Genomic DNA, 58,553 nt, shown 5'->3' with positions numbered 1-58,553 from the left:
ACACCAGTTAAACATCAGGAATGAATGCTACTCCGGGAGTATTTCATATAAACCCTGAACATAACTATTTAGTATAATTATATAATTATAATTATATAATTATAATTATATATTTATATATGATTAGTATCTTAGACATTTATCCAATTAATCAGAATTTTATTAAAATTTCGTTCAAAACAAACGTAATCAATATCATTTCTAACATCACTTAAGTTCATTTAGACCAACTCTATCATAAAATATATCATTAAACCGCTATTAAATTTATATTGATCAATGCTAATTTTAACATTTTACCGTTTTTTTCGATGTTTTTTTACATAGCCATGGTAATAAACTAAAACAAATCGATATCATTTCTAAACATCCAGTCAGTTCAAAGATAATGTTTTTTCATATATTTGATAACATAGACCAAGTCTATAACACATGTACCTTTAATAAATTATTATTTTGAAGCATAGAATTCATAACTTGATGTTGTTTCTAAATAGGTTATTCAACCAAACTAAATCAATATCCTTTCTAACATCCATTAAGTTCATGCTTATTCAAAGCATCACACCGTTGATACATTTTCAAAGTTGAATCATAGCTCGATCTTTTTGTAAAGCAGAAAACTATTCAAATCATTTCTAACATCAAATAAATTCACACGTGCCAAATATGCCATACCTTTATAACATAAATATTAGAGTAATTATTTGATATTTTATATAAATATGAAGGATACTTAATAAATCTAAAAATTCCTTTCTATCGCACAGACCAAGTGCATAAAACCTTTAATATAAAATAATTACAGATTTGTATTTAAATGATATCTATTTTTTTTTTTTTAAAGTCGGTATTTTATTCAAATTTGGTACAAAACAAACTAAATCAATATTATTTCTAACATCCATTTAGTTCATCTGTTCCAAGTATCATATCTTTAATACGATGATTGTATTATGACACTCGGTATAGATGTTATTGAAAGTTATCAATCAAAATAATTATATATACCTCGATATTTTATGTATACAAGGCTATAAAACAAACTAAATCAATATCATTTCTTACATCCATTTAGTTAATATGTTCCAAGTATCACACCTTTAATAAAATAATATTATGACACTCGGTGTTTATGTAATGAAGAAAAGTTGTAATTCAAAATAATTATATATAACTCGATATTTTATGTATACAAGGTCATACAACAAACTAAATCAATATCATTTCTAACATCCATTTAGTTAATATGTTCCAAGTATCACACCTTTAATATAATAACATTATAACATTCGGTGTTTATGTAATGAAGAAAAGTTGTAATTCAAAATAATTATATATTACTCGATATTTTATGTATACAAGGTCATACAACAAACTAAATCAATATCATTTCTAACATCCATTTAGTTTATATGCTCCAAGTATCATAACTTTAATAAAATGGTAAAATGATATTATAACACCCAGTAAATATGTAGTGAAAAGTTATCAATCAAAATCATTATATATAACTCGATATTTCATGTATACAAGGTTATAAAATAAACTAAATCAATATCATTTCTAACATCCATTTAGTTTAAATGCTCCAAGTAGCATACCATTAATAAAATAATATTACGACACTCGGTATTTATGTAATGAAAAGTTATCAATCAAAATAATTATATATAACTCGATATTTCATGTATACAAGGTTATAAAACCAACTAAATCAATATCATTTCTAACATCCATTTAGTTCATATGCTCCAAGTATCATACCTTTAATAAAATGGTAAAATAATATTATAACACCCAGTAAATATGTAGTGAAAAGTTATCAATCAAAATCATTATATATAACTCGATATTTCATGTATACAAGGTTGTAAAATAAACTAAATCAATATCATTTCTAACATCCATTTAGTTCATATGCTCCAAGTATCATACCTTTAATAAAATGGTAAAATAATATTATAGCACCCAGTAAATATGTAGTGAAAAGTTATCAATCAAAATCATTATATATAACTCGATATTTCATGTATACAAGGTTATAAAACCAACTAAATCAATATCATTTCTAACATCCATTTAGTTTAAATGCTCCAAGTATCATACCTTTAATAAAATAGTTAAATAATATTATAACACCCAGTAAATATGTAGTGAAAAGTTATCAATCAAAATCATTATGTATAACTCGATATTTTATGTATACAAGGTTATAAATCAAACTAAATCAATATTATTTCTAACATCCATTTAGTTCATATGTTCAAAGTATCATACTTTTAACAAAACGTTAAAATAATATTATTACACTCGGTATTTGTGTTATAAAAAGTTATCAATCAAAAAAGTTATATATAACTCGATATTTCATGTATACAAGGTTACAAATCAAACTAAATCAATATCATTTCTAACATCCATTTAGTTCATATGCTCCAAGTATCATACCATTAATAAAACGTTAAAATAATATTATTACACTCGGTATTGATGTTATTAAAAGTTATCAAAATGAAAATAATTATATATAACTCGATTTTGTATGTATACAAGGTTATAAATCAAACTAAATCAATATCATTTCTAACATCCATTTAGTTCATATGCTCCAAGTATCATACCTTTAATAAGTCATTTTAGCAGTATTACATTTATAACTTGATGTTATTACTAAATAAGATATTTAACTTAACTAAATCAATATCATTTCTCACATCCATTTAGATCAAAACATGAACGTTTACTACATAATTATAGTACATATAATAGCATAGTTATGTTTGTAAAGCATATAAGGTAATAAATCAAATTATTTCTGACATCAAATTAATTCAAACTAGCCAAATATGTCATATTATGTATATTGCAATCTAATATCTTATATCTGTTTAATAAAACACACATGTATTTCGACATTTGCTTTAGGAATAATAAAATTTACATGAAACTGTAGTATTACATTTGACTCATGATTCATATTGATCAGTACAATGTTTACATCAAGCTGAAATATGTTTGGTATGATCAAATTTCCAATATGATCTATCAAAAATCAATCTAACGATAATCAAACAATGTGTTTCGAAATGCATCTACTTAAGATTCTTAATTTATTTACAAACTTGATAAAATAGACAAAGTATCATTCTATAAAACTTTCATGTGTGAACAAAGACTTAAATAAATCTGACATGTTACCATAATTAAATGTTAAACAAGAATATTTCATCAGTAACTGCACCTTTTTAAGCCTTTTGTTTTATAATAAAAAGTATTTTCATACCGTAATAAAGCAAATATTCAGGGTAAACACACATACCTATATATATAATATAGACTTTACACTTTCTAGGTTTGCGTGTATGTGCATGACCATTTGTGTGTGTATAACATCTACAAAGATGCACATGTCAAACAATCAAAACCTATGTGTTGGAAGATATTTTGTACAAAAAAGTGTAAAGAAATAAATTCATACAGAAATAGTGTAATATGTCCAAAAATAAATATATATATTCTAAAGCAGTACATAAAAACTATATATGTACACAGAAACAGAATGTACAAACTCTCTGCATACAGAAACAATATAAAACAATGTATACTTTGATCACTAGAAATATGAAGAAAAAAACACGTATTAGACAATTTTCTTTTACATATGCAGAAAGTCAAACAAATAACACGTTTCACTGCACCATACGACCATGTCGCCCACATTACACTGCACCATACGACCATGTCGCCCATTAACACTGCACCATACGACCATGTTGCCCATTAAAGGCTTATCAGTGATACTAAAGGTCAGAATGATGATAGATCATTGTCTAAAGTACTCAGATACAAAATATGGATGTACAGATATTTCTTATACAAAGTGTATCTATAGAGAAATACTATGTACGAAATATATGTACAGTATAAAGAAACAGTAAATATAAAACAGTTTTAACAGTTAATGCTATTTCTATATATACAGAAATATATTTATATTATTAAAAACATTCAATTATTTTAAACACAGATCAAATTCTTTCAATTTTAAATTCAGATTTCACAGTATTGCATACGAATATATTTCCTAACATAGGCTACCCATATATGAATTAGTATACGAATTGTTATAGGGAATTGAAAATATATATATAAAATAATGAACTATATAATATAATGAATTTAAAAGAATTCAAATTGTATATTTACAACATGATACAGATTACTGTATCCACAACATCTGACACTGTCGTCCTGATCAGCTTTCCATCATGAACATAAAGCAGTTTTTGTTACATAGTGTGTTTGGATAAGCATATGCTTTGACTTCTAGTAGTTTACAAATTAATAATATTCACATGATCAATTTACAACAGAATATAAATGGGAAGATAACTGTTACCTTATCGCTAAGCTCTAGTGGGTTTTCAACGATTACAGCCAGTATTAAAAAGATAATAAAACATCAGAATTTTACAATTATATCACAATGTTGAAGACGTGTTTTTTAAAATGATTTACATCAATTTGACACGTAATTACTGCATATATAAAAGTTAAATAAGGATAATTGCATCACTAATTATTTTTGAGATATATACAAAATATAGACTTAAATCTACTAGGTTAACAGTATCATCATTAGAATTTGTGAAAACATAAAAAGCAAACTAGATACAAAATGAAAACATAAACTGTACAATAGATAAAAAATGTATGCATTCAAAACTAGAAAGGAAACTTTTCAAGTTGAGGAATTTTCCACTTCTATTTTCAAAATCAGAGCACAAACATACAGAAGCAAACATGATGTTGCTAATTCAAAGCACTTTAACGATTCGTCAACGGTAAATTTCCAGCACCGTAAATGAAGACTATACATATCAGTTCAACACATGGTAATTTCCGCTTGAAAACTAAGATTCCTTGAAAGGGACAATACAAAATGTCATTTATAAAACAAGTGCATGCATATCTATTGTCAATCTTGTGTCCATTTATATAAGGCATCACATTCATTAAACATTCATAACGAAAAACAGTAATGCTTGACTAGTGGAGGGCATAGTTTGATATTTTATTCGAGGGCATAGAACGAGTGCAAAAATAAGTAAAATATCCATTCCACAATTATAATATAACTGGCATTCATTGAGACACCAACACATTTTTTGCAAAGACATGGGTTATCGTGAACAGAGTGTCAATTCCAGGCAAATATGATCATGTGATAACAGGGATTACTATATAACGGGGTGACGGTGGTAACATGGCTATTTTCACGTCGTAATTGACATTGCCCATTGAAAACTACGCATTCTGATTGGTCGGATAAATGTGAAAATCACAAAATGGTATTTGGCACAGCAGAAAAAAACACTTATTTAAACTATTAAATCATATATTACACAGAAAAAAATAACAAAATATAATTACTTAAAGAAATAAAATCATTTTGTACAGATAATCGGCGCTAAATACGCAAATTATGAAAATGATTAGTATCTGGCAAAAAAATCGTTAGATAATGAACATGTAAAAGTCAAATGTACTTGTGAATCTGTAAGTATTTACACTTTATCAAACATTGTTAAGCAATAACATTTAATGGAATGAAGAAAAATCCATTGTTATATTTTATCTACAATTATTCCGGAAACACGTTTCATTAAAGAAATAATTCTATATGTAGTATTTAGTTAATGTGAGGCCAAACTACAAAGTTTATAATACAATGATAGATGATTCTTAAAACATGTTTTCTCAACAAATTATACATTTATCATATATCAGTGCAGTTAACTAAAGAGTATTCTGATATTACTGACATTATAGACCAGACTTATAAAATAACAAATAGTGGTTAGAAAATAAACAAGTTTTTTTCATAATATGTAAACGGATATAGAAAACCATAGACACAATTATACACGATAACTCTCTCTAGAACATTTAAAGTTCAGATTTATATGTAACCATTATGTAATGTCCTTATTGTGACAAGGGTATACTTTGACCACTAGTTTAATAAATGAAACTATCTACACTATAATAGTGACATGATATACAGATAAGTTATTTGTATTATTTACATTGTAAACTATAAAGCGATTGCATCATTTGTTCGTATTGCAGAATGGCATAACTGTTCATGCTACTTAAGGCAAATGGTATCTACGTATTAAGCGTTATGCCAACAAATATGTTACTAACTTCAGGTTAAGTATAAAAAAAATGCAAAATCTTGATAACAGTGATTTCTTATTCTTATACGGCGTTCTTCCATTGATTTCACTCACAAATTGCAAAGTTTAATTATGAGAACTTGCCAAACTGAACGCGATTTTACACATGATTTATTCAGTAGGGATATTGGAGTGTCTATAATCGGTTTTCTATCCCTTCCATCACTTTTTCAGCTAATTTCATGAGTTTATTAGCCTGATCTTTTGTGTACATGGTTCCTGTTATATTAGGGTACTCCATCACGTCTGGGTAACGCATTTTTGAGTAACTGCCGACGAGAATCTCTATTTGTATCCCGACACACACATTTACTTTTATTTCAATCTTTTTGCAATGTATTTTCATAAAAATATTTTCAGACATCATGACATATATACGAGTACAATAGAAAGACAGACTTATTATCGTCTAAATAATCACCTTCTTTAGAATGTTTCAAGAACAGATTTTTTATTAAGATAAACACCAGATTTCATTCACATTTGTATCAAACAGACTACAGAGAAGTGGTAAAATAATGAAAATTTCATCTTACTTGATGGAATTTGAAGCAAATCCAGTTAAAGTCTTCTTTGGTCTTATTATCACTATCTGTGGAATTGCTAGCTTCTAAAGAGCTCACTCCACTTGAGTAATCCATACTGGCTTGCCGAAACCACCTCCGTGCCTCTGTAGGTTGCGGATCAAGAACATAATCCTGCCTTTGTGCATAGAAATGCCTGAAGTTGCTCTGGTTTTTAGTAAGCCTCGATGACATCCGGTTCCTAAAGTTCTGCCAAGAATTGGAACAACCGCCGCCATATTGCCAGTTATCGTAGTTCCATTTCCTTCTGCGTCTTCTGTTGCCTCCGTCCGATTCATAATGCCAGTTATGAAAGTTGTCTCCGTCCGATTCATCGGAAGACTAATTGTCAAAACGTTCACCTTTGTCAAGACGTCTGATGATATCAAAAATAAATTTAATAATTTCGTTGCAAAATTTTTCATATTCCTCACCTCTATTGCGGTTTTTGTCAGGATGCCACACCAAAAGCAATCTTTTAACGACCCGTTTCCGATCTTTATTATCTAATTTCCAAGATTCCAACAAAGTGAAAATAATTTGGTCAAATATGCCGTCTTTATTACTAGGTATAGATCCATGGTTTCCAAATAGATGAAGTACTAATTCGGTTGTTTCGGATGATCCCGGATAAATGACCTTGTATAAAAGCAGTCCCGAAACTATCTTTTCGTTGTCCTGACCGAAATTCACTTTGTATTTCTGATGTAACGAATGTTGACCAGCTAGTGGTTGTTCCTGCACGATTCTCACAAAAACATAAACGGCATCAGACACTGCGTCCTGAGATATCACATCATCGTTGTCGCCATCGATAGCTGGGTCAAACATTTCATAGGCAACTACATCTCCAACCTTTAGAAGAGTGATGTCATTCTGTAGTAAAGCATGCAGGCCAACAGGTACTATTTGGCCCGGATGATATGACAATGAGTCGTCATCGTTTTCTTCCTCGTCTAAAAAATCTTCACAATAGGATTTAAATCCTGTCGGGTCGTCAACGAAATCAATCAGCTCTCGAAATTTCTCCGGTGAAATTCGTTTTTCAAAACAATCCGAAAGCATTCCACAGAGTTGCTGACCAATTTTCTTCAGCCAGTTTCGAACTTGATGGGTACTTGCTGCAATATAGCATTTTTGTTCGCCCTCAGAGTAAAAACACACCTGAGTACCTACTGTACCTCGAATAGGTTTACCATCCACTTGCAAGATCGTTTTAATTTCAGACGGAGAAACAAAACAGATGCTCAACAACCGTTGTCTATAGCAGTCGAAGTCCTCGAATTTGCTGATCTGTTTAAGTGCGTTCAAAAATCTCGGAGACGCTAGAAATGCTCGCAATTCATCTACCTTTGTATCCGGTTCATTATTAGAAACGGATATGAGATGCTCCTGTATGATGGAGCTCAATACTTTTGGTTTTAATCTCTCCGGTAGTTTCAAGATGAGGTCTTCATTTTTGTGACAGTCCTTTAAACTGTGCATGAACACTATCCGATGATCACTTCCTTGGGTTACTCTTTTTTTCAGCTTTTGTTTATCAGCATATACTAAGTCAGTTGATTTTGCTAACCTTTTGTCCGAGGCAGGTAAATACAAAGTCTCAACTGAGGCCATCGACTCTTCAATACTGGACATGCTTGCTTCCTCTAACAGCATCATATATCCTGTCAGAGCAGATACGACATCCTGTATCCGCTCAGGTCCCAGGATCGCTGATTTTAATTCGGCCTGAATACGGTATAGTACATCGGAGTACTGACCTAGTGTAACGGATTCTGTTGTTCCAACGGCTTTAAATAGTTCTTTGTAAGGTCCATAATGCAGAGGAATCTCAACCAGATATGGCGGTATCTGTTTCTTTCCGCAAAATGTGATAGATACTTGTCTTGCGGTGACAAATATTCCCATTTCCTTCAAATGTACGAGCGGTGTTTCCGAAAGCATTTGTTTGGTTTCAGAAGTATCAATGCAGTTGTTTTGTAAATATGTGTATATCACTCTCATCAGTTCTGTTATATTTGATTCAGAAAGGTAATTACCTCTTTGATTTGAATTTGTTTCGTATAATTTCTTGTTGAGTGCATCGCAAACATTGTGGGTATGAGATAACACATCACGCAAGGGTGGAGTACGAAATATTCCCAAACTTTCCTGGATCTGTTGTTTATGAGGATGAACATAATCAGGTAGGATCGATATCGTTGTCCACAAGACTGGGGCAAAAGAGCGAGGTGCGGATCCACAAAATGATATCAAAGTATCACATACGAATTGCGGATAAATTTCTTTAAATGTTTGTTTGACACGATAGGGTTCCACAAACTTAACATTCCTTATCCTTTCCAAAAGCTTTTCATTATTTAAAAGCTCATCTGTTTGGATCAAAAACGTGACCATCTCTTTAGACTGCTCTATGATTTCCTCAGTCATTCCAGCCCTCAATACAGATTGCTCTATTTGTCTAGCAAATTTGCAGTATAAGTCAGCGGTAACAGTTTCATTCATACCAGCGTGTACCATGAAATTCTCCCACTCCAAATCTCCAAACGGATCAGGCGGCAGCATTGACTGATCGCAGAGTTTCTTACATAATCTGTTGTGGGGACTGTAGAAGTGATTTGCTCGTTTAAATAATCCTTCATGGAAAATGAATTCAGCTAACTGCAAAGCAGATTTCATTGGACATATAGGGTCATCTTTAAGAATGCTTCGTACATATTTCAAATGACGCAAATGATGTACTTGACCGATATAGCGGAAGTTTGGCAGAATGAGCTTGCAGTATAACTCAGTGATTGAAATAGTACGATTGCAGGCCAAAAATTCCATCAATTCCGATGTGTAAAAATTGCGTTTCAACAGAGCAATTTTGCAGTTGTTTGAAAAAACTTCGAGTCCGTCTGTTGGGAAATCGCTGTCGATTTCGACAATGTAAATGTCCACGTTCTCATGAAGTTGGACACATGTTGCATAGACAGTTATGAACAAAGGGAGTTTTTTTAATTTGCAAACCACTGATGTATGCAGTTTTTTAATGTTTTTCGACAAGTATTGCAACACCTCAGTGCATTGAAGCGGATAGAGACATTTTAACTTATTCTTATGATAATGAAGGCATTGAACGAAACGCACTGGATCATTTTGTGAGGCTACAACACTTCTCAATGATTTGGAACAGATACATGAGTGTGGTGTTGGCATTTGTAACGAGGCAAGCACTGTACGTAGGGGTTCTTCTTCAAACGAATTGACGTACATGAGAACAAAATCTTTGTTGCAGGGAACTAAAATTCCAGGTTGTCCGGTACGTTTCCTCTCTCCTGGAATGAGACACCAATTACCCAACTTCCGGACGTCTATCTGCTGCAACGTGTCCAAATATCGCCAGAACTCCTTCATCCATTTCAAACTTAAAACGTTCTGATCCCATGGAATCGGTTCCTCCTCTGACAGTGGAGCCATATCCACATTGTCTGGTAACATTCTTGCAAAACTCTTTAAGTCTAAACGTTCCAATAATTGACTAACCGGTTGGATGTCCTGTAGTAAGTTGACCATCTCCCTGTGTACGAACTCATTTGCCGATGTTGGCAATAGGTCACAAAATTGAGATATAAACACATGGCTTGTTGAGGAAAAACGCCTTAGCATGCCGTCATTAGTTACCAGTAAGGGTAATTGTTCCATGTTTTGGATGAAGATTTGCTTATCTTTGAGGCAATACAGTAGCAGACAGAGTATGTTTTCCATGTTTTTGATTTTTGTGTCCGTAAGGTATCGATTTACATCTTTTATCAGGCAAACATCTGGTGTATTTTTATCTACCGTTCTTAAGAAACGAAGGACAAAAGTATGATCGAGCATGGGCAAGTCTTCCTCAAAAACATTTCGGGTCATAGCACATTGAATGCGCAACGTTGGCAGGTTCTGAAATGCCTCTTTCATACTCTCATTGATCCAGAGTGGCGATTCAAGAATCTTCACGCCAATATTTTTTAGGATGTATGAGAGTTGGTGGGCATCATTTTTAGCTTGGTGTCGGCGCTTGCTTTCTTTTTTGTGATTTATTTCGAGTCCGTTTTGTCTTTCTTTTAATATGCCCATTTCTGCCTCAGCCCGAAACTCATCTGGTAGATTATCGAAAAAGGCAGGAAATGCATGTTTTTTTTGTTTGAGACCGACCCAACATATTGACTTTTCTATCGGTGAAAGAACCGGGAAAACGGTAGACTCACTATCATACAGTTTAGCAAAGAACGATGAAACCATGCTTTTTATCAGATCAGACTTCCCTTGATTGTATCGCGGAAAGGAGTCGTGATACATTTTCAAGAAAGTTTTGATGTCTTTGATGTTCGCAATTTGTCCGCCCACAGTATTACTGGGGAATGTATCACGTAGGTATTCGATAGCTAAGACATAGCTGTTTGATATAATTGTTTCTAATAGCAAACTGTTCCAGTTACCTCTAGGTGATTCAGTATCCCACATTGCTCCACGTGTTTGATGAAGAGCAAAATGACCATTTATGTGTACGGGAAGTCCAGTTTCCAAAGGGAGAGGAAGAAAGCAGAAAACTTGACCTTTAGAATCCGAGTCCTTGCTGTCGCATAACATCTCAATGGATGACGAAGAAGAAGCGAATCGGTCAGGAATAGTTGGTTGGTTTATACCATCACGATTATATAAGATGGAAGTATCGCCGTAATGTTTGGACATTTCTTGTTGCGCACATTCATATTTACTGTCCATACCCCCTGGTGTGCACGGTAGAGCTACTGCACCTTTTGGCGTGAGATTTATTTCCCTGCATTCCAAAGCTTCTTTTACACTGTCTGGGACCTTCGTATCGGCGTCTAATCCAAACGTCTGAGCTATAATCCAACGTTCAGGATGACATAAATCTTCTTCTATGGTCATGATGTATTGAATTGTTTGTTTGGGGATTTCAAGCAGATTCGTTGATTCAGCAAACAATTTTTTTGTTAATGTGTCACATTTGTTGAAAAACCTCTTCAGGTGATGCTCATCGTTTTCTTTCAGCGTTGACACTACTCTATGATTTTCTTTTATTTTACCTTGGTGATCTATTTCACATAATGAAATTTGTCTGACATTTCTCAGAAACAAAAGACACTTTTTCATATTTTGTTGGAATCGGCAGAGTAATCTTCGTAGTGATTCTTTTCCCATTGTTCTTTTACATACATGAGACATTTCTGCCATTTTCGAGGTTCGTAATGGAAATCGAAACCAAGTACCCTGTACCCTAGGTAACTCCGCCTGTAAATAGCATTCATATACACCTGGGTATGTCTCCTCGAGTCCCGTCAAATCAGGAAGTTGTAGTCCTGGATTCAAATCATCAGCAGCTGGACAGAATGTACAATGCGGGTCAAAGACACAAAATGTTCCTTGATTTGGTGTAGATGGACCTCTTGTTATAAAAGAAGGTGCGTCTGTCAAGTGATAAACCGCATTGAAGCCAATACCAAACTGCCCAGTTTTTGTTGGGTCTTGTGATTTCGTTCCTTTACCAAGCCTGCAAATGCCTTCTAGATCTGCAGCAGAAAAACATGAGTCATTGAAAACACATAACGCCGGTCCTTGAATGTCAGACCAACTATCACCAAATATGCCTTCCTTAGTTTTATGTTGCCTCTTGTCATCAATGAACATGATTTCTGTCGCCCCTGCGTCATCTGCATTCTGCAACAGTTCGTATAAAATTGTTTCATCCCGAGAATATTCATCGAGGATTCCTTTCAGCCTCGTCACTAGTTCGAATGGCAAACTGCCTTTGATAGTATTTAGGTGCTTAACTCGCTTTGACTTTATGTCAAGTAGCTTGTTGATTTCTCCCGATACTTTTGAGTTGACAAAATACATGTATTTTTGTCTCCGCATGGGGAACCCATCATCTACACATACTTCGTCGAATGATCGCAAAATGTTTATATCATCTGGAACAAGGATGCGAGCTTTTTCGTCAGATTGTAAAGGAAGTCCACGTCGGCTACATACTTCAGCTAGAAGCTCTAATAGATTTACTATCAGTATAACTTTCTCCACATCTAGAGGTTTATCGTGGTCAATTTCCACCCGTTCCAGCGCTAAAATAACATTTTCTTTGCAAAGAAATTCTTGGACACCAACGCGTTTAAGAAATGTTCCGTATCTTGTAACATCAGGTAAAACGACTTGATATATTTCAGGTGTGCAGTCGATTCTAGAAAACGTCTCAAGAGTGGCACGCTTTGGAGGAATCAATCGATCAGACATCCACAGTATGGGAAGGTCATCGTAAGTTCCAGTCAGGTTTTCTGATGAGCTGTTCAAGTACCCGTATACAGAAATGCATATGTCACGCAATCGTAGTTTCTGCTTGTCAGATAGGTGTTCATCGACTTTACCAATGGCAAAAAGTTGTTTCTCAACGTCGTCATGTAGCTCCTCATGTTGCACACCTAGTCGTTTAAGAATCATCAGAACATCAAACTCATTTTTCAGTTCTTCAACATTAACTATCAAATGTGAGCACGCAATTCGTTCCATGTGCTCTGGAAAGAACATTTGATTCGGGGAAGAAAACATCCCAATTTCGTCTGCATTTGAAAACCAGGTCACAGGCCAATCGCCAGGCTTCTGAAGTATAGGTAAGAAGGCTGTTGTACTTAAATCATGTATGACATCATTTCGACAATTATCTTCTTCTCGTTCAAGGTAGGCTAGCAACCGTCGACAACGATCAAACGCCGGTTTAATCTTAAGCAATTTGGAAATAGATTGGGCTCTCTCCACAACAAGCTCGTCCGGCAACGTTCTATCCATCATACCCAATTGCACAAGGATATTCAGGTTTATCTCGCTACAAAAGGACTGGTTGGCGTCGTTAGGAAATCGACTGTCTTCGTCACAGAAAAGTTCCGATACTTCTGACCGTGGCCGTACGAGGTCCTTCGGTAGTCTCAATCTACCATTAGGTAGAACAGGAATACATGGATTTGATTTCAGTAAATTTTGCAGAGAATGGTCATCGATGTTCAATATGTGCATCACCAGTGCATCTCGTTTTTCTGCATCGATTTGCTGAATGTGAGGGAAGACAATGTCCTCATAAAATTCTCTCATGGTCATTGTTTGTTGCACTAGCTCCTCTTCACAATCTGCTGTACAAAATTGATGATGTAACGCTTGAGGCATATCCATAGGAACTCTTTCATCTTTATACAAATTTGTAAAAGTATCGAAAGCATATTCCCCAACAACGTTGTCATGACGTAATGTAATGTCAAGAAAAACGGATTCACTAAATGAAGCGCGACGTCCTTGTGGCGTATAAAACACGCGGTAACCTCCATGAACAACGGCTTTACAAAACGCATCTGACAAACAAGATGTTTCATCTGACTGACCCACAGTAAAAGGCCAAAGTGTTGAATAAATTTCGTCTGAAGACATTTCGAAATGCTCCAGACTTGTCAATAAACATAGGCTCGCTTTGCATACTGCATCAGACATAAGCATTCTATTCCAGACTTGATTCTCTGTTTCGCTTTTTTCGTCACTTGTGCTCTTAACTAAGCCTTTCCGATCACTGCTGACAGCAAAACATCCATTTATATGCACTGGAAGTTTGCATTCGACGGGCAAAGGAAGGAAACAGAAAATGTGACTCTTGTCGTATAATCCACGCAGCTTTTCTTTATGCGGGAATGGCACTGGGACCAATGGTGATTTTATACTTTTTAAAGAAACTGCAACACTACCAAGTGGTAAGGCCCCATCATTTTGCAGCTGGATCGCTTTTTCCAGAACATCCTGATTGGTTCCTGAAGCCCAAGACACTAACCAGGGAGAAGACGTTAAGCAGGTTTCCTCGACTTTCAGGAGTTCATTTTTTAAAGTATACATATTAAGTGATATCATTTCAGTTTTTGTAAATGGTTGTTTTGTTCTCAAAACATTTTCGGCTTCCGTCATGACATTGATGTTTGCTGGGTTGTTCAACATATGATGCATTTTAATCTTTTTTTTTTCAACGCTAAACATGAGCTGAATATCATTCGGTAGGTTAACGCTGTCCTCTTGCAGATGAGATACTTTGATATCCTTTAAGTTCTGTGTAAATGTCAACAAATCCCCTGCACAGTTTTTAAGAAGATGGAGAAGTTGTACCATGTCATCTTTGCGATAAGGAGTACTTCTTATTTCACCGTCTATTGCCTGTTGCTTTGTTCTTAATGGAAATCGAAAAAGCGTTCCTTCAAACTTGAGAGGTTTAGTGTCTCCAGACAAATCACATCCAAATATGTTGCTGTATGGCATGAACTGGTTCCTCATTCGCTTTAGCATACCAGAACTTTTTTCTGTAATGGTCAACCGAATTCCTGGGCTGCTTTTGTTCTTGATGGCTTTCCCTAGATGAGTAGTATGAGGATCAAAGATTACCAGAGAATTTCCACTTACAAAACTGGGAACATCTGTTATATTGTAAACGGCGCAAAATCCAAGCCCGAATTTTCCAATTTTGGTTCTCGTTGCTTTTTTGGTTTCCCCTCCAAGTTGGACAATGTTTTCAAAGTCATGTTCGGTAAAAACAGCATCGTTGAAAGCCCAAAACGCTGGACCCTGGCATTTTGCCATGTTAACGTCGATTAAGCCTACTGTCGCCTCTTTATTCTGTCTTTCGTCATTTAGGAAATGAATATATTTAGCTCCTGCATCGTCTGCGTTCTGAACAAGTTCCTTCAGCACTGCTAATCCATCTGGGTAGTTTTCCAACAAATGTTTAAGTCTTGTCGTCAGAGGTTCAGACTGTCCACATGCTACAGTCATTTCTTCTGTTCCACCGTCTGATAAAAATCTCTGAGTGAAAGACTGAACGCCCAGCGATTCCGCTAATTTAGCACCAACATCGGAATGGACATAATTGACGTCATCATCCTCTTCATTTTGTAACCAGCCTGAATCCTCGTCGGAGTACGTACAATCTTTTACCGGCTGTAATACCAGATTGGCATTCTGTGATTGGACAGGTACTAATACATCACTCAGAATATCATTTGCATCTCGTAGATTTGATATTATTTTAAGAATTTTAACAACCATCTGTCTATCTTTCTCGGTCGTTGACGGCCTAGTTGATGTCCTAATTGTTGTAAGGATTAACTTCAATGAATTTATTTCAAGTTCTTGAACTGACCCTAGTTCAACAAACATTTTAGAGAACTCCTCAAATTCAACAGGAAGTTTGTACATATAAGGCTCCAGATGGATGTTCTCGTCCAAGGGAAAAGATATAAACACATCTCTAGGAAGATGAAAAGTCGCTCCTGTACAAATGATCGGCTGTGATTCCAGTTCATGATCCAATGAATTGATATCATCAAACAGTTGTTGGTATATGTCTTTTAAAATACCATTCAACTTGGCTTTGTGTTTAATACAGAAGACGTTTCTCACCGCTTCCAATTGAAGAAGACATGTGTCAGCATCTGGAGGTTTATTCCATCCGTATTTGTTTGCAAGGCAAGGACAGCTAGAGGTGTCCACGATACATTTAACAGATGCCGCCTGCGTCTCGTGTTTACTCGAGGATACATCTTGCGGGGTACATAGAGGAGACTGGCAATGATCCGCACACCAAGGTAGTATATCCGGATAATGAACTGGTTTCTCGTCGATGAAAGATATCCATCGATATTCCCTTAAATCCAAATTTACAGTGGATTCCCTTTCCATCCTCTCCAGTATTTCCATTACTTTAAATGAACAATGACGAATTTCCTCCATTTGCGCCTGTTTCCCTTTTCGGCACTCTCGATCAAGTACTCGTACCACATTTAAAACATCGTCTTCTTTAACGTCCTTATCGGATTTGAGACCAAAGTTTCTAAGTACAGACTCTAATTCCTCCTTCTGATATTTTTTAATGAGAAACTTGCTGTCGTCAAAACGAAACAACTCCTTAAGTACTTGATTAGTATGATCAAAGAATGCCCGGATCGGTGCTAGCTCTGTTGTGCTCGATGAAGACGAAGTTGCAATGAATTTGATCCCCGAACCTAAAAAGATGATATCATTCAAATCTTCACTTGAGGACAGCCTTGTACAGTACCTCAGTACATACATCATGAAAGTTTCAATGCTTGATCTTTCATAGATGCCAGGAGTGTTGGTCATGGCTTGAAGGATATTTTCAACTAGCTTCGTCTCTGAAATTTCCTTTGCTCCTAGTCGTTCAGCAAGCATCCTCTGTATGTTATCCAAGTGCAAGTGAGGTAAATGATATTTAACTGGGATGCTGTTTTCACACGCTATGTGTCCGTTCTTTGCTACAGATGTATACTCTAAAACGGTGTTTTCGTTTGTTGTTTCTGGAAATATAGCCAATTCTCTGATAAATCTATCAGCATTTGAATTAGAATGTTGACAGTCTTTTGCAAGAAAGTTCAGCAAAGCTGTTTTTTCTTCGGAATTGCATTGGTCATTGAACCGTCGTGTCTTTTCCTCGAGTAACTCTCGTCTTATACAGACTTTACACAGACTTTCTAAAAGTTCAAGCAGTCCTTCGAGATTTGGATACTTGCAATAGGTACCCATTAGATAGGTATGTGTTTCACCTTTGGCAATATGTCTGATGACAGTAATTGGTAGCCTTTCTAAAGCGTTACACAGGTTTTGATCAAGCGAAGCCATTCCATCGAAATCTGTCACCAAATACAACCCCTTTAATGGCATGAGTTTCAATCCTTCACCTGAAATACAGTTACCCTCTACAGGAACCAAATTCAACTTTTCAAAAGTTTCCTGGACTTGATGATTTTTCTGACCGATATAGCTCCAGACGTGGTCGAGCCATTTCATTGTAATGTGGCGGGTGGTAGAACTAAAGCATCCGTTGGCTCCAATATTTCCATTTGCAGTCAATGTCTCGTTAAGTAAGGTAGGAAATCCGTCTGCGTCCAGAGTCCTCAGGTTGCAGAAACCTACATAGAGATGGAAACAACAACTTCCTCACATTTTATTCTAAAAAGGTTGATAAAAACCAAACACTGCAAAAACTGCAATATAAATATAATGAAGTATGTGATTTTGGTGAAATAAATCAGTTTGGTTGCAAGAACAAATTCATACGATATCCTCCAAGTGTGCTGGTAATGTAGCTCAGTGTTATATACAATGTATACGGGTACGTGTATTAGTTATAACAGGGTGACATTACAAATATATGATTGTTTGCATAATTGATAAATATGGTATTTTCTTCTGAATTACGCAAGTAAAAATGCTAAAAACTACATTCTGATCTCAGAAAAGCAGTTATGGTTAGCCCTACGGCTTATTTTTAAATCAAAATCATGTTAATTTTTCACCAGTTTGCGCTGATTCAATTACTATAAAAGTATAAAAAGGTCTGATGGATTTGAAAGAAAGTGCCATAACCAACGTGTAACAATTTAAAACGGCGTCGCATTGCCAATTTTAGTTATAAAGAAAGTGTCAAAAAAGAAAAAATATGGCTTGGTAAGAAGCGACAGAAACCTCAAATTGTTATTTGTTATATATTTGTAAAAGTACATACAATAGATATCTAGGTTTTTTACATATTTTTCAGATGAATGTTTCTTTTAATATTGATCATAACTTGTTTAATTTAGTATAATCCTGTTACATGAACACTAAATCGAAACGGGGTTTTAACGTGATTTTAACTTTAGAAGAGCAAATTATTAAGCATGCTTTCAAAGAGTCAAAAATGTTCACGTGCTGAAGGAATATACAAGCATGAGCCGTTTTTTGGAAATTCTCAAATCAAATTTCCAAACAACATCAGTACTAAACAGAGTGAATCAATAACGTACCTGCTTTCTGGATTTCTTTCAGATGATCAGCTATTTGTTGCGGTAAGTCTGATTTGATGAAGTTCCTTTCAGTCCCAGGAAACATCTTCATCTCACTTGCCGTACAACGGTACACAGGCTGTTCAGCGTCAAATGATCTAAAGGTACCGTCCTCGAGTGGAAGCAACATGAGGTCGTGAAGGTCATCATACTGTCGATCTGCGAGAATGAATTGTAACAGAAAAATTTGTTGTTTGACTGGAAGTCTACCGTAGATATTACTTTCTCTTAGAACATTTCTCAAATACTTTGGTGTGATTCTAGGCACATCAGGAAACATTTCCGCCACGTGAGACGGAACCTTCACAACATTACGTTGGTACTTGAGTAAAAGATCAAATATACACTGTTCTGTCTGTCGGATGGTGCTTGGTTCAAGTTCGTCTTTTATACATTGTAAAATTGAAAAGATTGCGTCTTCTGCTTTTATCCATTTGTCGCCATTATTGGTATAAAAAATGGTCTTGTCCCTGAGGCGTCTGCACAAGGGATTAAAAACCGCATCCCAATTTGGTCGAATGTTTTTCTGTGACGGAAGTATGCTATATACAATGTTGGTATCGCATTCCGTACAATTGTCTGTAACAGTGAGGCTCTTGACGTACTCCACCGTATCGACGAACACATCTACAAGTACTTCTTCACATAGTAAGCGGTTCCATTTCTGAGGCGGGTCCATTCGTTCAGTTTGGTCATCTGGTGTCCATTTTACGTGATGTCTGTCTTGACTGAGGGCAAAAAACCCATTGACATGCAGAGGCAGCCCCGTTTGAATTTCACTCGTATTTGGAAGGGGAAGAAAACAAAACACTTGTCCATGAAATTGTATATCCGTAGTGTAGTCGAGTGGTGTTGCAAGTCCTACGAAAGGACTATACGACAGTTGTTTGTCCTCGGCCAATTCTCTGAGCTCTACGGAAAGATCGCTTCGGCCTTTTATATAATTACAAACAACCCAGCGTTGTTCATTTACATGTTGACCGTCCTTAAGAGAAATGTCGACACGATATATTGCTTTTATACTGTCATTGGGACTTACACCGTTACATGCCTTCAATTTCTCGTTAAATGATTTCTTTTCCTCTTTTTCTAACACGTCGCATTTTACGTAGAATGATGCGGATTCTTTTTCCTGGTCAGAAAACGAAACCAGACCGATGTTCTTAAGAAAAAGTGGCAAAGAAGCGGCCTCTTTCTTGAAACTGTCGATCAGCTCTGTGACATCACTATGGTCAAAGACTCTGGTCGACAACTCTGAGGGAAAGCGGCGCAAAGAAAACCAAAAGATACTCCCAGAGTAAGTGTCCTCCAGAGATTTGTTTGTAAATCCGAAATGTCCATAAACAGACTTAATCGCTTCAATAGCCTGTTTGTAATGTGGTTTTAAAGATTTCCGAAGTTTCTTAAAGGTCAAAACCTGGCAATCGTTACCATGTCCTCTTTGTGTCCGGAAAGGATCGATGATCATTGCTCGGTCATTACTAATAATCACTGGATTATCTGTAATAAAAGCATACAAATACTACTTTTCAAAACTATAATTAACAGAATTCCTTCTTGGTCCAAAATCACTTTTTTTTAAATCATTGTTTGACGTTAGATAAACACTATTGTTGACAAACATGTGCTCAAAGCAATACGTTTTTGTAATTATACACTTGTCTGATACCAAATACAGTATATGAAATGTAAACATGTTAAATTGAAATAAATATTCTAATTGTAAAATTATGAAAATCGTTCAAGTTGCATGTAAACCAAATAAGAATCTGGATATTCGTATTGTGAAAGAATACATGTCTCCCCTTATTAGCGATTATTTTTCCCCTTCTCTTGCAAAATACAATTATGGAGATAAGGTAAAATAACCGTGAAATTTCAATTTTCTTAAAAAATTGTAAGCCGACTACTAAATCATAAAATAAATATATGAATTAATGCAATTGAAAAGTTATGACGTCAATGTCACAGTGACCTAGCTAATGACAGTACACTGCACATTTCTAAGGGTGATGTAGTCCTATTGCAAAATTAATCAATTAGTCTTTAACGGTTCTAAAATTATTGCCATGACTATATGTTACTGAAAATCATGCATTTATTTGACAATTGACCTAGAGGTCGAAGTATATTGCAAGATGATTTTTAAACTACAGTTCAAGGAGAAATGTCATAGGAAATTTGAGAAGGTACTTTATGAAGGAAAAGCGTTGAACAGATCTGTTTCAGGACGGCCAACGAATGAATATCCTGATTGTGGGATAAAAAATATTTTATAGAATCCTGAGATAGTAATACAACTGCTGACATTTCCAAAATGCAACAGAAGAATATGAAAATGTCAATTTAGGGGAAGCGGGCATTGACCAGAAAGAGAAAAATGTCATGACCGGAAATTCGAAATCGACAAGTTTAGCATAGAGCTTAGTATTATTCTGTCCCAACTGGTTATGTCAGTAAAGTGTCGTAAATGTTTAAAGTGTCCTTAATTTCAAGTTCAGATCGGTATATACAATCGCCGTGGTTTACTAAATCCTATCTTAAACAGCAAGTCGTCCATAACCTGACAATGAAACTGAATGGCTTGGAAAGATATTTGTAGACAGACCTAACCAGCCCTTACAAAATTTAGCCTCATATGAAAACAAAAACAAGCTGACCAGAAGAGGGGAACATTTTGTTCCCATACCAATTCCTACAGTGTGCTTGAAAATCTTATCACCATACCTCAATAAAGCAATACAGATCTACATCCTCAGGAATGATTATTTCCTTGACCCCCCCCCCCCCCCCCCAAAAAAAATAAATAAATAAATAAATAAACTACCCCCTAAAACCCCCACCCTCTACCTCCGCTCCCATCCATAAATATACACCATACAAATTAACGAAATAATTTACAATTATAAATTCATGTCGTCTTTCACCTTTCTTGAAAAAGGAAGATCTCATAACAAGAGAACGAAAGGGTGCCTTCAATTTGGAACGAAGCTTACTACTGTACGATTGGAAAAGTTAAAGACTACCGCAGATTTGTTTAAAATCCTTATATGATTTATTTACAAAGGTATAGATACACCGTAAATATCATTTACAAAGTACCAATATGTCTTAGTATCAGTTATAAACTACACACTCGCACAAACAAACGCGATTGTATAAGCAAGCTTGCATGGAAAATAGTAAAGATCACTCATCAACCACCTACCTGTGATATGGAAGACCGACTTGAATCCCAGACCAAATCTGCCCACTTTGAGAGTGTCTTCTCGCTTGCCACTGTTATAGATGCTTTTGATGTATTTCCAGTCCTGTTTACTAAACATCCCGTTGTTATAAACACACAGCGCAGGCGCCTGGAAGTACCGTAACGGGAGTAAGTTATAAGAATGAAGCGAACTAGTTGATAGTAAATTTAAAGAAAAAATTCAATTAACAAATTTGAATAACATTTGTTGTTGTGTTTAAATAAAACTGATGAGAGTTGAGCTAACTTTTTGGCGTACACATATGAAGATACCTTAGGATAATCTTAAAGAACTATTTAATTGTTTTGATATATTATGTAGCATCTTTACTGTTTTCATCGTGAAATGAAATACATTTCTGCCTAACTTACCCTGAAATAATCCGAATAACAGCTTTTCCCTTGTGATGTCTCGGCGTCATCATTCACATAAACAATCTTCATCTCCGAGGCATTGGCGTCATCTGCGTTTTGTACTAGTTCCTGTAATAGAAAGCAATAATATTTTGCTGCTGACTTCGGTCTTTATACTTGTTAGAGTAACCTCCCTTAGCTATAATTAACATAATACTTCTAGAAGAGCAGTACCAATCAAATCGCTTCGCCCTTTTCCGTCGCATGCTCGAAAAAAGTATCGGAGATAATTATATGGATACTGCTCGATTGAAGCAGTGAATCGGAAGATTTCAAATGAAGAAGGCTTTGCAAAATCCGAGAATTAAACTTTTCATCAAACATTTCTCACTTAGATAAAAAAAAAAAAGGGGGGGGGGGCGGGTATTTAACAATAAGCTTATTAAAAATTTGATTTTCTTTCATAATACGGTAGCTCAAAAAAAATGAAAAATCTAATGTTTTAAATGTGTAAACAAATACACGAGGAAACATGTTTGAAGAAGATAAAAGTTTAGAGAGGCAACGATGACATCGAATCTAAAGACACAAAAGCATGTCATTATCAAAGGCCTTCTTTCCACTAGTGCCATTAAACAATGTATTATCCGTCTCCCCGGATGCACAGCAGTAAGCTGCCATCTTTGTTTATGTCATGTGATCAAAATTATGTCTTCTACTTACCTCTGAGGTTATTCTACGGAACTGGCCGAGCTTTGTCCGATTAACATGTTACTTACAAGAGTAACCTCTCTTACTTACAATATCAGGGTCCTTGTACATGTAAGATTTAATTCCTTACTTGCGATATACATTGTACATGTACATGTAAGGCTAACTATCCTTAGTAACAATATACATTGTACTTGTACATGTAAGGATAACTATCCTTATTAACAATATATATGTTCTTGTAAGAGTAATCGCCCTTAGTTACAATACGACACTATACGTGTTAGAGTTTTGCCCTGGCTTAAGGATACTCCAGACCAATTAGCATTAAATAGAAATGTGGACGGACGACGAACAGATATAGCCATGGTAAACGTTTGGCTAAAGGATAATTGCCAGTCAGATCATCCTTGTTATTCAAAGGGAACCGCTCTCTTATGTTTTTTAACAACCCTGGAATACGTTATGACGAAATCGATGGCTCTGTTCTTGCCACCTTTTAAATGATACAATAGAGCTAGCTTGATCCTTCGATGTACATCAAATGAATCGCTCGGCAGCGTAGCAGTGAAAATGACCAGATGATTATCTGAAATCGCAAATTTGAAAGCATTCAAATAGCTAATCACATGCCTTCTATGTCAGGTGTGCTGAGCAAATAAGAGAGACTATTACCCGAATGATTTGAGCGTCTTGGTAGCTATCAAGTATGGTCTTTAATTGTTCCAGGAGAGTCGGCCGGTCCATTGAACACTCTGAATCTGTTGAATCGCCATCCCCATCTGTATAATAAAATAATGTCCTTATGATCCATCCAATTTATATTCATTACCCTAGTACAAGATATAGAATATGTAAACCTGTTGAATACTAGATATGTAACATTAGTATAGTAAAACAACCATATTGCCAAGCACCAGTGAAAGTATGAGAATATTTTGCCACACGAGGTGATCTAAATACCAAGTGTCCTTAATTTACTTTTTAATTAAGTATATTCTTTGCATTTGGCCTTCCATATTGGCAACTGAACTGTTAGAGCGTCTAGAATTCCGAGGGTCCCGGGGTGGAACACTGGTCTGGCCGTGCATTTTTCCATCTCCTGTTACAGTGGTGCCTGTTGCCTACCTTTGTTTCAAACATTTAGTGTACGTTTGGCAAGGGGATATGTAAATATTTGTGTCTTTAGAGACGGAGACTTGGAGAAAAGGAGGGAGGAATGTAACGGTACTGGACAGGGTCGATCGTCGGCGATCAGGTAGCACAATTGATAAAGCGTCCGTTTAGAATTTGGAGGGTCCCGGGTTCGAACCCCGGTCTGGTCGTACACTTGTCCATACCCTGTTACAAATACCATCGGGTTTGTCGTTTACTCCCTAGGACAGCAATTCGTTTTTAAAATGTGAATACAGATCATTATATAAGAACACAATAAAAATTCAGGTTCAGGTTCCTTTCAAACCCTACGTTTCATACCTATAGGAGCTGATTGAATATTAACGTCACTGCCGCATGCACCCTCAGCAGGAAGTGCCGAGGTGATTTCCGGAAGGAGATTCTCTGGTGGACCGCCTAATTTCAGCCCTTCCGTTTTCTTTTTCTTACGCACCATGTCTGGAAAATATTTGTGACTTCTCTTGTGTTTAGAGTCGGAAGATCCAGGCGGATTTTCCTCGTCGTCCTTACGATCTAAAAAGTAAACATAGATTTCTAGTAAATTGTTATATCATCATTGTAATATTTGCATATATTGAGTTCTATAGTATCACAACATTGTATTAGATGTATCACAAACATTTGTATGAAAAAAAGTGCTGAATTCGAACTTTAATTTAATCTGGTTTTTTTTGTAACGAAGCTTTTCCTTTGAAGTTGGCACACACAATTCGTTTGAATCATTGTTGTCAAATTATCTTATGCCTTAACTATGTCCATTATAAATCATATACCTTTCAACTTAATTATATTGTATAACAGAATGAACTGGTCTTACGAGGGCGGACAATGTATTCAGTCTCAGACAAAGGACAGCTCAATTGGCCTACATGATCGGGTACGGCCTCCAATATCAAAGGACGACTGCTATGAATGACAGCTGTCACTCCAGCTAATTACTGTTCATTTATTTGTTAATGTGCTTTACGACATGGTGATGCTTTGAAACATCAGTTGGGACCTAGGCCTCGGACTGTACGGGTGTGATTTTGGATATTCTGGAAATCACCCACCGACCTAGAGAAAGTTATTGTAAAAGAAATGTATTTGGACCACATTCAACATTATCCAGAACTTTTACTTTTCAAATTGTATAACAATGCCATAAAAATCGTTGTTATGGTTGGTGGAGAATCCGGGCAGTACCCACTTTTTAGCTGGGTAGCCTTTCCCGATACCTCAACTGCCAAGCGAGATAGCCCCACATCTAACACTCATCAATACAGAAAGCTGCTGTTTCTTTGATAACCATGTTTTGAAATAGAGCTATTGAATTGTCTCGTTAAACTCCTCAAAATTTCTAGAACAATACCGGTAGCGGACGACGCATCTGGATACTACCTCCGACAGGAAATACATCCGATGCACCCTTACTTTCTAGACTGGCCATCTCAGGATATGCCCCGCAGTATCTTCCAAGTTTTTAATGAGCGAACTAATTGGAGGGTTTTCTAGGCTCTGTTTTGCGAGATATTCCCTAACTCAACCATCGATGTCACTGATGCCCAACAATTGTATATATAGTTTTGGGGTGGGGACCTGAACCATTTCGAAGTTATGACCCAGGGGTTAAGTCTCCAAGGATGGGGCAGTCCCTAAGGCCATCCTGGCAGCATGTGTGCATTCATCTCTTTATACTCATTAATTGTCTATATGGTAATAGGGTGGGGATCTCGACGGTTTCCAAGCTGTGACTAAGAAACTAGGTCTCTAGGGATTCGGTCAGACCCCAGGGTATATTCTAGTATCGTGACTGCATTCGTCTCTTTATGCCCAGTATTTGTATATATAGTTTTTGGCTGGGGATCTCAGCCGTTTTAAAGTTATGACCCAAGGACTATGTTTCCAAGGTTGGGGCCAGACCCTAGGGCCACCCTGGAAGCAAATGTGCATTCTTCTCTTTATACTCAGCAATTGTATATGTGGTTATATGGTGGGGATCTCAACCATTTCCAGTCAATAAACTTTTTTTGCCCCACCCCTCAGGTGATGTTATGGGAAGTCAGACCCACAATTTGTACAGTTTTGAATCCCTGCCTCCCATGAATGTTTCCGACCAAATATGATCGATATCCATGGCATAGTTCTACAGAAGAAGTCGTTTATAGCAATCTATTCAAATTGCCCACTTCTGGCCCCGTCCCTCAGCCCCCTGGGGGGTCAGCTCCACCATTTGTACAATTTTCCCGTCCAACCTGGGATGCTTCCAGTCAAATTTAGTTAAATTCCAATTAGTGGTTAAAAAGAAGACGTCGTTTAAAGAAATTGTTGACGGACGGCCGACGGACGCAACGGTATGGCATAAGTTCACCATGGTCCTTCGGACCAGGTGAGCTTACAAAAGGGGTGAAAGTCAAATACCCGCGTCAAGAACAATGACAGAAGTGCCATGTTCATGGAAAGAAAACATCTTCAATAAACCCTACCATTTCCGTCTTTTCCTGACAATTAAATCACAAAACCCTTCAATGTAAGCTACCTNGATGTGTTATTGTTATGTTTTCCATAGAGTGGGGACAGTTAAATTCAATATCAGGAATAGGTTCAAGATTCTCAGAAGTGGTAGATATAGAGGTAAAATACTTATTAAGATATTCAGCTTTATCAAATGGATGTTGAATGAAACATTCATCACATTTAAGAGGGGGAATACAGTTTCTTCTATTATTTGCATTTAAAACAGTTTTTGCAATTTTCCACCAGCTACCTGGAGAAATATTTGTATTAGCTAATGATTTTTGCATATTTTCAATATAATTGTTCTTGGCCTCTCTTATTTTACTAATGACTTCATTCCTGATATGTCTGTAGTTTTTCCAATGATAAGGTAAGTTACTAAACTTTGCTTTTCTATGTGCCATATTTCTTTGTCTAATATTAAATCTAATTTCATTTGTCATCCACTTTTTATCTCTAGGCCTTACTGTAACATTTATACTAGGAATACATTCGGATATTTGTTGATTAATAGCATTACAAAGAGTATTATTAAAATCATTACTATCTTGATTTTCAGAGATTGCAACCCAATCAATCATATTTATGTTCCTATTCATTTTTTCATAATCTGCTTCCCGATAGAGTAATATTTTTTTCTGATAAGATTTTTGTTTAAAGACATCAAATGAGATACTGAATTGAATAAGAGAGTGGTCACTACATATGGGTGGAGAAACAGATACATTTTTAATTAAGTTTAAACTATTTGAGAAAACGATATCTAATGAGGTGGAAGATGTTTGAGTTATGCGTGTAGGTTCATCAACATAGTTTACAAGATTATATTTGGTCATTAGTCTACCAAGATGACTATAAGGTTGTAAGTTAATCATGTTTACATTAATATCACCTGTTATGACTATATTTAGATTAGTATTTATAGCTCTCTCAAATACAAAGTCTAGTGTTTCCCAATAAGTTACAGGCATTTCTGGTCTATAAATACAACATAACAAGAATTTACGAGACCCAATACATACTTCAACCCAAATTAATTCTACATCATTATGTTCCAAGTCTGTTCGTCTTTTAGTAAAAATAGTGTTCTTGTGATAAATTAGTACTCCACCACCAGGGCCTGATCTTCGGTCTAGTCTGTCATGTGAGTAGGAATCTATGGTGATATCAGAATCTAATACTTCAGGAGAAAGATGAGTTTCTGTTAGACATATTATATCATTATTATTTAATTCAGCTTCTATAGTATCAATTTTATTTCGTAATGATCTAACATTTAGGTGAGCAATATCAAGACTGCATAGAGGCCCCGGATTAAGTTCAATGTCATTAGAAATCAACAACAAAATATGAATTATAATATGAAAACATACATTTTTGAGGCTAAAAACATACTGGGAATTCAAAAAGACATATGAATGAAGAAGAAAAATAAATACTTCCGATTTCCAATGTGTCCCATTATTAGATTGAAATTCTTTGTATCTATCCATTATCAAATATCATGATTTGTAACAGTTGGGTGATGAGACACGTGGTACATACATGTATTAAGAAGTAATTTCCAACAAATATTAGATTGAATAGTCATCCTGCATAAATATTTTTAAGTTCAAAATAACCATTTTAGTTGCCATTTAGAATGGTGTAACAGCATAAGGGAACATACATATGCACGACACGTGAGATAGTGTAGACTTGATACTCAATATGTTTGGGATTTACAACCATAAAATGACTATTTTAAACCATATATCAGTAAACTCAACAGGTAAGCATACTATATACAATAAGAGGAAGGGTTCAGAAACTAAATTAATTGGCGGTATACCGCTATACAGATAGAAATTTAGCGCTTATGACTAACTACTTTTTCAGAACGTACATGTGTATAACATTGATTTAGAAGACTTGCTAACTGAATATAAACTTCATTTTTTATAACGAGTTTTAAGGAAAATGTACGTTTATACGTAGTTTACCAATTATAATTAACCTGGATATCTTCAATACGTTCGTTCTACCACGGACTTGGATAATCTAATCTAATTCCGTGGTTCTACGTAGAATAATCGACGTGCGTTATGTTTGTACCCGGAATAAATCCAAACCCTTGATTTAGATAACAATATGTCAATTTTTATATAACATACATCGATAACCAGTATTTGATTCAAGGTTCAATACACAATATACATACCATAGATAATAACTAGATATAAATAGATAGATACATAGATACACATTATTTTGTACAAATATATATGGACATAGACAAATTATATTGTAAACAAAATTACATGCGTGCGCACACACAAAATTAATTTCTCTAAGTACAATACTTATAATATATAGATAAGATATGGACATATAATGAAACTAAATTAATTTCTCTAAGTGTGTTAATTTTAGAAATAAGTTAGAATTGTGAAATGAAACAAAAAGGGTGTAATTTTAAAAATTGCGGGGTATACAACAATATTATTTTCCATGTTAACACATTTAAATTAGTTTAGTGTACGGCTGTACGCATACTCGTCGCCGTGTGACGATGTTTTCTTTACCTGATTTCTGCACACGTCCGTGTTGTTTTTTGCTAATTGGAGATTATGTCCATTTTGAGAAGTTTTGATAGTACCACGGAATTAGATTTAAGTCTGTGATAGTACCGACCAATAAAATTAATATGCATATTTGAGTAGATAATTTTGAGTAGGTAACTTGTCATAAATAGAGCATTTCTCAATACTGTGTTATAATTCAACATTAGTAATGCTGAGTTAGAACACAGTACTGAGAAATGCTCTATTTATAACAAGTTACAAAATGCACAAATCATCCATAACGTAATTTACGTTATAGATGATTTGTGCATTTTGTGCGACTCCGTGGTTAGACGCAGACAGCATGGTATCTGAAGTGATGTGTGTGACTGTTGGCAGCATAGAACCTGCCAGACTGGCAAGTACATTATTATACAAGTATATTTAATGTATTTTGATAATTCCCTAAGTAAATTGCCAACGTTTATTTCATAATTCAAATGTACACATCTGCTTAACAATTAAAATATGTATCTATGTACTTGGGGAATTATTTACATTTCGTATACGTCTCTAGAGAAAGAATTTATTTTTTTCATCCTTATACGCAATTAATATACGTATGTAGTTTCAGTCTATAAACGCAATTTGTAACTAATCTATGTCCATTTCTATACGTATCTATGTACTTAGAGAAATTAATTTAGTTTCATTATATGTCCATATCTTATCTATATATTATAAGTATTGTACTTAGAGAAATTAATTTAGTTTCATTATATGTCCATATCTTATCTATATATTATAAGTATTGTACTTAGAGAAATTAATTTTGTTTCATTATATCATAATATCCATATCTTATCTATATATCATAGATATATATAATTAAAGTAATTTTTTTTTGTTCTTATACGCAATTTGTACCTAATCTATGTCCATTTCGTATACGTATCTATGTACTAAGAGAAATTTGTTTGATATAAAATGGCTGACGTGACAGGGTGCTTTTTAATTGTTTATATCATGTTTTAAATATGTTTAACGTTGAAATATATACAGGTGCATTTTATAAAGAACAACATTACTTAATTAAGGTAAAGAAATGAAAACGATAATATACAGTATATTCCGGATATTAGTATCTCCGTTGTAGGATTCGGTGATGCATATACAGGTTCGTTCTTCACCTTCCGGCACGTAATTATATCTTGATTCAAGAGAAAGATATTTTTTTAACTTTTAACATGATATTTATGACTTAAAGATTAAAAAAAAATTTTTTAGGGCGAAACAACCTTGGGCGAACGGGATTTGGGGCGAAACAACCCTTAGGGCGAACGGGATTTGGGGCGAAACAACCCGTTACCCACACACATTCTGCTTACGAGTTACACATATACCACTGACTTGGACAGCTAAGTCCGTGGTCACACTGACATATATGTAGTGGTGTTTAATTATCATAGTATCAACACATGACAAGGATAATTTATTTTAAGAGTACTTTGGTATAAATAGATGAGAGTGTACTCTACTGAAAATTAATAAATTAACTTGGATACTTTACTAAGGAAATTGACACTTAGATGTTGAAGATATCGGTGTGTATATAACACAGTGGGCGTGTGGATATTGTTATTAATAAAATGAGTGTATTACCTGTGATGAGTATTTCTAAGTTTATTTTTCAAATACACATTCTTGTAACAAAGTATACAGAAGATTGTATAGTATCACTCGATAAAGACTTTGTCAGTCAACACTTGAGTTAATATGATTAAACATACATGTTTATATATACTATTGGACATCATGCAAAGGAACCATTATGCAGCGGTATAACACGTAGAAAGGTAAGTTTTAAGAAGATAAATGAACATAATTCTTTTGTTAATATGGAATGATACAAGTAATTAAATACAACATTTAAGGTAGTGTATTTGACAATTATGTTCTGTCACAGTATAGACGAGGGACGACCTTCACAGAACCACGACTACCTACGAGCATTGACTTGTTTATCGGCCAGTGTCCGTACACCTCTATTAGGAGGGGGGTCGGGGTAGTCAGAGAGTTCGTCAATACTCGTCACATGTTTCTTCTCGCCGTTGTTATCACGGATAATTATTCGGCCATCCATGGTCCAGGTACCGGAAATCAGCTTACTTGACTTGAGAAAGCGTGCCTTGGTGAAAACTGCACTTCTACTTTTCGTCAGAGCCTCATTTATGTAGAGCTTGGAAGGGGAGGGGAGTTTTGGTGTAGTTTGTTCGCTATTATTTCCATTTGTTGTTACTGGATTTTTTACAAGAATAAACCTGCCATCATAAACCTGCGCTCTAGTTCTATATGATAGGAACCGCACAATTATATCCCTGGGGTAACGTGAAGATTTCGGTCCAACACGATGCGACCGGCTAATATCGGCACTGGTGACCATGACCCCTAGTTGGTTGTTACACGTATCAATGATGATTTGGTCAGTATCTTCCTCTTGATGTTCAGCGATGCCCCTGAATTTTAGACAATTACGTCGAGAATACTGCTCCATATTGTCTAACCGTGTCTCCAATGTGTTGATTTGCTGGTGTAGAGCTGTTATTCCTAAAGAACTTAGCAGTGCATCTTTGAAAAGTGCATTGTCCATTAGCTGGGACACTACTTGTTTAATGATGATAGGGTCTCGTAGTTCACTTATGGCTTGAACACCCTTCTTGATTTTAGTAGACAGATCTGTAGACATGATGTGCACAGGTGTAGGAGTATAGAATGATATATTGTGGCAATAACACGATAAGTTCTTTCAAAAACAATGACGATTTCAGACAAAGAAAATGGCGGGAGATTGACCGAGGTCCTCTTCAAAATTTCAACGTCTTCAAGTACTCTAAATAATGCAGAATGTTGTTATGGTTGGTGGAGAATCCGGGCAGTACCCACTTTTTAGCTGGGTAGCCTTTCCCGATACCTCAACTGCCACGCGAGATAGCCCCACATCTAACACTCATCAACACAGAAAGCTGATGTTTCTTTGATGACCATGTTTTGACATAGAGCTATTGAATTGTCTCGTTAAACTCCTCAACGTTTCTGGAACAATACTGGTACCGGACGAAGCAGCTGGGTACTACCTCCGACAGGAATTACATCCGATGCAGCCTTACATTCTAGACTGGCAATCTCAGGATACGCCCAGCATTATCTTCCCAGTTTTCAAGTGTGAACATATTGGCCAGTTTGCTAGGCTCTGTGTTGCGAGAGATTTCCTAACTCAACCATCGATATCACTGAGCACCTCCTCACCCAAACGCTCATACGGCACGCCCCCATTTGTAAAGGCACAGACGCCAGAATTCATAATGGCACAAACTCCAGGATTGAAAACCACAAGGACTCCCTATACACAACCCTTTCAATTACTTCGACACAAACAATAAAAGGAGTGAAAGTCGAATTCTCGCGTCAAATACAATGACAGAAGTGCACTGTTCCAGGAAAGAAAACATCTTCAATATTCACTACCATTTCCTTCTATTCCTGACAATAACATCACAAAACCCTTCAACGTAAGCTACCATTTACGTCTATTCCTGACAATAACATCACAAAACCCTTCAATGTAAGCTACCATTTCCTTCTAATCCTGACAATAACATCACAAAACCCTTCAACGTAAGCTATCATGTCCGTCTATTCCTGATAAAGATGTCTAAAAACAAAATATACGTGAGACATTTCCCTAAAATGTTTCTATAAATATTACAAGTGTGAGACACTACAGTAAAATGTATCAATAAACATGACACATATGAGACACTTCAGTGAAATATCCCTATATACATGTGAGACATCAATAAAATGTTTCTAAAACCAAAACATACTTCAATAAAATGTCTCTATAAACATGACATGTGTAAAACACTTTAGTAAAACGTCTCTATAAACATGACACATGTTCGACACTTTCGTAAAATGTCCCTATGAACATAACACATGTGAGACACTTTGATAAAACGTCTATATCAACATGACACATGTTCGACACTTAAGTAAAATGTATCTATAAACATGACACATGTTCGACACTTTAGTAAAACGTCTCTATAAACATGACACATGTTCGACACTTTCGTAAAATGTCCCTATGAACATAACACATGTGAGACACTTTGATAAAACGTCTATATCAACATGACACATGTTCGACACTTAAGTAAAATGTATCTATAAACATGACACATGTTCGACACTTTAGTAAAACAGCTCTATAAACATGACACATGTCCGACACTTTAATAAAATGTCCCTATTAACATAACACATGTGAGACACTTCAATAAAATGTCTCTATAAACATAACACATGTGAGACACTCCAGCAAAATGTCTCTATAAACATGACACATGTCCGACACTTTAGTAAAATGTCCCTATGAACATGACACATGTGAGACACTACAGTAAAACGTCTCTATAAACATAACACATGTGATACACTATAGTAAAATATATCTATAAATATAACACATGTGAGACACTACAGTAAAACGTCTCTATAAAAATGACACATTTGAGACACTACAGTAAAATGTCTCTATAAACATAACACATATGAAACATTTCAGTAAAATGGGTTTTTTAAACAAAACATAAGGGAGATACTACAATACAACCCTAATGACATCTAGGCAAACTTACCTACCTTTTCAGAACTTCTGCTATTTGTTTTAACTATTCTATTTTATGTAAACAATAAATAAATATAAGATTTTGGAGTATAAAACCCAACAAGTTTGCAGTTAGTATTCGATGCCCCAACACAACGGGGTTAATAAAGGAAACATTTACAGTAATAGAGTGATAGAATTCATCTCTGTTAAATCTTTAAACTAGAAATGTGTAAAATTCGCCACGTCCCAATATCAAAAACGTCAAGCCCTACTATCAAAATCGTCACGCCCCAATATCAAAAACGTCACGCCCCACTATCAAAAACGTCAAGCCTGAATATAAAAAATGTCACGCCCACTATCAAAATCGTCACGCCTAACTATCAAAATCGATACACTCCTAAATCAAAAACGTCTAAAACGCCCTACCAAACCATAAAAAAGTCACACGCCCCACTATCAAAAAAGTCCTGCCCTAATACAAAAAACGTCACACGTCCAACTATAAAAAACGCCAATTCCCCACAATAAAAAAAAAACATTCCCAATTTTCAAAAGCGTCACGCCATACTATCAAGAGCGTCTCAAATTACTGAACATTCTCAACTCAAATATTCTGAGATATAACATTTTCCCTCAAATTTTCTATCTAGATGGCCTGAAAATCCTCAACTGTGTTAACTGATTTCTTAACATCAATTCGTTTACGTATCACTCGATTACGTATTCCTTATTTTGAATGGAAATATAAATATAAAAACATAAATGACACATACGATTTTAAATAATATAGGTAAATGAACTGCAACACTGTCACATACAGATATACAAATGTAACAAGGAAAACATACATACCCATTTTGTCGAGTTCTGTTGTTCTGTTTAATCCATTTTCTTATCTGAATAAAGAAATGAATAAGAAATACAATATTTTTTAACATTTGTGGCGAACAAGGTAACAATAGCATAGTGTACGTAATATCCCTACATGTACGTTTGAAACTACAGGTAAGTATGCGATGCCCTCGCCGTTACAGTTTCGTCATGACGCAGTCAACGTTCTCGCCGTTACGTGTCCGTTAATTATCCTCACAGTTTTGTAACTACGTCCTCAATGACCTTATCGTTACAGTTTTGTAATAACGTACTAAACTACGTTGTCAATGCCCTCAACTTTAAACGTTGTAACCACACAGTCAATGTCCTCACCATTAAACTTTGAAACAACGTAATCAATGCCGTCACCATTAAACTTTGTTGCCACGTTATCAATGTCATCGCTTTTAAAATATCAAATCACTTAATCAATGACATCATCGTTTAATTGTAAACACGTTGTCATTGCCCTGACCATTAAACTTTGTAACCACATTATCAATGCCCTCAACATTAACCTTTGAAACAACGTAATCAATGCCCTCACCATCAACCTTTGTAACCACATAATCAATGACCTCACCATTAACCTTTGAAACAACGTAATCAATGCCCTCACAATTAACCTTTGAAACAACGTAATCAATGCCCTCACAATTAACCTTTGAAACAACGTAGTAAATGTCATCACCATTAAACTTTGTTGCCACGTAATCAAAGTCATCGCTTTTAAAAATCAAATAACTTAATCAATGGCATCATCGTTTAACTTTGTAACCATGTAGTCAATACGCTACCCATTTAACTTTGTAACCATGTAGTTAATGCCCTCACCATTTAACTTTTGTAACTAGGTTGTAAATGCCTTCACCTTTTAACTTTTGTACACGTAGGCAATGCCATCACCGTTTATTTTTTGTAAACATATAGTGAATGCCGTACCCCATTTAACTGTGTAACTATGTAGTCAATAAGCCCACAATTTAACTTTTGTAACAAGGAAGCCAATGTCCTAACCATTTAACTGTGTTACCATGCAGTCAATGCCCTCACCATTTAACTTTTGTAATTATATAGTCAGTGCCCTCCCCATTTAACTGTGTTACCATGTAGTCAATGCCCTCACCATTTAACTATTGCAACCATATAGTCAACGCCTGCACCATTACATTTTTGTAACCCATTATTCAATGCCCTGACCATTTAACTATTGTAACCATATTGTCAATACTCATAAAATTTAACTCCATAACTATGTAGTCAATGCCCTCACCTTTTAATTTTTGTAACCATAAAGTCAATGCCCTTCCCATTTAACTTTGTAACAAAATCGTCAATGCCCTCACTATTAAACTTTGTAACCAGGTAGTCAATGCCCTCTCTATTGGAATGTGTAACCAGGTAGTCAATGGCCTCGCCATTTAACTTTTTTTTTAACTTATAGTCAATGCTTTCACAATTCAACTGTGTCACCATAGAGTCAATGCCCTCACCATTTAAAGTTTGAACCGTGTAGTAAATGGCCTATCCATTTAACTTTTATAACTACGTAGTCAAAGCCCTCACCATTTACGTTTGTGACCATATAGTCAATGCTCTCACAATTTAACTTGTTTAACCATGTTGTCAATGCCTTAACCTTTTAACTTTGGAACCATACAATCAACGCCCGGACCATTAAACTATTGTAACCATTTAGTCAACGCCCGCACCATTAAACTATTGAAACCCTTTGGTCAATGCCTTCACCATTTAACTATTGTAACCATATAGTCAATGCCCTATTCATTTAACTTTTGTAACCAGGTTTTTAATCCCCTTACCATTTAACTTTTCTAACCATAAAGCCAATGCCTTCCCCATTTAACTTTGTAACAAAGTAGTCAATGCCCTCACTATTAAACTGTGTAACCATATAGTCAATGCCCTCACGTTTTAACTTTGAAACCAGGTAGTCAATGCCCTCACCATACACATTTGTAACCAGGTAGTCAATGCCCTCATCATTGACATTTTTAACCAGGTAGTCAATGCCCTCGGCATTTAACTTTTTCAACATATAGTCAATGCTTTCACCATTCAAATGTGTCATTATCGAGTCAATGCCCTTACCACTTAAAGTTTAAACCGTTTAGTCAATACCCTCACCATTTACGTTTGTGCCCATGTAGTCAAAGCCATCACCCTTTAACTTTGTAACTTTGTAGTCAATGCCATCACCTTTTAACTTTGTAACTATATAGTCAATGCCCCAACCATTTTACTTTTGTAACAAGGAAGCCAATGTCGTAACCATTTCACTTTGCTACCCCGCATTAACCATTTAACTTTTGTAACCATTTAGTATATGCCCTCACGATTTATCTTTGTAACAAAGTCGTCAATGCCCTCTCCATTGAAATTTGTCACCTCGTAATCAATGCCTTTATCATTGAAATTTGTAACCATATAGTCAATGACCTCGTCGTTTAACATTTTAAACTTATAGTCAATGCTTTCATCATTCAACTGTGTCACCATAGAGTCAATGCCTTCACCATTTGAAGTTTGAACCATATAGTCAATGCTTTTCCATTCAGCTTTATAACAAAGTCGTCAATGCCCTCACTATTAAACTTTTGTAACCCTTTGGTCAATGTTCTCTCCTTGCCATTTAACTTTTGTAACTATGTATTCAATGCCCTCATCATTGAAATTTGTAACGAGGTAGTCAATGCCCTCATCATTGAAATTAATTATCATGAAGTCAATGCCTTCGCCATATCACTTTCTAACCATGTAGTAAATGCGCTCCCCAGTCACCGTTTGAAGCGTGTAGTCAATGCCTTCTAAATTTAACTTCGCAACTATGTAGCCAATGCCCTCACCATTTATCTTTTTAACCATGAATTCAATGTCCGCACCATTAAACTTTTGTAACCATTTATTCAATGCCCGCATAATTAAACTCTCAAACCAGGTATCCAATGCCATCACCATTTAACTGTATTACCATGTAGTCAATGCCCTCCCCATTTAACTTTTGCAACGATAAAGCAAATGCCCTCCCCATTTAAATTTGTAACAAAGTCGTCAATGGCCTCACTATTAATCTCTGTAACCATGTAGTCAATGCCCTCTCCATTGAAATTTGTAAACAGATAATCAATGCCCTTATCATTGAAATTTGTAACCATATAATCAATGCCCTCGCTATTTAGCTTTTTAAACTTATAGTAAATGCTTTCACCATTCAATTGTGTCACCATATAGTCATTGCCCTCACCATTCAAAGTTCGAACCGTGAAGTCAATGCCCTCACCATTTAACTTTTGTAACCATATAGCCAATTGCTTCCCCATTTAAATTTGTAACAAAGTAATCAATGCTCTCACTATTAAACTTTGTAACCATATAGTCAAGAACCTCACGTTTTAACTTTGTAACCAGATAAGTCAATGCCCTCATCTTTGAAAGTTGTAACCAGGTAGTCAATGCCCTCGCCATTTAACTTTTTAAACTTATAGTCAATGCTTTCACCATTCAACAGTGTCACCATAGAGTCAATGCCCTTACCATTTAAAGTTTGAACCGTGTAGTCAATACCCTATCCATTAAATTCTGTAACTACCAAGTCAATGCCCTCATCATTATCGTTTGTGCCCATATAGTCAATGTCCTCACAATTTAACTTTTAAAACCATATAGTCAATGCCTTCCCGATTTAACTTTGTAAACAAGTAGTCAATGCCCTCACCATTTTACTTTTTAACCATGAAGTCAATCCCTGTAGCATATAACTTGTATTACCATTTAGTCAATGCCCTCACCATTTAACGTTTTAACCATGAGGTCAATGCCTTCACCATATAACTTTGTAACCATGAAGTCAATGCCTTCACTATATAACTTTGTAACCATGTAGTCAATACTCTCACCATTCACCGCTTGAACCGTGTAGTCAATGCCTTCTACATTTAACTATTGTAACCATATAGTCAACGCCCGCACCATTAATCTTTTGTAACTATTGAGTCATTGCCCTAACCATTTAACTATTGTCACCATAGAGTCAATGCCCTATTATTTTAAGTTTGTAACCAGGTAGTCAATACCCTCACCATTGAAATTGGTAACCAGATTAGTCAATGCCCTCATCATTGAAAGTTGTAACCAGGTAGGCAATGCCCTCGCCATTCACCGCTTGAACCGTGTAGTCAATGCCCTAACCATTTAACGTTTTAACCATGTAGTCAATACTCTCACCATTCACCGCTTTAACCTTGTAGGCAATGCTTTCTACATTTAACTATTGTAACCATAGAGGCAATGCCATACCATTTAAAGTTTGTAACCAGGTAGTCAATGCCCTCACCATTGAAATTGGTAACCGGATTAGTCAATTCCTTCATCATTGAAATTTGTAACCGGATTAGTCAATTCCTTCATCATTGAAATTTGTAACCAGGTAGGCAATGCCCTCGCCATTTAACTTTTTAAACTTATAGTCAATGCTTTCGCCATTCAACTGGGTCACCATAGAGTCATTGCCCTTACCATTTAAAGTTTGAACCGTGTAGTAAATGCCCTATCTATTTAACTTTTATAATTATGTAGTCAAAGCCCTCACCATTTACGTTTGTGACCATATAGTCAATGCGCTCACCATTTAACAATTGTTACCATATAGTCAACGCCCGCACCATTAAACTTTTGTTACCTTTTAGTCAATGTCCTCACTATTTAACTATTGTAACCATATAGTCAATGCCCTCTCCATTTAAGTTCGTAACTATGAAGTCAATGCCCTCACCATTCAACTTTGTAACCAGGTAGTCAATGCCCTCACCATTTCACTTTTTAACCATGAAGTCAATGCCTTCACCATATAACTTTGTAACCACGTAGTCAAGGCCCTCACCAATAACCGCTTGAACCGTGTAGTCAATGGCTTTACCATTTAACTATTGTAACCATATAGTCAACGCCCGCACCATTAAGATTTTATAAATATTTGGTCAATGACCTAACCATTTAACTATTGTAACCATAAAGTCAATGCCCAAACCATTTAACTTTTGAAACCAGGTATTCAATGCCATTACCATTTAACTATTGTAACCATATAGGCAATGCCCTCGCCATTTAACTTCTTAACAAAGTAATCAATGCTCTTACTATTAAACTTTGTTACCATATAGGCAAGAACCTTACGTTTTAACTTTGTAACCAGGTCGTCAATGCTCTCACCATTGAAATATGTAACAAGATTAGTCAATGCCCTCATTATTGAAAGTTGTAACCAGGTAGGCAATGTCCTCGCCATTTAACTTTTTAAACTAAAGGTTGATGCTTTCACCATATAACTGTTTCACCATAGAGTCAATGCCCTACCATTTAAAGTTTGACTTTTGTAACTACGTAGTCAATGTCTTCACTATTAACGTTTGTGCCCATATAGTCAATGCCCACTCCATTTAACTTCGTAACTATGTAGTCAATGTCCTCACCATTTAACTTTTAAAACTATATAGTCAATGCCTTCCCGATTTAACTTTTTAACAAAGTAGTCAATGCCCTCACCATATAACTTTGTAACCAGGTCGTCAATGCCCTAACCATTTTATTTTTTTATCCATGAAGTCAATGCCTTCACCATATAACTTTGTAACCATTTAGTCAATGCCCTCACCATTTACCGCTTGAACCTTGTAGGCAATGCTCTCACCATTTAACTATTGTAACCATATAGTCAACGCCCGCACCATTAAACTTTTGCTACCATTAAGTCAATGCCCTCACCATTTAACTATTGTTACAATATAGTCAATGCCCTCACCATTTAACTTGTATAATCATATAGCCAATGCCTTCCCCTTTTAACTTTGTAACAAAGTAATTAATGCCCTCACTATTAAACTTTGTAACCATATTGTCGATAACCTCACGTTTTAACTTTGCAACAAGGTAGTAAATGTCCTTACCATTGAAATGTGCAACCAAGTAATCAATTCCCTCATCATTGATTTTTGTAACCAGGTAGTCATTGCCCTCGCCATTTAACTGTTTTACCATAGAGTCGCTGCCCTCACCATTTAAATTTGTAACAAGATAGTAACTGTCCTCACCATTTAACTTTTGTAACCATGGAGTAAGTGCCCTCCGTTTGTAACTGTGTAACCATGTAGTCAATGCCTACACAATTTAACTTTGTTATTTGAAAGTCAATGCCCTCATCATTTAACTTTTATTTCCATGTAGGCAATCCCCTTAACATTTCATTTTTTTACCATGTAGAAAATGCCTTCACCATATCACTTTTGTAACCATGAAGTCAATGTCTCCCCATATACCGCTTGAAACATCTAGTCAATGCCCTCATCATTTAACTATTGTAACCATATAGTCATTGCCCACAACATTTAACTTTTGAAACCAGGTATTCAATACCATAACCATTTGACTGTTATAACCATATAGTCAATGCCCTCACCATTTTGTATTTGTAACCATTCAGCAAATGCCCTTACCATTTAACTTTTTAACCAGGTAGTCAATTCCTTCACCATAAACCTTTTGTAAACATATAGTCAATGCCCTCATCATTTTACTTTTGTAACCATATAGTCAATGCCCTCACTATCCAACGTTGTAACCACATAGTTAATGCCTCGCCATTAAACTTTGTAACCAAGCAGTCTATGCCCTCATCATAACACTTGGTAACCTAGCCGTATATGCCCCCACCATTACACTTGGTAACCTAGCAAGCAATAACCTCATCATTTAATTTTGTAACATAGCAGTCAACACCCTCATTATTTAACTTTGTAACCATGTAGCCAATGCCCTCACAGTTCTCTTTGTAAGAACGTATCCAATAATCTCGCCATAAAACTTTGTAACAACGTAGTAATTGCCCTCGCAATGGACATTTGTAACCACGCTGTCAATACTCTCATCATTTAACTTTGTAACCACGCAGTCTATGCCTTCGCGTTTGAACTTCGTAATCTAGAAGTCAATGCCATCGCTATTGAACGTTATAACCTCGTAGTCTAGGCCCTAATCGTTTGACTTTGTAACTAGGCAATCAATGCTTTCGCCATGAAACTTTGAAAACAAGTAGTCTATATTCTCGCCATTTAACATTGTAATCCAGAATTCTATGCCCTGGCCATTAACCTTTGTATCCAAGCAGTCTATGCCCTCACCATTAACCTTAGTAACCTAACAGTCAATGACCTCGCCATTACCTTTGTAACATAACAGTGAATGCCCTCATAGTTTATCTTTGTAACTACGTAGTCAATGCCTTCATCATTCAACTTTGTCACCTAGCAGTCTATGTCCCCGCCATTAAATTTGTTACCTATCAATCAATGTCCCCGCCATTAAATTTTGTAACCTAGCAGTCAATGCCCGCACCATTACCTTTGTAACCTTTGTTTGTTTGTTTGTTTGTTTTTGTTTTACGTCCTATTAACAGCTATGGTCATTTAAGGACGTGCTAGGTTTTGGTGGTGGAGGAAAGCCGGAGTTCCCGGAGAAAAAACACCGACCCACGGCCAGTACCTGGCGACTGCCCCACGTAGGCCTCGACCCCGCGACCCAGTGGTGGAGGGCTAGTGGTAGCAGAATGTCAGACGCCTTAACCACTTGGCCACCACGGCCCCTCCTTTGTAACCACGCTGTCAATGACCTCGCCATTTAATGTTGTAATCTAGTAGTAAATGCCCACGGCATTTAAGTTTGTAACCTAGAAGTCTATGCCCTCCCCATTAACCTTAGTAACCTAACAGTCAATTACCTCATCATCTAACTTTTATTACCAAGTAGGCAATCCCCTTAACATTTCATTTTTTAACCATGTAGTAAATACCTTCACCATATCACTTTTATAACCATGTAGTCAATGCCGTCATCATTTAACTATGGTAACCATATAGTCAATGCCCACAACATTTAACTTTTGAAACCAGGTATTCAATGCCATAACCATTTGACTTTTATAACCATATAGTCAGTGCCCTCACCATTTCATATTTGTAACCATTCAGCAAATGCCCTTACCATTTAACTTTTTTTAACCAGGTAGTCAATGATCTCACCATTTAACTTTTGTAACCACGTTCTCAATTCCTTAACCATATAACTTTTGTAACCATATAGTCAATGCACTCATCATTTAACTTTTATAACCATATAGTCAATGCCCTCACTATTCAACGTTGTAACCACATAGTTAATGCCTCGCCATTAAACTTTGTAACCAAGCAGTCTATGCCCTCATCAAAACACTTGGTAACCTAGCAAGCAATACCCTCATCATTTAATTTTGTAACATAGCAGTCACAAATCACTTTTTTTTACAAAAAACTTTTTTACAGTCAATGCCCTCATAGGTTAACCTTTGTAACCAAGTAGTCTATGCCCTAACCATTAACCCATGTAGCCTAAAAGTTTATGACCTCGCCATTACCTTTGTAACATACCAGTCAATGCCCTCATAGTTTAACTTTGTAACTACGTAGTCAATGCCCTCACCATTTGACTTTGTCACCTATCAGTCTATGTCATCGTCATTTAAATTTGTAACCTAGCAGTATATGTCATAGCCATTACTCTTGGAAGCCAAGCAAGCAGTCTTTGCTCTCGCCATTACACTTGGTAACCAAGCAGTCTATGCCCTCGTCATTTAACTTGGTAACCAAGTAGTCTTTGTCCTCGCAATGACACTTGGTAACCTAGCAGTATTTGCCCTTACAATTAAAATGTGTAACCTAGCAGTGTCTGCCCTCGCCATTACCCATTGTTACCTAGCAGTGTATGCCCTCTCTAATTTAACTTTTTAACCAAGAAGTCTATGCCGGCACCATTACACTTGGTAACCAAGCAGTCTATGCCCTTGCCATTTAACTTTGTAGCCTAGCAGTATATGCCCTCACCATTACACTTGGTAAACATACAGTCTATACCCCCGCAATTAATCTGTTAATCAACTTTTGAATAAACTTTTTGATTCCGTGGTGTGATATTCGAAAACAAATCGTATGACGGAAAAGTGGTCCTCCTTTGGGAAAGTGCTCAAAATAATGAAAAATAGGGTTGATCAATTTTCTCAAAAACTATGACAGATGTTTCTTGGGTTTAAACCGTTTATTTTTCCATGTTCGTCTATATTGTATATGTCCTATGTAGCCTAATGTGTAACGCAGTTAGCTTAGGACCAGACGAAGTGAACGGCGTAGGTTGGAAACCACGCACAGATACTTTTTTTTAATATTTAGGCATGTGATCATTTTCCTTAATTAAGGGATAAATGTTTTTTTCAAATCAATAGAACATCTTATTGATATCAAAATAGAATGCATATTGGTTTATCTTCTATGGAATCATGTCAACAAATCCATGTACGCGTGTACAGTACAGCTACGCTTTGTAGGTACATGTAAGACATCATTTAAATGATATTGTTTTACCCTCCAACTGGCACTAGTATTTCAACCCATTATTTAAATTCAAACAAATGATGCCGAAATACAAAATATATAGGATTGTTGCGTCAGAATAAAAAAGGCAAAGCAAAACAAAACCTGTTATTATCGCAAAGATATAACCAAACATGCGGGACAATTCATCGTCGAGGACAGGCTCATTTGTTCTAAATGCAGGAAGACTGCAGCACAAAGTAAGGAGCGCAATACACGTGTAAGATCTGCTTTTCGAAAAGTATATGTAATTTCACTATTCTAAGATGCAGGAAGAACAAAATAAAGATATGTAATTTTTAAGAAAGCGGGTAGCGGCCTGACTTTGGCAGTAGTAATGACAATTAAATCCTTTCAAACTTGTTGGTAATGATAGTACGATCTTGTGTTTACGATAAGCATTGTGTTGAGTCTTTATCGTGAAACGCATGTATTAATAGCCATGACCTTAAATTCGTCCGTTTAAAATAATCTATTCTTAGACACGGGATTCTGATAGAGCTACCTGTATACAAATACCTGAAGACGCGTCATAACAGTGCACGGTTCGACGCGCGCACTAGTGGGTCATAGATTTGGGAAAATAGCAAAGCAACCCGCGACCACTTTCACACCCACACGAGGGAGGACTAATATAAAACACTGCGAGTACAAAGATGAAGTTCCACAATACACTGTCAGATTGTCGCGGGCCCAGTACAATATTACGACAGGTAGATCAATGTCTAACCTCCCGATATATATACAGTATAATACCGGACATAGCATGGTGTTACAGCGAGTTTAAATCATACAAAAGTCTGTCAAACGGAAAATATTAAACATAAATACCTGCTTCGTCGCAATAGGAACCTTTCATTTGAGGAAAATTAAACGTATGACACCCGGATACATATAATGCTTATCCGTCGCTGTGACAACAATGTATGTCATGTTTTTAGAGAATTGAAGATTGTAAATGAAACTGTATGTTGTCTCCCTTCAGCGGTCAAGTGACAATATCTATTATAACGTGAGACAAGTTTGCGTTGACTATGATTAAGACTTAAAATGACATTTCATTTTATAACTAAGTCGTCAACGCCTTCACCAATATTCTGTGTAACAATGTATCCAATGCACTCGTAATAAAACCAACTACGTCCTCACCATTAACTTTGTAACCTTGCAGTCGACGCCCTCATTGTTCATCTTTGTAACCACGCAGTAAATACTTTCGCGTTTGAACTTTGTAACCACGCAGTCAATGCCGTCATCGTTAAACTGTGTAACCTATCAGTGTATGTCCCCGCCATTAAAATTTGTAACCTAGCAGTTCATGCCCGCACCATTATCTTTGTAACCACGCTGTCAATGACCTCGCCATTACATTTGGTAACCTAGCAGTAAATGCCCTCGCCCATTAAGTTGTAACCTAGCAGTCTATGTCATCGTCATTTAAATTGTCACCTAGCGGTCTATGTCATAGCCATTACACTTGGTAGCATAGCAGTATTTGCCCTCGCCATTACACTTGATAACCTAGCAGTGTATGCCCTCGCAGTTTAACTTTTTAACCAAGAAGTTCATCCCTACACCATAACTGTTGGTAACCAAACAGTATATGCCCTTGCCATTGAATTTTGTAACCTAGCAGTCTATGCCCTAACTATTTTACTTGGTAACCAAGCAGTCTATGCCCTCGCCACTTAACTTGGAAATCAAGTAGTCTATGTCCTCGCCATGACACTTTGTTACCAAGCAGTCTATGCCTTCGTCATTTAATTTTGTAACCCAGAAGAATATGTCCTCGCCATTACCCATTGTAACCTAGCAGTATATGTCCTCGCTATTTAAATCTGTAAACTAGCAGTCTATGTCATACCCATAACACTTGGTAACCAAGCAATCTATGTTCTCGCCATTTGACTTGGTAACCATGTAGTCTTTGCCCTCACTATTACACTTGGTAACATAGAAGTATATGCCCTCCCCATTACATTTGGTAGCCATGCAGTCTATACCCTCGCAAATAATCTTCATAGTTGTCAATGCCTTCATCGTATGTAAAGTTAAGCAATGCCCAATGATAAGCAACATCCGGTTAAAAATAATTAGGATAAATGCTTCCACGATAAGAATATGCATATCAATCTTGTAAATTTATTTTGACTAACGATAATAGTATTACCACTTTCACATCCACACGAGGGAGGGCTAATATAAAACACTGCGAGTACAAATCTGATGTTTTACAATACACTATCAGATTGTCGCGGGCCCTTTACAATAATATTCCGACAGGTAGATCATTATCTCACCTTCAGATATATATAAAGTATAATACCGGACATATCATGGTGATACGGCGAGTTAGACACATACAAAAGTCTGTCAAACGGAAAATATTAAACATAAATACCTGCTTCGTCGCAATAGGATCCTTTTACACGAAGAAATGTAAAGGTATGGCACCCAAATACATACAATGTTATATACGTCGATGCACAACCGTGTACGTCATGTTTTCAGAAAACAAAACTTCAAACTGTCTGACTTCCGAGTACAATGATGTTATAAATAGTTGCGTTAGACAAAGAGGTACATGTATAAGGTGCAGCTCATCGTATCGACACGTTGTTACGGCACGATTTCTCACCCTGGTGGTTTGGTTTAATTTTGAATAACGTCCTATTAACATCTAAGGTCGTTAAAGGACGTGCCTCCATGTGTGTAATGTACAGTGTATGCGTGCCTGCGTGTGTGTATGTAGGAGACATCGTTAAGAAGGGAATAACAACTACCATTTGTAAGGACTTTGGTATGCCCCGGCCTAAGGACAGGACCCAGTGCCTTCCTCACCTGGGCGAACGCTCAACATTAAAGTCAAAAGTGAGATAGTGCCAAGCAAGGCGCTAGGAAATGAAAGGTAGTTAGAAGTAGAAAGAAAGACAAAGATCACATATATTGCAATGGGTGCAGCAGATCTATTTTGGTCGCTTTTGTGTCCCAAAAAGAGGACACCAAAGCAAATCCTCAATTCTGCAGGGGGTTCCCCAGATTAGTCGCCTCTTACGATACATGCAGTGAGTAACAGCAGGTGTATTCTTTTCACGATCCCCCACTTGCAGGGGTGTCACCCAGGTGAGAAATCGTGCTTAAATTGCTGCGTTCGCACTACGATTTCTCACCCCCTGCAAGATTTCTCATCTGATTTCTGTTCTGAGATTTATGGACTGCAATGAAGGTTGTTTAATTGACTATTTTAATGGTATTCTTGAAGATGAGGAAAAAAGTCCACATCTTCCGCAAACTGGCTGCTGCAGACTGGCTTCTGATTAGTCGAAATGTATGCATTGTCCAATATCCCTATGTAAAAGTGTGCAATGTCACTACAAACACTACTGCGATCTGCGTTGGGTTTTTTTAGTTGACAAAATGTTGGGTCCTGCTAGGTCGACATTTAGATAATGACCGATGTTACAGATGTGGTGTGCAGATGTATTATGCGGGGTTGTCAATGGTTAGCCGGTTAACCGGTTACTTGGTCGGAACACCACGTACCGGTTACCAAAATCAGTAACCGATTATTCGAACATTTACTTACCCCTTTTGGGAGCCCCATGTTTCCCTGGCTTAGACCTGCGGCCAAAGTCGGATAGTTTTATAATAAAAACCATGGTCAGGGATTACATGTTAGTGTTAATTTTGTACTCTATTGTAAATACTGACAAAGAGATAACAAACCTGAACAGATTTTAAAAGGAAGCCAGAATACAAAGTTGTGGAATGTCAACTTTTAGAGATAGAACGCGCGTTTAAATGCGAGATGTTATATAATGTGAAGAGTACACACTTGGAATGAGCAAGCATGTCTTAAAACGTTTGTCAAACAAACTTTGTTCGAAAGAACAATATAAATTACCGCACATGATTTCGAGTACATGTAACTGTAATTGAATCTCGTCTTATTGTATTCCGACATTTGTATGCTAATTAATATATACATGCATGTTTGTAGTGTAAATACGATTTAGGTAGAACATTTTCTAAACATGATATGTGTTTGTTGCTGTTTATTATTTGATTACTAAATTGACCGATGAACCGGTTACTCGATCGGTAGATGATGGCATTGCGATCATTTTCTACTGCATCACTTGCGACTACTGGGCTGTTTCGGCACCTAATGTAACGGTCCCTGTTACAACTAAACATCGTTATACTTTATAATAAAAAAAGAAATGTATGTACCCTTCCAGAGCAATGATTTTACATCTGCTTAAGTAAGTTCAATGTTGTGTAAAACGTTCGTGTCTGGTGTTCCTTTGGCCAAAGAAAGGTGTCCTTTGTTAGATTTGACTTACATATTATTTTATATACGTATATCTCGCGCAAATTGTCTTTTGAAAACGTCTCTATATTTAGAATATATTCATTGGAATACCAACAAAATCAGTTCTTCTGACTCAAAAGTAAATGAATAATAAGTAACTAGATAAATACTGTATGTGTTAATTCTATCACAATTTAGGTGAACTGGATTGCGTTTGAATGTGTTAAAGAATGTGCACGCACGCGCATTGTATGAATCGGGCAACATTATTTGTTTTTCATCGTCTAATTGAATCTGTGAAGATTTTTGAGAACTTCTTTTGCGTATTTCAAAAGTAAATAAATAAATAGATTGATAGATAAATCAATGAATAGCTATCAGGCATGTTGTTCATTGATCTGTTAGTATTACAAGAACACTTAGTCAAGTTTTAAACCATCAAGGATGAAATCCATCCTAAATTGAGATAGAGAGCTGGGGTGAGAAATTGTGCCGTATGAGGAAACGTGTCACCTTTACCCATGTTTTGCACGAGAAATCGTTTCGGGGTGAGAAATCGTGCCCTTACACACGGTCGACACTATTATGGCCTCGTCTGTATGTGCTGTCGTGTCTAACAATAGTACATGTATGTATAATAATTGTTCATGATATTATCATAAATATTGCAGGGAATTCATAAGAACAGAAAATATAATTCTTGAGTTTACTCGTTGGTCGCATTTAAATCACAACAGGCACAGCTGAGTTCTATCTCTTTACGTTGACACTAGTTAAAACTGAAAACGAAACATAAAATTGTCTTACTTCGGAGTAAAGAAATGTGTTATGTGTCATGTCGACAACATTGACATATTCTATCAGTGGGGCCGCTCCAAGTTTGGATTTTAGTGTTGTAGGGGTGGAAGCGGGGGCTGAAACCTGTGAAACTTGCATTGGCGGTGGAGAGGTTAGTGGTAGGGACACCTCCCAAATAATACCACCAAATCGTCATTTGGGTCTCTCAGGCATGTATCGCATATTTAAGGTTAACTAGTAGCATGGTTATATTATTGAGCTAATTGTTACGTCGAACACCTTCCTTCGGACAACTTAGTACATGTACTACCCACGTAAACACAGGTTAAACGCCGTAACCTTGGTTATGGACCTTGCGCTCGTGGGTTACAATCGGATAATGTGTTCCAACCATATCGATCTACTTCCTCTTCTAACGTATATTTTAAATTATAACGTTTATTTGTATAATTCTTGTGATGAACATACCCGACACAAGACTTAACATGACTATGTTAAAATATATAGGGGAATGTATACATTTAAAACCTGTTCATAAACCTATAAATAGTTAGCACACCTGTTTCGGCTCCTCAGCTCCAATCTTACAGGACCCTCCGTAGTCAGACCTTTTCGAAATACCCACGTCTTTGAACAGTCTTATTTTTTTCAGTTTCTGCATGAATATGTGTTTCTATATCTAGATACTGGATAGCAGAGGGAATTGAGAATTCGTTACAGCTTAAACTACTTCGAATACCTCATTTAGGCCGAAATATAGCTGTAACAAATGTCCAGGTCCCTTTGCTGGACAGGTCTAATGTCCCATTCGTCATCGTCGTTCTTAACAGCGGTACTTACTTGTTATTTACCATAGTGTTCTTTTGTTAACGCCGAGTTAGTATAGAAACGTGTACCCCTTTAATTCCTTAGGCAGTAGTGGGGTGGGTAGTGAAGTAGGGGACACCTCAATATATGTCCTCTATATACTCCATCTCATATTAAACAAACAACAAACATGAAATATACAGGTAGCTACTCGGCCGATAGAACGACAGAACAGGCATTTATCATAATTGCATTTGATGCGATAAAGACGTTTCCATACAATTTTGACAAATTCACTCCACAAACTACAATCTATCTACAACAACCAAGCGCACCACCCAGCCTGAACCCCTTTCGGAAGCAGGAGGTGTACCAGCCCGTCTATACTTCAGGGTGGTGTTTTTTGGGGTTTTTTTGCTGGGGTTTCTATACATTCTCAATATATTCATGTACATAACATTCCATATGAACTACATTTAAATTCAATTTAGATTGAAAACTTGTACGTTCCGTCTACGTCCTAAGCTAGAATGACACAATAAGAACCACCCGTGTCCTACCCCACACACATGCTCCAACGTCATTGGTCAATACCAAATCGCACGAATTACTCGCCCTAATATGATCCTCACGTACCTACAGAACAAATTTTACGCGCTGTTCTCCGAAACGCGCGAATATTTAAGTACTCTATATACTCCATCTCGTAATAAACAAACAACAACCATGATATGCAGGTAGCTATTCGGCCGATAGATAATAAAAGAACGGGCTCTGAGCGGTACTTACAAACCCAATTGCTCTGTAACTTGCAGCCTGCGCTGAAGCGAATCGGCAACATAGCCGTCCTTCGACACATCGTCTCCCGTCTGTCATGCCTTTTCCAGCATATCTCATTGACACCGCTTTTTGCCGCCTCCGTAGCACCACCTGCCCTTAGCGAATGTTAACCTAGATTCAGAGTATCCCCCGCCTCCTTTAGCCTTTTTACAACGCATTCCCAAACTCTTGTATAACTTACCGGTTTTTGTTTGAATATAAGCTTACAACCCACTTTCCCACGTACTAATGGCTTAAAAAGATAATCTCTCGAACCTATCGTTGCGTCTGATAAAGCCAAATATCCCTCCAATATTACCTACGGGCACGCCACTGTCTTACCTTTCGCAATGACTACCTCGTTACCTAGCCTGTATTGGTCCGTTTTATTTTTCCTGATGACCAGCTTTAAACAATGTTCATGCAATGACACATCCGAACACTAACTCACTCAATTCAGCAAATCTGAGAAAACCTGCAAAACATATAACTACCCTCACCAAATTTCTCACTACCAAACGGTCCCTAAAGTCTTTGTGTATCTCTCACAGCTCCACCAACATATCGGTTGAAACACAGTCCTTCTTGACTCGTGAATCTCTGGGTTGGCGCTTTGTGACTTCAACTAGTTATCCGTCAGTTCTTCCACGCCGTTGATTCCGTGAGCCCATTTGATCCCGTATACTACTGTCGTACCACACTGTATGAACCACCCGCGTCCAAAAGATGCCTGAGACACAACGCAACCTGTATAGGCTGCGCCGGAAGTGTCCTGCCTTATGAAGCTCTCCCACTTTTTTAAAAGCGTTTTAATACTAGCTCACTGTCTTGTCACTCTCTGCCCTTAGTATGTAAACCGCCATGTGTTTAGCCATCAAATCATTTCGGCCCGTATGCTGCCCTGCAGTTCTAACTGCTACGTCTATGTTTGTGTGTAGCCCGAAGCCTGAAAATACCATTACAACCTGATCAAAATTCAATCCTTAGTGACACCATACGAGTGTAACGTTCCGGGGTCCGTACCCTAGTCACTTCTAAGGATCCCTGTGCTGTAAGCTTAATTATAACTATACTACAGTTGCAAATATATACAAATATGTGTTACTACCTTGTAACCAGCATACCTATTACCTAATGCTTAATACATGATATGAACAGAATAATTACTGCACGACTATAGAACTAATACCAAAGCTATCTGCTCTGTATCAATATAACACACTACCGTACAATTCAGGCAGTACACAAGTCGACTACCTAGTCGCGGCTAGCCCTAGTCGCTATAGTTGCCCTATAGTCAACTACCTAGCTATATGACCTAGTCGCGCCGATCACGACAGCCTTATACTAGTATTCAGCTACGGCACTCTCTAATGACCACGACTAGCCTGGTCGCGACTAGCACTGCACAGCCTATGCCCGTGACACCTTCTGTCTAACGGTATCTCGCTACAGCACTCAATCGTTTATTTAATATATCTTCCATGCAGTGTGTGGATCAAGGCAAGACTAATTCAGTCACTTCTATCTTTCCAACACAAAGCCGGTCTCGCATATATTAGGTATTTGCAATCTGTCGCTGCTGTTCACACGCCGAGATCAGAACAGAACTGGGCCGATTGTCGCTGGATTCTGCCTATTTATACCCTCTTGCTATTCTAGCGACACCTAGCTGTGATTGAGGTATAATCACTTGTACGTTTTGATTGTACCTCGAAAACTATCTGTCTCCTAAGCGTTCGAATTACGGAGACATAACACAAATGATTAACGCCAACAGATCAACGTATCTAACCTGAATAATATGCTAAATCAGCGAAGGTAGGATTACGATATGTACATTCATCACATTAGGTCCCCCGTTCTTGTTAAAAACACTGTTTTTATCATTCCCAACATCTATACTACCTCGAAGTAGCATTACATGCTCTTTTACGAAACAAGCGAATGTATTTCCCGCTGGAGCCAACACAGGCCAGAATGGAGCCGAGGGCCTATATTTTACTATATATAAGAGTGCCCTTAGCCTTCTCGTCCATCATTTTACAAATCACCTTCGGTACCAAACCCGGGGGTGGCACTAGCCAATTGTTTTGACCAGCCCATACCTGTCTTAAACCATCTGTACCACCTGTCCCCGGACACCATCATCGAGAATTAAAAACAGAGCATCTAGCATTCGCGTTATTTGCAATCCTATCTACAGTAAACTTTCCCCACTTCTCGTCCAACTCTCTGAAAACCTCGTATCGTATGCCCCAGCCATAACCATCTGTGGATTAGCTGATTATCTGACCTTGGCACCCGTGCTGGCGAACCCTCCATCCCTCACATACCTCTCTTATCATTACCGTCTTGTCGTTAAGTGCAGAAACTTGACTGCCAATCACCATAATCGTAACCAAATTTTTCCTGTCGGTATACCACGACACCTTACACCCTACCAGGCAATGCATCAGCATTCTCAGAACTGCCTCGAGTTCCCTCCAGGTTAAGCTTTCTTTACTATCTGATTCTGTCTACTGACCCAAGACATCACGGCCTTTTACATGCAAGATGGATCACTTGTACACCACGTACTTCTGCTTGATCTATCCATCAAAGATTCCTTCAATCGCCTTACAGTAGCACACCAAAATCGTATCTCGTCTTTGCATTTGTTTTTTTTTTTTTTTCCGACATTATTGTTTATTGTTTATTTATTTCTAATTCAACAGACCCAAGGATCCACTTACAGAATGGATAACAACATTACAACACAAGTATAAAATATCACAGACTAAAAGGTACTCATATGTAAAACAAAAGGAATTAGTGATAGCAAATATTCTTTAACCGTACTTTGAACTCAGCGATAGAGGAACGAAACATATCACAGTCTGGTGCAAAATCAAGATAATTAAAATTACATTGAATCCTGTTTAAAATACTATACTTTCTAACGTTTATTCTACTTTTCTGGCAGTAAAACTGGTTGAAACGAATTGATCGTAGATTACGACCAGGGACTAAAAAACGCATTTGCTTGACTAAATATGGACAATCAAAAGCACTATTAACACATTTGCAAAGAAATACAAAGTCTAAAAATGCCCGCCTATGTTCGAGGCTAGGAAGAATAAAATGCCTACAAGTGTCAGCGTAAGACATGGAGTTGTAGTCAACGTGCGCCTTAAAACATAAAAAAATAAAATAAAATACGCTGGCCAACTTCGACCTGGTGAATTAAAGATGTTTGGTAAGGAGACCAGATCTGACAACAGTATTCTAACTGACTCCTGACAAGACTTATATATCGAGACCTTACAACAGGTATTTGTGTAAAACTTTTACATGTACGTTTTATAAAACCAAGCATTCGCATTGATTTGGAAACAGTACGTCTTATGTGGGTACTAAAACTCAATGAAGAGGTTAGCCAAACACCAAGATCTTTCACACACATTTCATTCTTCAGGTTCTCACCGTTCATAGTGTAATAAAAGTTCATACATTTCTTCTCGTTTGTAAAAATGACCTGGCAGCACTTCTTCACATTCACTTTCATTTTCCACACAGTGCACCAATCATACACTTTATCAATTATAATCGCTCTGTAGCTGCTCACACTCAGACAACGTTCTTACACACTTAGAAAATTTGCTGTCGCCGGCAAACATAAGGGTTTTAGAAAATTTCACAATAGATGGCAGTTCATTGATAAAAACAAGGAAAAGTTTAGGTCCAAATATCGAACCTTGAGGCAAAAATTCCTTGTCATCAATCTGACAATTGGACCCATCGCCACCCTCATCGAAATGATTTGACCAACCAAACAATCAATATGCCTTGCTGTCACTCCAAAGATTCCTCGAGACACACTATCCAACAACTTTCGTAACGACTCAGTCAGTCTGTCAATCTTATTTTCTGGTATAACAATCCTTCCTTCCCGAAAAAAACATTGCAACCCCAACCAGTTCGCGTCCTGACTGCATTTCTGCTCTGCTATCAGAAAACCAAAACGAAGTAAATCCGCCCGAACAATATTGCTAAGAAAACCCGATTCAGACTCAGTGTCATGCCCTCCGATACCACATCCAGATACATAATCGCCTTGTGTCCCTGAGACCGCCAATGCTTGACCAGCTCACGTGTGACCCTTGGAAATATGTAACCTGCTGTGGACAGACCAAACGGTAAAACCCGAAAAACTAAATATCTTGTCCTTCCATTGATAACCAGAGAAAACCTCAAAAAAGTCATAGGTACACTGACATGATGTAAAAAGTAAATACCCAATTACCTTTCTCAAACATGTCTAATGCCACTGCAGAGTCCTCATTTTTAAACTCAATTTTTTTCGAAGCACGGATTTACATATCTGCAATCCAAATCTAGCCTTAACTTCTCCTTGTTACCTGCCACTGTCAATGGATTCACTACTTTCGGAATCGAATGGACTTCCCCAAAACAATATTCTCTGGTATAGAATACAAAGGTAATTTATAACCAACGCGGATAACATCCAACATATTTTACAAACACGTGCTCTCCCATTCATACAACGCCTTGCGCAACATTCCTACCGGTGACCTGACCTCTGAACCTGACCTCGTACGCGACTCTTCTACCGTAGTAATTTTGTTCATTAAAGCGGAACCACACCTTCTACCTGTTCGTTCCTCACCCAACGCCTCACGCACCTCGTCAAACGGAACAAATTCATTTCGTACTGACACACGTGCTTCCACACAATTACATGTAAATAAATTGGTACTTATCTTAGTCTGGCCTTGCGCCGCCCTGTGCTGTACATGGTCAATCCTCCAGTGACCAGGCTTTCCACAGGTAAAACCCAATCCTGTTCTCATATCCATGGTCCCTGGTACCGTCGTCGCCAACTGAGCCTGGCGTGCTGAAGGGGCGCTATATGGGGAATAGCGTTTTTGCCTCGTCATTCTCTATGCGTTTACTATCCTCTGCGCTCTCGCTTCCACTCTCGTTTTCCATTTCTCATCCTCCGAATCGTCAGCCAAAGCTTTGGTCTTATACTTCTCCAATTATAATAATTTTCACACTGGCCCTCTCCTTAAAAGCGTTATGTACGGTGTTCTCCTGTTGTGTCGCCTGCGCCTCCCGCAGCTTGCTACCAATTCTCGCATTCACATTGAATTGCTCTTCATTACCCCTCTTGTTAAATGTGTACGTCAATATCTCGGAAAACGTTGGTACGCAACAGAATCCACCAAATTTCCTAACAGAAAAACAAGACATAACAAGAGCTGTCGTAGAACAGCATAGCTCGTGCAGAAGCCATCACTTGTGCTATAACTTAAAACAAAACAAAAACAAAAAAACATGTCAGTAACTTTTTTATGCTTTATATCATCATCACCACAGATTATTGTTTTTTTATATATATATATATTTGATCACCATGACCCCACCCCCTCTGGCACGGCTCCTGGGGGTTATATCAAAAATTAGAAAAAGTTGTGCACTTCTCCATACATAAATCTACCATGTGTACGGTTTCCATATGACAACAGCCACAGCAATAAATGGAGATACAGTCAAACATTGTAACATACAGCTCTAAATAAGATAATTTGTATCTATATTTGATCTCGCACATTAGCAATTTAAGATTGCTTTTGAATTTGAGATTTCTCTAGATATTTTTTTTAGAATATTAGATTGTTGTATTTTGAATTAAACTTTCTGCAAAATACCTTATTTATTTTGAAGAAAATATTATCACCAGTGAGATGTAGCCTTGGTTTCATAAAATTTCACAATTATTGAATGCATTCCTAAGTATTTGAGAACACTGTTGGCTAAGAATACCTGTTGAAGTAATCAATTGTCCTGTTTCATACACTTTTTAACATTTTTTTTGCCTTATCTGCAAATGCCCATACCTTCATTCTCCTGTGTAAGAGCAATCTTGAGTTCGTGAATGGTGACCGCGTCCCGACTCGTTTGTACCCGTAAGGAATTCAAATCCTCCTCTATACCAACCCTACAAAGGCCAGTATACATATTTGTCACAAATGTCTTTATTACTACCCATAACCATCTGGCAGGTAAACTTTCAACAGCATATTTACAGCATCAGGCTGCTCAACTGTCTTTAACCATAAGCCACTTTATAATAAATTGATTTATATAATTGTATATTTTCTATTGTAATTTGCTAAGCAGTGCATACATTTGTATGTGTAGTTCTAAATATTTGATAGTTGATGAGCTGACACTTGCCCTTTAAATATTTTTCTTTATTTCAATTCTTCTATTAATATAATTTCATAGCTATTGACATTTCTTGAGGTACATGTCTATGAATATAATTCCTAGCCTGACAGTTTCCAGTTAATTAGTGTTATAGAAGTTATGACCTACTGACCTTTCTATTAGAGGTTATAACCTACTCACCATTCTATTAGAGGCTATGACCTACTCACCTTTCTATAAGAGGTTATGACCTACTCACCTTTCTATTAGAGGTTATAACCTACTCACCTTTCTATTAGAGGTTATGACTTACTCACCTTTCTTTTAGAGGTTATGACCTAATCATCTTTTTTATTAGAGATCATGACCTTCTGACCTTTCTATTAGAGGTTATGACCTACTCACCCTTCTATTAGAGGTTATGACCTACTCAGCTTTCTATTAGAGGTTATGACCTACTCACCTTTCTAATAGAGGTTATGACCTACTGACCTTTCTATTAGAGGCTATGACCTATTCACCTTTCTATTAGAGGTTATGGCCTACTGACCTTTCTTTTAGAGGCTATGACCTACTAACCTTTCTATAAGATGTACGTTATGACCTACTAACCTTTCTAATAGAGTTTATGACCTTCTCACTTTTCTATTAGAGGTTATGACTTACTCACCTTTCTCTTAGAGGTTATGACCTACTCACCTTTCTATTGGAGGTTATGACCTACTCACTATTCAATCAAATTTAAAATGTCCATCGTATGCGAGACAAAATTGGCGTTAGTAAAAACGATCATACAAAAGCTTCTAGTTCTATGCATTTAATGTGTATATAAGGGTAAACTTCTATCATTGTCCATTTAAGGTGTATACAAGGGTAAACTTCTATAATTGTCCATTTAAGGTGTATATAAGGGTAAACTTCTATAATTGTCCATTTAAGGTGTATATAAGGGTAAACGTCTATAATTGTCCATTTAATGTGTATATATGGGTAAACTTCTATAATTGTCCATTTAATGTGTATACAAGGGTAAACTTCTATCATTGTCCATTTAATGTGTATATAAGGGTAAACTTCTATCATTGTCCATTTAAGGTGTTTATAAGGGTAAACTTCTATCATTGTCCATTTAAGGTATATATAAGGGTAAACTTCTATCATTGTCCATTTAATGTGTATATATGGGTAAACTTCTATCATTGTCCATTTAAGGTGTATATAAGGGTAAACTTCTATAATTGTCCATTTAATGTGTATATATGGGTAAACTTCTATAATTGTCCATTTAATGTGTATACAAGGATAAACTTCTATAATTGTCCATTTAATGTGTATA

At 36.5% G+C, this 58,553-nt stretch overlaps 2 protein-coding genes across 2 annotated transcripts; both read right to left on the bottom strand.

Annotated features, from left to right (window-relative positions):
* Positions 1 to 6,414: 6,414 nt before the first annotated feature.
* LOC110441876 (sacsin-like) lies at positions 6,415 to 14,613 on the bottom strand. The gene has a single exon (XM_021485157.1). The coding sequence runs from the start codon at positions 14,336 to 14,338 to the stop codon at positions 7,151 to 7,153; it is 7,188 nt and encodes a 2,395-aa protein (XP_021340832.1). The 5' UTR covers positions 14,339 to 14,613; the 3' UTR covers positions 6,415 to 7,150.
* Positions 14,392 to 45,120, bottom strand: LOC110441875 (sacsin-like). Its single transcript, XM_021485156.1, has 9 exons — positions 45,094 to 45,120; positions 34,772 to 34,815; positions 24,506 to 24,718; positions 23,705 to 23,811; positions 22,337 to 22,447; positions 21,926 to 22,073; positions 18,679 to 20,217; positions 15,016 to 17,802; positions 14,392 to 14,408 (listed from the first exon to the last, which is right to left on the bottom strand). Exons 2-9 carry the CDS (start codon positions 34,773 to 34,775, stop codon positions 14,392 to 14,394), a joined length of 4,926 nt encoding a protein of 1,641 aa, XP_021340831.1. The 5' UTR covers positions 34,776 to 34,815; positions 45,094 to 45,120.
* Between the last annotated feature and the right edge of the window lie 13,433 nt (positions 45,121 to 58,553).

The sequence above is a fragment of the Mizuhopecten yessoensis genome, unplaced genomic scaffold (genome assembly GCF_002113885.1).
Source record: "Mizuhopecten yessoensis strain PY_sf001 unplaced genomic scaffold, ASM211388v2 scaffold716155, whole genome shotgun sequence".
Lineage (NCBI taxonomy): Eukaryota > Metazoa > Mollusca > Bivalvia > Pectinida > Pectinidae > Mizuhopecten > Mizuhopecten yessoensis.
The sequence above is the reverse complement of the archived record's forward strand: the minus strand, read 5'-3'. Positions and strand labels throughout refer to the sequence as shown.

Excerpts from the sequence above, each read along its gene's own strand:
- LOC110441876 (XM_021485157.1), bottom strand. The coding sequence starts at position 14,338 with ATGCTTATGTCTGATGCAGTATGCAAAGCGAGCCTATGTTTATTGACA.
- LOC110441875 (XM_021485156.1), bottom strand. Across the intron at positions 22,448-23,704 it reads AAGACGCTCAAATCATTCGG|GAACTAGTACAAAACGCAGA; the intron begins GTAATAGTCTCT and ends TTTCTATTACAG. Across the intron at positions 17,803-18,678 it reads GAAAGAAATCCAGAAAGCAG|GTTTCTGCAACCTGAGGACT; the intron begins GTACGTTATTGA and ends ATCTCTATGTAG.